Below are 72089 nucleotides of genomic sequence, written 5' to 3' on the forward strand. Positions count from 1 at the left end.
TTTCCTCCAATCACAGACTGCAGGAAAGAAATTTGCATGATTCCCCCATCAACACAGAAAGTGCTGACGGGAGAATCCCTCCTGTATTCTCACGGTGTGTGTGTGTGTGTGCGTGGGGGGGGGGGGGGGTAGTCAGTGGGGCCGTACCCACCGGGAGAAGACAGTGACAGTTTCTGTCTAAAAAAAGAAAAGCAAAAAAATCCTGACATGGGCTTAACCCCAAAATTCATACTAGATCCTTATTCTAGATAGTGAACTATTGGAGAAAAACACCTGGGGCTGCTCCAAGCATGCCCCTGGTTTGGAAAGGAATTAGGACTATCACGGTACCCATAGATAAAGCAGGGAATTGTAATAAAAATAAACAATTTATTTAAGAAAAGGACATGATGAAAAGCAATTGTACATAAATTGATAAACAGTTAATTACAACTGTACATGGTAAATATATATAGTATTTGTGAATGGCCGCGCTTCTTTTTCATTTCCCTTTCGCTGAACCATTTTATTCCTATTGAGGGGTCACCAGTACGGTATTTGTACATTTAAATCATATCTCAAGCATCTCCTCTCCAGAGAGAATAAGTTAAATGCTGGTAATCTTTCCTTATAACTAAGGTCCTCCAGTCCCTTTATTAGCTTTTTTGCCCTTCTCTGGACTCTCTCCAGTTCCAGCACATCCTTCCCGAGTACTGGTGCCCAGAAATGGATGGCATACTCCAGGTGTGGCCAGACAAGAGTCTTGTAAAGTGGGAGAATTATTGTTTTATCTCTGGAGTTAATCTCCTTTTTAATGCATGCCAATATTCTGTTGGCTTTGCTTGCAGCAGCCTGGCATTGCATGCCATTGCTGAGCCTATCATCTACTAGGACCTCCAGGTCCTTTTCCATCCTAGATTCCCCCAGAGGTTCTCCTCCTAATGAGTAGATTGCATTCATATTTTTGCCTCTCATATGCATAATTTTACATTTTTCTACATTAAACCTCATTTGCCATGTAGTTGCCCACCCCATTAATTTATTCAGATCTTTTTGCAAGGTTTCCACATCCTGCGGAGAAATTATTGCCCTGCTTAGCTTAGCATTGTCCGCAAATACCGAGATTGAGCTGTTTATCACATCCTCCAGGTCATTTATGAATACATTAAATAGGATTGACAGAAAACAGAAACTCCGCGCTTAGGACTACAAAAGAAAAGAAGGTATGCAGCCTTCCCTGCATACCCACGAGGGGGCTAGTATGTATAAATAAAAATAAAGAATGGGGTGAATGGCACTCCCTAATGGGGTGTATGTGAACTGTGTGCGTAACACCAGTGCTACCAAAACCACTATAATGGTTTACACATTATATAAAACCCCCTATAAACATATATCTATATCCAAACAAATCAATCAATTATGAATGATAATGCCAAAAATATAAGGAAAAATGACACCAACATGTAAACTAAGGTTATACAATACTAAACATATGTGCAATACGTGCCACTCTAATACAAAACAAGTAAAACAAAAAGATATATATATATATGTATATATATATATATATATATATATATATATATATATATATATATATATATATATATATATATATATATATATATATTGTCTTTGCAGTGAAAAAGTGAAAACTCTGCAATACTTAAAAAAAATTGTTTGTATGAAAAACAGTTCAAAATACAAAAAATTTTAAACAGTCTGGTGACTCTTGTGCTCAAGTTGGCAGGTGACGTCTGTGCTCCCCCTATGGCTCCCCACTCACCAGCTCCTTATACCCCTACAGCAGGGGTGACAGGCATGATGGAAAATCATAGGTAGTCTTCATAGATGGTTTCCTAAGTCCCTCTATCAATGGCTCTTGCTTCCACTAAACCAGAACATCCGGATCGGTCAACCGCACATCACAGCCTCTGCCACCATATCCAGAAAAAAGGGATCTTCAGGGATGAGTCGAATCTAGGGGATGCCCACAAAAATTTGTGCATACGAAGTAAAACCGTGCATACTGTGGAGGCGTTGCCGATGACCCAACTGTATTTCTAGACTCTGTCCAAATATCCCACACCTTGGAGAATTTTTGCAGGCATCCCCTAGATTCGACTCATCCCTGACTGAAGATCCCTTTTTCTGGATATGGTGGCAGAGGCTGTGATGTGCAGTTGACCAATCCGGATGTTCTGGTTTAGTGAAAACACGAGCCATTGATAGAGGGACTTAGGAAACCATCTATGAAGACTACCTATGATTTTCCATAATGCCTGTCACCCCTGTAGGGGTATAAGGAGCTGGTGAGTGGGGAGCCATAGGGGGAACACAGAAGTCACCGGTCAATTTGAGCACAAGAGTCACCAGACTGTTTGGAATTTTTGTACTTTTGAACTTTTTTTCATACAAACATTTCACTTTTTCACTGCAAAGACAATATATATATATATATATATATATATATATATCTGACAGAGGCTCTTTACCACGTGATCAGTCATGTCCAATCATGGCTCATCACAGTGTAAACAGGAAAAGCTGTGTATTGCTTTTCCTCACTCACGTCTGACAGACGCCAGTAGAGGAGAGCCGATCGGCTGCTCTCCTGTCAGGGAGGTCTGCACTGATTTATTGTTAGCGCAGCCCCCCGCAGATGCCCACCCAGGACCACCAGGAATACCACTAGGACCACCAGGGATTGCCACCACTGATGACCACCAGGTATGCCACCCATGGCCACCAGGGATGCCAATCTTTGCCAAAATCAATGCCAATCAGTACCCACAAATGGTGCCAGTCAGTGCCCATCACTAATGCCTGCCAGTGCCTCCTTATCAGTGATGCCCATCAGTGCCATCTATCAGTGTCTTTCAGTGCCAACCATCAGTGTCCATCAGTGCCACCTATCAGTGCCCATCCATGCCCATCAGTGCCCACCTATCAGTGCCCATCAGTGCCACCTATAAGTGCCCATCAGTGCCGCTTAGCAATGCCCATCAGTGCTGCATACCAGAGCCACTTATCAGTGCCCATCAGTGCAACCTATCAGTGCCCATTAGTGCTGCATATTAGTGCCCATCATCAGTGCTCATCATTGCAGCCTCATCAGTGCCCATCGGTGAAGGAGAAAAAGCTTACTTATTTACAAAATTTATAACAGAAACAAAGAAAAACTTTTTTTTTTCAAAATTTTCTGTCTTTTTTTATTTTTTGCTCAAAAAATAAAAACCCCAGCAGTGATCAAAAACCACCAAAATAAAGCTCTATTTGTGGCAACAAAATGATTGTTTGGGTACAGTGTAGCACAACCGTGCAATTGTCATTCAAAGTGTGACAGCGATGAAAGCTGAAAATTGGCCTGGGCAGGAAAGGGCGAAAGTGTCTGTTTTTGAAGTAGATAAAGAATTTCTCTCCTCCGCTATGTGCCTTTCGTGTTCTATCTTAGCCGCCCTGATTTCACCCTTACGTTTCTTATTGCATACTTTGTAAAGTTGTAATGCTGATGGTGTCCCCTCAGCCTTGTATTTTTTGAAGGCCTTCTCCTTTGCTTTTATATGCAAAGTTTTACTTTTATTAGCTCTTTTAAATGTATTTCCCATTGGGATGCACTGGCTAATGCCCTTATTTAATATGCTCTTAAAGCACACCCAATTTTCCTCCATGTTCTTTGTTCCTAAGATTTTATCCCATTTAATATCTTCTAGCAAGTAGCTTAGTTTAGGGAAGTTGGCTCTTTTGAAATTCAGTGTCTTTGTATTCCCCTCATGTTTGCTATTTGTGTGATTTATACTGAAACTGATACCTGTGATTGATGTTTCCTAAATTACCCCGTATTTCCACATCTGTGATCAGGTCTGTATTGTTGGTAATCAGTAGGTCTAGTAACGCTTTGTTTCTTGTTGGCGCATTTACCATCGGACCCGTGAAATTATCATGCAAGACATTTAGGAAATGGCGAGCTTTAGATGAATATGCGGTTCCTTCCGCCCAGTCTATGTCTGGATAATTAAAATCCCCCATTATAATGACACTTCCCATCCTTGCCGCCATTCCAAACTGTGGTAGACGGACCACCTCCCCCTCCTCCCTCTGGTTAGGGGGCCTATAGCATTCTCCCAGTGTTACTCTCCCCTTAGTTTCCTCCCTTTGTACTGTAGCTCTACCCATAAGGATGCTATCTGTGCCTCAGACATGCCAACCTGTGCCTCATCCATGGCCATCCGTGCCTCATACATGCTCATTCATGTCACAAACATGCCCATCCATACCTCATCCATGCCCATCCGTGCCTCATACATGCCCATTGATGCCTAATACATGCCCATCCATGTCACCCGTGCCTCATCCAGGCCCATCTGTGCCTCATACATGCCCATGAATGCCTCATCTGTGCCTCATACATACCCATTCTTGCCTCATCCATGCCCATCCATGCCAATTCATGCTCATCCATGCCTCATCCGTGCCACATCTGTGCCACATCCGTGCTTATCCGTGCCACATTAGTGCTTATCCTGACAGTGCTCCCTGCATGTTGGGCCTCTGTATGTGGCCAGGCTGTGTAAAAGTCCCACATATGTGGTATCGCCATACTCAGGAGGAGGAGCAGAATGTATTTTGGGGTGTAAATTTTGCTATATACATGCTATGTGTTAGAAATATCTTATAAATTGACCACTTTGTGTTGTGTAAAAAAAAGCGTTTTCATTTTCTTTCCAAAAACTTGTGAAAAAAAATACATGTTCAAAAGACTCATTATGCCTCCTAGATTATGTGTTTGGGTGTTTGCTTTCCAAAATGGGGTAATTTTGTGGGCGTTTCCATTTTCCTGGTGCTCCAGGGCCTTCAAAAGTATAAAGCCGTGTACACATGAGCGGAATGTCCGACAGAAAATGTCCGACGATAGCTTTTCATCGTCTATTCCGATCACGTGTATGCCTTATCAGACTTTTTTTTCAAAAATTCTGATGGACCTAGAAATGGAACATGCTCTAAATATTTCTGGCGGAACCAATTCCTATCGGGAAAACCGCTCGTCTGTATGCTGTTCCTACAGACCAAAAACAATGCATTCTCTGAAGCAAGTACGAGACAGAAGCTATTGGCTACTGGCTATTGCACTTCCTTTTTCTAGTCCCATCGTACATGCTGTACGTCACCTCATTCTGGACGGTCAGACTTTGGTTGGACTTTGGTTTGACCGTGTGTAGGCAAGACCACTTGAATGGAATTCCGTTGGAGTTCAGTCGGAGAAACCTTCGGAGTTTATTCTGACGGCAAAACCGGTTGTGTGTACGCAGCATAAGAGGTAGTCAGAATATGTTCCTAGAACACCTGACGGTGCTCCCTACATGTTGGGTCTCTGTATGTTGTCTGGCTGTGAAAAAGTCTCACACATGTTGTATTGCCATACTCAGGAGGAGTAGCAGAATGTGTTTTGGGTGTAGTTGCAAGTATGCATATGCCATGTGAGAGAAATAACCTGTTAATATGACAATTTTGTGATAAAAAAATAAACAAAAATTCTATATTTTGCAAAGAATTGTGGGAAAAGATTGCAGCTTCAAAATACTCACAATGCCTCTTACTAAATACCTTGGAATGTCTACTTTCCAAAAAGGGTCATTTGGGGGATATTTGTACTTTCCTTGCTTGTTAGTGTCTAAAGAAATGAGTACATCAGGTGTGATACATTTTCAGTGATTGGCACCATAGCTTGTAGACTCTATAACTTTCACAAAGACCAAATATTATACACTGATTTTGGTTATTTTTAACAAAGATATATAGCAGTATAAATTTTGGCCAAAACTTATGAAGAAAATTTACTAATTTGCTAAATTTTATAACAGAAACAATGAAAAATGCATTGTTTTTACAAAATTTTCAGTGTTTTTTCATTTATAGTGCAAAAAATAAAAAAAAGCCAGTAGTGATTAACCGCTTCAGCCCCGGAAGATTTTACGCCCTTCCTGACCAGAACGTTTTTTGCGATTCAGCACTGCGACGCTTTAACTGACAATTGCGCAGTCGTGCGACATGGCACCCAAACAAAATTGACGTCCTTTTTTTCCCACAAACAGAGCTTTCTTTTGGTGGTATTTGATCGCCTCTGCGATTTTAATAAACAAAATAAGAGCGACAATTTTGAAAAAAATGCATTATTTTGCTATAATAAATATCCCCCGAAAATATATAAAAAAAATTTTTTTTCCTTAGTTTAGGCCGATCGTATTCTTCTACATATTTTTGGTAAAAAAAATTGCAATAAGCGTTTATTGATTGGTTTGCACAAAAGTTATAGCATTTACTAAACAGGGGATAATTTTATGGCATTTTTATTGATATTTTTTTTTTACTAGTATTGGCGGCGATCAGCGATTTTTATTGTGACGGCGATGTTATGGCGGACATGTCGGACATTTTTGACACATTTTTGGGACCATTGTCATTTATACAGCGATCAGTGTGATTAAAAATGCACTGATTACTGTGTAAATGACACTGGCAGTGAAGGGGTTAACCACTAGGGGGCGGGGAGGGGTTAAGTATGTCCTAGGGGAGTGATTCTAACTGTAGGGGGGATGGGCTGTGTGTGTGACATCACTGATCTCTGCTCCGATGACAGGGAGCAGAGATCCAGTGACACTGTCACTAGGCAGACTGTTTACATCAGCATCTCCCCGTTCATCCTCTCTGTGAGGCGATCGCGGGTATCCCCATGATGATCGAGTCAGCAGGACCCACGACCCGACTCACAGAGCTCCCGGCCGGCGTGCACGCACGCCGCCAGCGGCGCGCAAGCAATGGCATGGCGGGGAATTCAAATGGATGTACCTGTAATTCCATTTGCCCAGCCGTGCCATTCTGCCGACGTACATCGGCGTGCGCCAGTCGGGAACCAGTTAAATACCACCAAAAGAAAGCTCTATTTGTGTGAAAAAAGGACAAAAATTTCATATGGATACAATGTTGCATGACTGAGTAATTGTCATTCAAAATGCGAGAGCACTGAAAGCTGAAAGATGGCCTGATTAGAAAGGGGGTATAAGTGCCCAGTGGGCAAGTGGTTAAAAGAATTGTGCATTTTTATTGTTTCAGTGTTCAGACTTATTAAAATAGGTGCTCTCCATCTAACATTTTTTTAAAACAAATTGCATTGGTAAATTGTCATCCAGGGCAGTGCCAAACTCCCCAGACTCTTAGTTTGACAATCCCTTGTCTATTGGCTAGAATCAGCCAGAATTGATTTTAAAGCTTAATTTTTCCTGTGAATTTAAATAGTTAATTTGGACTAAGCTCCACAGAGGTATTCGATTCACTAACAGATGTGCCTCCTGGGAGCACTGTATAAGCTGTATTTAGCATCTGGCAATAAGATGGGGACTTCCTGTCCTGTTGCTGAAACAAAATTGAGTCAGGCTGAGTGCTGCTCAGCCTCAGCCATTCAAAGAAAGCCCTTCACAGGACTTCCTCTGATTGGCTGAGGTGGTCCAGCTTGATCCAAACACACTATTTAAAGTCACAAGCAAACCAGTTAGGCTTTAAAGATTTAAAACAAGAGTTAGGTATGTCCCCCTAATCTCTACTCCCAAGTAATACAACCAGTAACATGCTGTAGGAAAAGTGCAGCAAGCAATACTAAACCATTCAGAATTAATTTTTCCGAGGTCACCTGCCTACTAATAGTACTTCACATATGACACTTTGCTCCTTCCACTGTTTAATATATAAACACTTGTTCTTCCTTTTTAGATTGCATTAATGCTTATGTAAACACTTTGGCATAAGTGGGAAGAGGGAATTCCAGAGCTATTAAAGTGGTTGTATACCCTGCTTGGTGATTTTTACCTACAGGTAAGCCTTATTTTAAAAAGAATATCTCCTAAACCTGCATGGTTTGGGAAATATTGACCCTGCATGCAGCTGCTCACTTCAGAAGCGCATGCGCTCTGCGGGTCCAGCATATCCTGCAGGAACTTGCCAGTATGGAGGGCTCCTGCACGCATGCGCAGGAGTGACGCCATTGCGGTTCCGGTCACTCGCATCGCCTACATCCGGCCACTCACAAACGCAGAGGGAATATGTCAGCTCCCTCAGTGGTGACTGGACGTCGCTGCAGGGCTTCATTCTAAGGTATTTCATAATGTGCTATTGTCTTGCAGGGTTTTTTTTTCAGTTTTTTTTTCAGCGCTTTATTACCGTTTTAAGAGTTCTGTAGTTTCTGCTAAGAGACTGCTGCCAGTACTGGAAACAGTAACTGGGCTGTTTACACTCCTAGTAGTGTTCATAGATATAGATATTCATCAAAAGTGGTACACTACCTAAACGTTAAATAAATGCAGGAAACACTAAGACCCCTTTCACACTGGAGGCGTTTTTCAGGCATTTTTTTTAGCGCTAAAAATAGCGCCTTTAAAGAGCCTGAAAAATGCCTCATCTGCAATCCCAGTGTGAAAGCCTGAGTGCTTTCACACTAGGGTGCTGCGCTGTCAAGATGTTAAAACAAGTCCTGCAAGCTCCTAAAGTGCCCCTGCCCATTGAAATCAATGGGCAGAGCCGCCAAAGCGCCTCGGCAGGTGCGCTTTGTGGGCGCCTTTAACCCTTTATTCGCCCGCTAGCGGGGGGGGTTAAAGCATCCCGATAGCACCCAAAAAGCGCCTCTAAAACTATGGTAAAGCGCCGACAGATTTAGCGGCACTTTACCGCCGACACCCCTGTGCTGTCAGTGTGAAAGGGGTCTAATTATATCTAAGCTTTCCACTTAATAAAATTCCACTGCACTCATCAGAGAAACAAACACCCTACAGGAAGAGAGGTACTGTAAATATAATCCTACATCCTTGTGCAGTTATTCCTCTTCTTCTGCAGGTTTTAGCTGATAGGTCTGAAACACACAAAAAAGTGAGGCAGAATTTCCCATCCAAAAGAATGGTCTGCGCCTATTCCCTTAGTAATTAGGTGGTGCTGCGCATATAGCAGTAATACAGTTTGCAGCCATTTTAACAGGGCTACTGTAATAAAATAATTTCCTCCTAACCTGAGAGATTGCTTTGAGGCATCTGCATTAACATTTGAATAAATTAGTTGCTGGATTTAACAGGAAACTCATTTACATGTTTATGACCTGATAAAATCTCAGCTGGTACAAAAGATTTTAGTTACAATAAGGCAGCACAGTTACTAGGATATTTTCTCTCTGGTTTGGCTTTTTTTTTTTCATTCATAAGAATAACATAAATCAGGATAATACCACAATATGCCCACTAGACGGAGCTAATGATCATAAGAAATAAATCCTTTTTTGTATTATCATTACCTAAAAATAAATAAAGAACTGCGCTACGTGCATAAATGTGAAAACATAAAATAAGTGAATCGTGAGTGACCAAATTTGAAGAAAATCCTGCTGCTAAACACTAAAACCTCCATATAAGGCAAAGACCAAGTACATAACAATCAGTGTAGCGCTGAACATAAAAAATGTGACTAGTGACTAAAAAATAGTGCACAATCTCTAATATTACTAAGATACAATGCCAAAACAAATAATACAAACACACATAGACTAATCATCTAATGCCCCGTACACACGGTCGGACTTTGTTCGGACATTCCGACAACAAAATCCTAGGATTTTTTCCGACGGTTGTTGGCTCAAACTTGTCTTGCATACACACGGTCACACAAAGTTGTCGGAAAATCTGATCGTTCTATACGCGGTGACGTAAAACACGTACGTCGGGACTATAAACGGGGCAGTGGCCAATAGCTTTCATCTCTTTATTTATTCTGAGCATGCGTGGCACTTTGTCCGTCGGATTTGTGTACACACAATAGGAATTTCCGACAACGGATTTTGTTGTCGGAAAATTTTATCTCCTGCTCTCCAACTTTGTGTGTCGGAAAATCCGATGGAAAATGTCCGATGGAGCCCACACACGGTCGGAATTTCCGACAACACGCTCCGATCGGACATTTTCCATCGGAAAATCCGACCGTGTGTACGGGGCATTAGGCTTATATCTAAATATGATAAATAGTGAAATTCTTATGAGTGAAATAAAAAATTCAAAAAGTGTCCCAAATAACAATGTGTTAATTCCAAAGAAATCCAGAAAAAGATGTTTTGCAGGGTTTGGGAATACTTGATCCACCTCTCGTGCGGCCCACCACCAAATGGTAAAATTGAAGGCTTACCGAAAAGCCTGTGACCGCCCTTACTCAGGGGGGTCAAAACAGGCTTAGTAGTGGAAACATCCAAGAATGATGGACCCTCCGAGCCCTCTCTCCCTTCATCAGACAGGCAGCCCACAGCAACGGGGACCCCGATATGGAAGTATGCTCCCGGGAATTCCTTCAATATTCCTTCTCGGAAAAGGTCAGGTACAGGTAAGCCACAGCTCCCAAGAAAAAATAGAACAGGACTCCAATAGTGAAGATTGAAAAATTGGGGGCGATTTATTAAAGCTAGAATGCATTAAAAGCATTTACAGCAAAATGACAGTGAAAGGAAAAGAAAAACTCCTTAGCGGTTTAAAAACAGTCCGCGCATGCGCGTTGCGCATCAACGTTGTGACCCTACGGCCATTTCATCACAACTAACGTCATCAGTTTTGTTATAATACTTTTTGCTATAATAAATATCCCCAGAATTAAAAAAAAAAAATGTATTCATCAGTTTAGGCCAATATGTATTCTTCCATATATTTAAAAAAAAATAAATCTCAATAAGTATATATTGATTGGTTTGCGCAAAAGCTATAGCGAGCGCCTGCTAAGGCTCTTAAAGGAGCTGACGTACCTGTACAACGGTTCTCGCAGGGCTGCCAGCTTGCCACAGTATATGTACATGAGACAGTCGGGAAGTGGTTAAAGGGATTATATAGTTGTATCTATATGTTATTTTCCATTTTTTATGCTCAGCACTAAAGAAAACAATACAAAATGTTTTCATTTCTTTTAATGGGGAAATCATGAAATATTGCAGAACTCTTTTCCACATGTTTACACATTATGTTGCTTTAAAATGAACATTAGGAAAGGTTTTCACTGTACCAAAAATGACTTCAATGTCTGCATATAAGAAACAAATTCTCAACATTGCATGCATCTAGTAGGTCTAACAAATCTGTAATACAAATATTTCATCCAGTTTTAGTCTGAATGAAAATGGATTATCCCTTGATTTAACTGACTGCAAATGATTATAATGGACAAACTGTAACATGCAGAGATTATTTTTATTTAAAAGTTTAATTCAACCAGCTCAATTATAGCAGACATTTATAGAATCCTCTATATAAATATAGCTAGCAGTGATTAAATGGAAATTCTGGTGGTTTAATTACAATTGGAAATAGATACATACAAAATCAGTTATCATATTGGCACAACGGAGCAGTTTTAAACCACTGGTTCCTTTTTTTTTCTAATAAAAGGCATATTTACAAGTATGTCTCTTATACTGGGCGTGGTATGCCATACAGTATAACATTTTAATAAATCATCAGTGCATTACTAATGGTAATAGCAACCTGTATAGCCACAGAGATTTTTAAGCATGCTTAATATCTATGAAGTACTTTCATACCATGATACTTGAGAATGGAAAATCCTTTGAGCTAGGATTTGAAAATGGGGTAATATTTATTCTTATGAAATTTGAAGTATGATCTGAATGTGTATGGCCAGCTATTCCTTATTAGGTTAAGGGATTTGGAGAAGTAAATTATATCCTAAATAGCTTAATAAGGTTCAACTTTCTGTTATGGTATAATGGAACTTTACCTATAGCAGCCACTTTTCAGGTATGCTCTATGTCAAATTGAAATGCACACAATCACAACCATAAGCAAACAAACTCCATACTGGGCAATTATTGAGAGTAGGCAAGTTCCATTTAAAATGGTAATACCAATTAGCATTGAGCTGGGGAGTAGGGATGAGCTTCGTGTCCGAATCGAACGCATGTTCAACTCGAACATTGCCTGTTCGGTCGTTCGCCGAATTCCGAGCGATATGGGCCGTTCGCGCCAAATTTGAGTGGCGCGTCACAGCCCATAATTCACTGCGGCATCGCAGTGCAGTGCTGGCTGATGATTGGCCAAGCATGCACTATGACCCGCATGCTTGGCCAATCACAGCTTCGTCTGTACAGAGAGCCGTAATTGGCCAAAAACAGGGTGGCTTTGGCCAATTATGGCTCAGGGGGTTTAGTACACGCCCCACACTATATAAGGCTGCCTGCACGGCGGACCTGTGAAGTGTGTTCCGGCGTTGAGAGAGAGATAGATAGACAGAGAGACAGTGTCATTTGATTTAAGTTAGATAGAGTAGGCAGGCAGGCAGTTAGCTGCACTTACAGTGTATTGTGCATATATATACATCCTAGGCGTTGTATATATATATATATATATATATATATATATATATATATATATATATATATATACACCGTATTCAGTTTAGCTAGATCCGTTCCTGTTATTCTCTTCCTACTACTGATAGGCAGGCAGGTGTTTTTACAGTATTTACAGCTACCTGAAAAAAATTGCTAGTATTCTTCTGATCCTATTAGTCCTATTAGCTACAGTATTTACCGTTAGTGTAGTGCGTCCTCTGCACAGTGTGCACCTAAAGCTACCTGAAGAAAATTAGTGGTGTTCTTCTGATCCTATTAGTACAGTACCACAGGCAGCTGCAGTATTTACAATTTAGTGTAGTGCGTCCTCTGCACAGTGTGCACCTAAAGCTACCTGCAGAAAATTAGTGGTGTTCTTCTGATCCTATTAGTACAGTACCGCAGGCAGCTGCAGTATTTACAAGTTAGTTTAGTGCGTCCTCTGCACAGTGTGCACCTAAAGCTACCTGAAGAAAATTAGTGGTGTTCTTCTGATCCTATTAGTACAGTACCAGGGGCAGCTGTAGTATTTACAAGTTAGTGCAGTGCATTCTCTGCACAGTGTGCACCTAAATCTACCTGAAGAAAATTAGTGGTGTTCTTCTGATCCTATTAGTACAGTACCGCAGGCAGCTGCAGTATTTACAAGTTAGTGTAGTGTTTCCTCTGCACAGTGTGCACCTAAAGCTACCTGAATAAAATTGCTGGTGTTCTTCTGATCCTATTAATACCACAGGCAGGCAGCTAGAGTATTTACAGTTAGTGTAGTGCGTCCTCCGCACAGTGTGCACCTAAAGCTACCTGGAGACAATTGCTGTTGTTCTGCTCCTATTAATACCACAGGCAGGCAGCTACAGTATTTACAGTTAGTGTACTGTGTCCTTTGCACAGTGTGCACCTAAAGCTACCTGAAGAAAATTAGTGGTGTTCTTCTGATCCTATTAATACCACAGGCTGGCAGCTACAGTATTTACAGTTAGTGTAGTGCGTCCTCTGCACAGTGTGCACCTAAAGCTACCTGAAGAAAATTAGTGGTGTTCTTCTGATCCTATTAGTACAGTACCGCAGGCAGCTGCAGTATTTACAATTTAGTGCAGTGCGTCCTCTGCACAGTGTGCACCTAAAGCTACATGAAGAAAATTAGTGGTGTTCTTCTGATCCTATTAGTAGAGTACCGCAGGCAGCTGCAGTATTTACAAGTTAGTTTAGTGCGTCCTCTGCACAGTGTGCACCTAAAGCTACCTAAACAAATTTAGTGGTGTTCTTCTGATCCTATTAGTACAGTACCACAGGCAGCTGCAGTATTTACAAGTTAGTGTAGTGCGTCCTCTGCACAGTGTGCACCTAAAACTACCTGAAGAAAATTAGTGGTGTTCTTCTAATCCTATTAGTACAGTACCACAGGCAGCTCTAGTATTTACAAGTTAGTGTAGTGCGTCCTCTGCACAGTGTGCACCTAAAGCTACCTGAAGAAAATTAGTGGAGTTCTTCTGATCCTATTAGTACAGTACTACAGGCAGCTGTAGTATTTACAAGTTAGTGTAGTGCATCCTCTGCACAGTGTGCACCTAAATCTACCTGAAGAAAATTAGTGGTGTTCTTCTGATCCTATTAGTACAGTACCACAGGCAGCTGTAGTATTTACAAGTTAGTGTAGTGCGTCCTCTGCACAGTGTGCACCTAAAGCTACCTGAATAAAATTGGTGGTGTTCTTCTGATCCTATTAATACCACAGGCAGGCAGCTACAGTATTTACAGTTAGTGTAGTGCGTCCTCTGCACAGTGTGCACCTAAAGCTACCTGGAGACAATTGCTGTTGTTCTGCTCCTATTAATACCACAGGCAGGCAGCTACAGTATTTACAGTTAGTGTACTGCGTCCTCTGCACAGTGTGCACCTAAAGCTACCTGAAGAAAATTGATGTTGTTCTGCTCCTATTAATACCACAGGCAGGCAGCTACAGTATTTACAGTTAGTGTACTGTGTCCTTTGCACAGTGTGCACCTAAAGCTACCTGAAGAAAATTAGTGGTGTTCTGATCCTATTAATACCACAGGCTGGCAGCTACAGTATTTACAGTTAGTGTAGTGCGTCCTCTGCACAGTGTGCACCTAAAGCTACCTGGAGACAATTGCTGTTGTTCTGCTCCTATTAATACCACAGGCAGGCAGCTACAGTATTTAGAGTTAGTGTACTGTGTCCTCTGCACAGTGTGCACCTAAAGCTACCTGAATAAAATTGGTGGTGTTCTTCTGATCCTATGAATACCACAGGCAGGCAGCTACAGAATTTACAGTCAGTGTACTGTGTCCTCTGCGCAGTGTGCACGTAAAGCTACCTGAATAAAATTGGTGGTGCTCTTCTGATCCTATTAATACCACAGACAGGCAGCTACAGTATTTACAGTTAGTGTACTGCATCCTCTGCACAGTGTGCACCTTAAGCTACCTGAAGAAAATTCCTGTTGTTCTGCTCCTATTAATACCACAGGCAGGCAGCTACAGTATTTACAGTTAGTGTACTGTGTCCTCTGCACAGTGTGCACCTAAAGCTACCTGAATAAAATTGGTGGTGTTCTTCTGATCCTATTAATACCACAGGCAGGCAGCTACAGTATTTAAAGTTAGTGTACTGCGTCCTCTGCACAGCGTGCACCTAAAGCTACCTGAAGACAATTGCTGTTGTTCTGCTCCTATTAATACAGCGGGCAGGCAGTTACAGTATTTACAGTTAGTGTACTGTGTCCTCTGCACAGTGTGCACCTAAAGCTACCTGAAGACAATTGCTGGTGTTCTCATACTAATAATATTACAGGCAGGCAGTTGATTCTGCTAGCTGCAGTATCAGTATATATATACATCCCAGCTTTGTGCAGCTACATCTCACTGTAGGCCATTAGTATGTCTGGAAGGCTAACAAAGAGAGGCAGACAGTCACAAGCCAATAAAAGAGGGCAAGCAGGCTCTGTGTCTAGAGGCAACAGTGCTGGTCATGGAGACGGTGCATCCTCATCAGCACGTGGCCGTGGGACACGCTTGTCCTTTTTTTCAGCAGCTGGCCGTGTTGAGCCGCAACATGCGGAAGACTTGGTCGAGTGGATTACCAAGCTGTCCTCATCCTCCTCATCCTCTCTCATCCAGGCTCAGGGTACAGCTGCCAATGCAGCCTCTTCCCTCGGCTCAATGGCTTCAGTCACTCCTTCCCTAGCCCCACCATGTCCTCCTGAGGAGTCCCCTGAACTGTTTGACCATAGTGTTGGGTACATGCTCCAGGAGGATGCCCAGCGTTTTGAAGGCTCCGATGATGGTACCCAGCTAGAGGAAGGCAGTAACGTGAGCCCAGAGAGAGGGGGTGCCCAAGAAGGACAGCAATCTGGCAGTCATGTTCCCCCAGCTGCAGCATACTGCCAGCTTTGCTCCACTGATGAGAAGGGAGGGGATAATGAGGTCACTGACTCCACGTGGGTACCTGATAGGAGAGAGGAGGAGGAGGAGGCACATTACCAATGAGGCTGGATGCCCTCCAGGGGCCAGCTTAAGGGCAGCACACCTACTGCATCACACCGCAGAGCTATGCATGTGCAGGGCGCTGCTGTCTCTGCGCGTTATTCCAAAAGTTCTTTGGTGTGGGTCTTTTTGAGACGAGTGCATCAGATCCCACCGCTGCTATTTGCAACATATGTCTCAAGCGTATTTTTCATGGCCAAAACATCTCCCACCACATGCTTGACCAGATATATGTTGACCTGCCATGTAGTTCGTTGGCAAGCGTACCTAAAAGACCCACACCAAAGAACAAATAGGACCTCTCCTTGCTCCTCATCAGCTGGGATCTCCAACCCCACTATACCTTCAGTCCTCTCTGAGACCTGCACTGAGAGGAATGAAGGTGTAGAATTAGGTGTGTCACAGCCAAGTACTTGTGGGCAATCTGCTATCGGTACACCAACATCAGATTGTACCAGGCAAATTTTCCTGCCCCAGCTGCTGCACCTCTGAAAGAAGTTCGCTCCCAGCCATCCACATGCCCAGCGGTTGAATGCTAGCTTGGCTAAATTGCTAGCACTTCAACTACTGCCTTTTCAGTTGGTAGACTCTGTCCCCTTCCGTGAGTTTGTGGAATGTGCGGTTCCTCAGTTGAAGGTTCCCAAAAGCAACTTTTTCTCATGGAAGGCGATTCCGGCTCTCTACCAGCATGTGGAAGGCAATGTCTTGGCCTCGCTGGACAGGGCGGTCAGTGGTAAGGTGCATATTACCGCTGGCTCATGGTCCAGCAGGCATGGACAGGGACGTTACCTATCTTTCACTGTACACTGGGTGACTCTTCTGGCAGCTGGGAAGGAAGCAGGACAGGGTGCAGTAGTGTTGGAGGTTGTTCTGCCACCACGCCTCCAAAATACTACTAGTGGTGATTCTGCCACACCTCTCTCCTCCACCCCTTCCTCTTCTTCTTCCTCCATGACCTCTTCCTGTGCTGCTTTGACTTCAGAACCAGTGGTGCTCAGTTGGTGTTCAAGGGGCTACGCAAGCATGCAGGCCAAAAGATGCCATGTGGTGCTTGAGCTGGTGTGCTTGAGGGACAGGAGCCACATTGGGGCAGAGATTCTGTCAGCTCTGCAGGGGCAGGTTCAGAGGTGGTTGATGCCACGCCAGCTTAAGGCAGGTATGGTGGTTTGTGACAATGGCACCAACCTCCTCTCCGCCCTCCGACAGGGACAACTGACCCATGTGCCCTGTTTTGCTCACGTCCTTAACTTGGTGGTGCAGCTGTTCTTGGGCAGGTACCCGGGCTTACAGGATGTCCTGAGGCAGGCCAGGAAAGTCTGTGTGCATTTCCGCAGGTCATATAATGCCAGTGCTCGGCTGGCTGACCTCCAAAAGGAATTTAACCTGCCCAAGAACTGCCTAAACTGTGACATGCCTACCAGATGGAACTCAACGTTGGCCATGCTGCAGCAGCTGCACATGCAGCAGAGGGCCATCAATGAGTACCTGTGGCACCAGGACAGGATCAGGGAAGCTTGTTTTTTTTTCCCCATGCCAGTGGGCCATGATCAGGGATGCACGCACTGTCCTGTCACCATTTGAGAAGGCCACGAGGATGGTGAGCAGTGACAGTGCATGCATCAGTGACACTGTCCCCCTTGTCCACCTGTTGGAGCACACGCTGCGTGGAATAATGGACAGGGCACTTGAGGCAGAACAGAGGCAGGAAGAGGAGGACTTCCTTAGCTCTCAAGGCCCCCTTTATCCAGACAGTGTTCCTGCGTGCCCGCCGATCACACAGAAAGAGGAGGAGGAGGAGGAAGAGGAGGATTGTGTCAGCATGGAGGTGGAGCCTGGCACTCAGCATCAGCAGCAGTCTTTAAGGGATCATTTACAGTCCCAAGAAACCCATGGACTTGTACGTGGCTGGGAAGAGGTGGCTGCGGATCATGTCATCCTTAGTGACCCAGAGGACTCCGGACCGAATGCCTCAGCAAACCTACGCTGCATGGCCTCCCTGATCCTGCAAAGCCTGTGGAAGGATCCTCATATTCGTGGTATCAAGGAGAGAGATCAATACTGGCTGGCAACCCTCCTTGATCCACGTTACAAGGGTAAGGTTGTGGACCTTATCTTGCCACTGCAGAGGGAGCAGAGGATGAAACATCTTCGGGAGGCTTTGCAGAAAGGTCTGTGCAACGCATTCCCAGAGACTGGGAACGGGTTACAAACTCCTGTTCCTGGACAACGTGTTGCTGAGGCTTCGGTCAGTCAAAGAAGGAGCGATGGAGAAGGTGGCCGTCTGACCGATGCAATTTTTTAGTCTGCAGCCCCAAGGTATGATCAGTTCCAGCAACCATCGCCAGCGTCTGTTTTACATGGTGCAGGAATACCTAGGGGCAAGTTCTGACTTGGACACCTTTCCCACCGAAAATCCTCTGGGTTACTGGGTCTTGAGGATGGATCACTGGCCAGAGCTTGCACAGTATGCAGTTGAGCTACTGGCCTGTCCTGCTTCCAGCATTCTTTCGGAACGCACATACAGTGCTGCTGGAGGTTTTTTAACCGATCACAGGGTGCGCCTGTCGACTGACTCGGTCTATCGACTAACCTTCATAAAAATGAATCAGTCTTGGATCACCACCAGCTACCAAGCACCTGATGCTGATGTAACCGAATAATTTTTTTTTAAATGTCAGATCCCTTCAAGACTGCCTATGCTGAGTGACTACCCTGTTATACTGAGTGACTATCCTCTTCCTCCTCAATAATCATGCTGATAGCTTGTAAGAATATTTTTGGTTCTGGGCACCACCACCAGTGGCTAACGCCCAATTTTTCAGCCCCTGTTTAACAGGGGTGTGTAATTACAATTTTTGATGCAATATTTTGCAAGGAGAGTTCGCTGCTGCACCCAACTAGAGTATTTGTGAGGGGTTGCAGTGTTGTGTCACCAGCACCAGTGCCTAAGGCCCAATTTTTCTGCCCCTGTTCAACAGGGACATGTAATTACAATTCTTGATCTAATATTTCACAGCAGGGCCCGTTTCTGAGCCCACCAAGAGTAACTGTGAAGACTTATGCCCCGTACACACGGTCGGACATTGATCAGACATTCCGACAACAAAATCCTAGGCTTTTTTCCGACGGATGTTGGCTCAAACTTGTTTTGCGTACACACGGTCGCACAAAGTTGTTGGAATTTCCAATCGCCAACAACGCAGTGACGTCAACTACGTACGATGAGACTAGAAAAGGCCAGTTCAGAACCAAGCGCGGCACCCTTTGGGCTCCTTTTGCTAATCTCGTGTTAGTAAAAGTTTGGTGAGAGACGATTCGCGCTTTTTCAGACTCGTGGTTTTCAGATCGTTTTCTGCTGTTTAGTTTGTGCTTGTGGGTTTGTATCTGCTCTTCAGTGCGTGCAAACAAGCTACGCATGACTTTGATTAGTCATTGTGTTCTTGTTCGTTCGTTACTGTTTTTCAGGTCACTCTTTACAGGCCTTGCTGTTCTTCAGTGCGTTCTGTTACTTCGTTCTGAGCAGCCGACCGTTTTCTAGCCATGTTGCGTATACGTACTCCTCGTAGAGTTCGTGCTGTGCGGGGGCTTGGTGTTGGGGTCCTGACCTTGACACAAGTCCAGTCCATGAACAGGGTGGGGAGGACTTCATGGACCAAGAATTGGTTGCTTCAGCGTGACCAGTTCTGTCATATGCCTTTGCTCCGTGAGATCCGTGAGAATAATCCTGATGATTTCAGGAACTTTCTCCGGATGACGAACCCCGTATTTCACCGTTTGTTGGCTTTGCTGACCCCTTATATTAGCAGGCAGGATACCTGCATGAGTCAAGCCATCACTCCGGAGCAGAGGCTCGTCGCCACCCTGCGGTACTTGGCGACAGGGAGAAGCCTGCAGGACCTCAAGTTCTCGACAGGCATCTCCCCCCAGGCTCTGGGGATCATTATCCCAGAGACCTGTTCTGCCATCATACAGATCCTGCAGAAGGAGTATATTAAGGTAAGATTTATCCTTTAATATCACATTTTTTTGTATTTAATGTTTGATGATATATTGTATTTCTTTCCTCATTCCCTAATTACCATGATTGTAATATGCTGTGAATGCCCCCTTTGTCCTCATGTATGCTGGATTTTTATGTAATTATTTTTGTTGTCCTTCATACATATTTGCCTTCACTTACCTCCCCAGCATGGTCTCCTGGCCCTATAGTCACCTCATTTAGTCACTTAACAATGTATTTTATCAGCTCCATAGTAGTGCTTTACCCCAAACACCCCCTAAAATGTTTAGAAATGTGATTTGTGCTTTAAATTCAGGCAGAGTGCCAGAGGCTTTTTTTGGGGGTCCACAAATCGTTTGGAACCCTCCCTCCCCCCAACTTCTAAGTCAGCTGATACCAATTCTCTATGTATCCTCAATCATCTATCTGCTGACTTTGCCAAACCCATACACACTATACCCATCTCTTTTGTGGTCAGATGTATGGATGAATTCCCCAAAGCATGTAGTGCAAGGGCTTGCCTGAATACTTTCAAATTGTACTGTTTAAAGTTTTTTTATCCTATTATTATCTTGATAGGTAATAGCAGAATGTCCAAATGTGCTCAAATGTGTACAGTGTGTATGTATATCTTTGTATTATGACACTTCTTACCTGTCCAGTGGGCTGTCAATAGTGTAACTAAGGAGGGGCTTTTCAAAGTAATACCCATTATTTAGGCATTCATATCTCAATGAAGTGGAAAGGGTTACCTGTCCAAGAGCTCCCCCCCATAATGTTAGAAAGGGCCCAGGAGAGGGGGGGAGGGGGAATATGATAGGTGTACCTTATACTTTGGTGTTTAAAAATTCCCATTAATAAATGTTATCTTGATGTTGGCCAAGAATGTTGGTGTCTAATCAGCTTTCCCTGTTTATGTGCAAAATGACTAATTTTTTTTTGGTTTTCCTCAACAATTTCCTTCCACGCCACAGGAATGGCAGACTGTGGCCTCCCACTTTGCCCAGTGGTGGGACTTTCCTAACTGCGGAGGGGCAATTGATGGGAAACACTTCCATATCATCCCACCACCCAACTCGGGGTCGTACTATTATAATTATAAGGGGTTCAATAGTATTGTGATGTTGGCGGTGGTGTCGGCTAATTACGAGTTCCTGTATGTGGACGTGGGGAAGAATGGCCGGATGTCCGATGGTGGAGTCATCGACCAGATGGAGTTTTACAGGCGTCTCCAGAATGGCAGCTTGGACTTGCCACCTCCAGAAGACAATGTGGAAGGACTCCCATTCGTCTTCATTGCGGATGAAGCTTTTGCGCTGGGGACCATCTTATGCGGCCATTCCCTATGAGGACCCTCACCCCGGACCAGAGGGTTTTTAATTACCGGCTGGTCAGAGCCAGAAGAGTGGTGGAGAACACGTTTGGAATCATGGCCAGTCGGTTCCGCCTATTTCTTACACCCATACATATGGCGGAGTACAAACTGAATCACATTATCCTGGCGTGCTGTGTTCTACATAACTTTTGACGGAAACATTCTGCAAATTATGCTCGCTCAGTTGGGCCTGAAGCCGGAATTCTAAATGAACCAACCCTGACGGCGCTTGAAAGTGGCCTGTCCTGGCTTGCCCTCCCTGAGTGCCCGGGATGTCCGGCTAAGATACCTTGAGTTCTTTGTGGGTAGGGGGGCTATCAATATGCCAGACAATGTGTGAAACCTTTATCAAATAAAAAAAAATAAGGAAATCTTTGGTGACATTTACTGCTTGTGTTTGTTTTAGCTGACCCTGACAGAAATGTGATGAGTCCTGAAAATGGCGTGATTGTGTAACCTTATACAAAGCACTGTTGGGTGTTATTTACTAAAAGCAAAGACACTTTGCACTACAAGTGCACTTGAAACTGCACTTGTAGTGCAAAGTGGATTTGCCCTCATGAAATAACACCCATTGTCACAGAAAGCAGCAATTAGAGCACCACAAAAGTGTTGTAGCGTTGAGACAATTATCCACACATTCTTGATTAACAATCTTTTTAATACCTGCACAATCACATGTGCATTTTGACAAGGTTTTTAAAACAAACCAACATGTTTGTTGTATAACAATTTTTGGGGTGGCATTAGAAAAAGTAGAAATGTCCATTTAAGATAAAACAGGCATGTTTAAAACCAACAAGAAAGACACAAATCTTGAACTTACAAAGTTCACATTAGGTAGAACTTGAAGGTAATATCAGACATGAGTATTTAGGAACTGAGTTTGATATTGTGCTCAGATGGGGTGAAGTCACCCCAGGAAAAGCCAAATTTTGAAAACGCACACCAATTTACGAATGTCAACATGTGCTAGCTGCCATCACGGGGGATCAAGGGGCATGTTTTGGGGGAGCAACCCCTTCCTCTCAGCTACTTTATTATTGAGGAAGGGGTTGCACCCCCAAAACGCGTCCATTGATCTCCCGTGATGGCCGATAGCACATGTTGACACACTGTGTGCCTCTTCAAAATTTGGCTTTTCTACAATTTGCGAAAAAATTTTAACATTGTAGCACACCATAAAAGAAAGGGCATTGGAGGGGTTTTAAACTCTCCCCAAAACATCAATGATGTTGTTATTTTTTTTAATAACATCATTGATGTTTTTCGTGATGTTTTCCAATGCAACATTGCACCCCATGATCTCCCCAATCAGGATCTGGGCACTTTCCGAGGTGAAAGGATCTGGATCCACAACATCACGATCACCTAAAAAGAGAGAAACCAAAAAAAAGCAGGTATTATAAATATGCCGGCATCCATCTCTTACCTGAGCCTGTGGTCGCAGACACTCACCTGTTGTGGTGACTAGTTCCACCACGTCTTCCTCCTCCTGCTGTTCTTGTGTTTGGGGTATTTCCCCTTCTTCCAGAGGTGGAGGTGTCCTCCGAGTCTTTTCTCCCCTATGTGAAAAAAAAGCGTATACTTAGCACACAGATATTTGATGGCAGAACTATAAATATGAAACATTGCTTAGAAGTGGGGTACAATTGTCTATTTTGGCAGAGTTCCAAGATGTAGAATTTCGAGTGTCCTTTGTCAAGCTTGAATACTTACCTGTCTTGTACAAGCTTCACAGATGGAGACACCCCTATAGTATACACTGGACCCCCTAATAAAAATGGTGTTCTTGGGTCCCACACTAGTGCTCCAGCGTCCAGATGTGTAAACAGCTGCTGAGTGTCCTCTCCTTACCCAGAATCTAGTTTGCATTTCATTGTAGTAACAAACCCATCTACACAACCAAATTATTTTCAGACAAGTAGGCCCTAAAAAATGTGGTCAAATGCATATGGCCAAAACAATGGTGTTTTATAGGCCGAAATAAAAATGTTTGATACGAATGAATAATGTGCCCATGAACATGAACACAGTTTCTAAAAGCACATGGAGTAGCAAGAATGTAATAAACACAAAAAGAATAGGAACACAGGACAACTACTTACTTTTTTGCAGCACTCTCCGGATCTTTCTGTACTGCTCGTGTTCTCTTAATTTCAGGTTCGCCCACCGCTTCCTGAGCTGATCTTTCGATCGTCGTACCCCGAAATTCCGGTGCAGACTCTTGACCACTTTCGCCATGATCTTGACCTTTCTGACATTGGGGTTGGGGTAAGGTCCATACTTTCCATCATAGTCGGCCCTCTTCAAGATGTCGACCATCTCCAACATCTCCCCAAAGGACATATTTGATGCCTTAAATTGTCTCCTTCTGGATCGGGACGTTTCAGGCTCTGGGCTTGTCTCCTCCTCCTCCTTGTTGCTATAATTAGCATGCACCTGCTGTGTCTCCGCCATGTGCTCTTCCCCCACTGCGCCGAATGAAAAGAGGTGGGGAATAGACTAGAAAGAACGTCAGGGGCGGGCAGAGTTACACGCATGCGCAGTGTGTATAAAGCGTAACACGCGTGCGTAGTACGTACGATTTTTTTTTTTTTTTTTCAATAGATTTTATTGAAAGAAATTGCAATACAGGGTATCACCTTAATTGGTATTCAAAATTTTTGAACATTTTACATATATAATTTTGAACATTTTACATATATATATTTACATATATATATATATATATATATATATATATATATATATATAAACCAGTAGTCTATGCACATTTATATATAGGTGTAGAACCAAAATAACCAGGGTGGGATATATGGTGTGACTTTTAGATGGACATATCATGACGATATAACTGGATGGATCAATAGGGTGGGTCCTTCGGGAGCTACTGGTATCTAAAACAAAAAGAAAAACGGGGGGGAAGATGGATAGAATGGGGGGGGGAGTGGAAGCATACATCAATCGGTTGAAGTATTAAGTAGCTATAGAGTTACAGGAAGAAGAGAGAATGGGAGTGTCTTCCTCCTCAGGAGTGGTAATGGAAGTGTCATAGTAAGCGAATGAAGTATTTTCGAAGTTCTGTAGTTCCTCTTGGGACAGAGTTGATTGCATGAAGGCCCACCATCTTGAGTAAAATCGTGTGTGGGGGAGTTCTTTTTTGAAGTCGGTGTTGAGTTTGTCCCTGTGAAGCAAGGTTAGAAGCTCCCTTTTAAGTTGAGAGATCTGAGGGCAAAGAGAGGAGGTCCAGTTTTGTAAAATTAGTCTTCTAGCCAGTAAGAGACTGATCAAGGCCCAGTCTTTGTATGTAGGGTAGGTGATTGGGGACCACGGGAGCAGTTGGTCGTCCCAGTATCCAAAGATGAGGAGTAGGGGGTCTTTGGGTATTTTTAACAGCGTTATTTTGAAGATGTAGGAGATGATTTGGTCCCAGAAAGCGGAGATGGAGGGGCATGTCCAGAATCGGTGGGAAAGTGATGGTTTTGGCTGTCGACACATGGGGCAATTTGCTGCACCTTGGACAGTCTTGTCCGAGATGAAGGGTATGTAGGCACGGTGCATAATCTTTAATTGAGTTTCTCTCCATACCTCATTGGGGGTCAGCTGAAGCGTCTTCTGGTACCCCTGAAGAACCTTTTCCACTATGTCTGAGTCAGGAAAGTCCTTTCCCCAGTTTGCTACTGATGAGGAGGCAAGTGGGGGGGTAGTCCTTATCAAGAAAGGTTTATAGATATCCGAGATTTTATAAGAGTCATTGTGGAGTAGTAAGTCTGTGATGGATGTCTGAAATCTCTTACTTTCCTCTCTGCATGAGTCTTTTATAAAGCTGACGCATTGTGCGTAGTGTAAAGTATGAGATATAGGGAGAGAGAAAGTTTCTGCGATGACAGAGAAGTTATGAGGGCGTCCTGTTTCCAGATCACATAGGGTGGAAAAATGTGTGAGGCCTTTTTGTTGCCAAATAGTGAAGGGTTTGTATTCCAATCCCGGTAGGAAGCTGGGATTTCCTTGAATCGGGAGATGTCTGGACATAAAGGGCGAAAGTTTCAGTGCTTTCCGTACTTCCCTCCAAGCTATGGCTGTGTCTCTAAGGAGAAGATTGTGTTGTATGGGTGGGGGAGTTGATTTCCACCTGCAATGAAGTAATGCCACCAGGGAGTATGGTTGGGCCATTGAAGCTTCCATGGAGTAATTAGAGCAGCGAGAAAGTTGCGATATCCAGTCTAGGCTTATCCTGAGTAGGCAAGAGAGGTTATATGTTCTGATATTTGGGAGACTAATCCCTCCTTCGCGTCTGGGAAGATACAATTTAGCAAGGGCTATACGTGGTCTTTTGTTCCGCCAGAGAAATTTGGAGATGACTTTGTTTAAGTTTTTGATATCTGCGTGTTTAAGAAGTAATGGTATCGTTTGGAGAGGGTAAAGTAATCGAGTGAAACTGACCATTTTTATTAGGTGACATCTTCCCAGGAGCGAAAGGGGCAGATCCATCCAGTTATCCAATTCTTGAGAAATTTTTTTCAACAGTGGGGGATAGTTTAGATGGTATATAGAATGGGGCAGTCTTCCTATTTTAATGCCTAGATATGTTATGTGTGACTTGGCTACTGGAAAGGGTGAGTGTTGTGCCCAGCGAGGGACAGATGAAGTGCCTATGGGGAGAATTTCGCTTTTGCTGTAATTTATGCGGAGACCCGAGCAGAGTTTAAATTCATCAAAGATTGTTTTGATGGTGGACATGTCAGAGGAGGGGTCGGTTGAGAAAATTAGGATGTCATCGGCGAAGAGTGACGTGCGGAGTTCTTGGGATCCTATTTTGATGCCGTGTAATGGGGCCTCTAGAGTAAGGTATCTAGAGAGGGGTTCTAAGGCGATGTTAAAGAGGAGTGGGGATAGGGGGCAACCTTGTCTCGTGCCCTTGTAAAGGCGGAATTCATCCGAGAGAAGGCCTGCCGCCACCAATCTGGCCGCGGGGGAGGCATACATGGCATGTACAAGGTGTTGGAAAGGGCCGTAAAACCCATTTTTGATAGGGTCAGTGATAGCCATTCGAAGCTAACATTGTCGAAGGCTTTTTCCGCGTCCAGAGGGATGATGGCATGGTCTCCTCCTGGGCTGATTTTGGCTTGTTCCAGAGCCATCATTACCTTACGGATGTTCATAGTGGCTGTTCTCCCCTTCACAAAACCTGATTGGGCTGGGTGAATCAGAGAGGGAATGATGGTGGCAAGTCTGGAAGCTACTATTTTTGAGAGAATTTTAACGTCTAAATTTAGGAGTGAGATGGGTCGGTACGAACCCGGTTCTTGGGGGTCTTTGCCTTTTTTTGAAAGTAGTTTGACTATGGCCTGATTCCCAGTCGGTAAGTAGGGGCCGCCAGTCCATATACCATTATAGACGGCGAAGAGAGCGGGTTCGGTAATAGTTTGTAGGGCCTTATAGAATTCTCCGGTAAACCCATCTGGGCCTGGGGCTTTAGAGGGAGCTAGGTTCCGGATGACATTAGATATTTCTTGTAAGGAGATTGGTGCGTTGAGGACTTCAAGTTGGGAGGGAGAGATCGTGGGTAGAGACAGCCTGTCTAGGAAGTGTTTGGCTGTGTTCGTGTCGATAGGGTCGGTGGCATATAGCGAGGAGTAGTATTGTAACATTATTTTGTTAATGTCCTGTTGTGAGGTTTTCATGTCACCTGCAGTGTCCCGAAGGGAGGTGATGTGTGTCGGGCGGAAAGGGCCTTTGCAGAGTCTTGCTAACAGTTTGCCAGCTTTGTTGCCAAATTTATGAAGGGTGGCTGTCATATGTGCCCTGTATGTCCGCTCAAGGGTATCTGCCCAGGTATCAAAATCCCTTTTTGCTACCTGCCAATGTAGCCTGTTATCAGGGGAGTCCCTAGTATAGAGAGAGCGTTGTGCCGAGCGCAGGTTGGCACTGGCCCTCTTATAATTTGCCAAAGTGTTTCTCTTGTGAGAGGCAGCGTACGATATGATTCGGCCTCTGAGGAAGGCCTTACCAGTTTCCCAGAAAAGGTTCGGGTTGTCCGCATGTGGGGAATTAGTCTCGGAGAATTCAGACCAAGCTTTCTCCATGTAGTGTTGAAAGTCTGAGTTATTTTGGAGATAAGCGGGGAAACGCCAAAGTTTAGGATTAGGATGTAAGTCAGGGGTATCTAGCGAGATTGAGATGGGGGCATGATCTGATATGGCTATGTCGTGGATATCAGAATTCGAGATCTTGGGGATAAGACTGTCAGTGCAGAAGAGGTAATCGATTCTAGTGAAAATGTTGTGAGGGTTGGAGTAAAAGGTGTATTCTCTATCTGCTGGGTGGAAAAGCCGCCAGATGTCATGTAGGTGGAGAGATTCCATAGTGGATGCGAAGTGTGTGAGATCAGACGGAGTGGGAGATGGACGTGTTCGTTTGGAAGAGGATCTGTCATCGATTGGGTGTATGATGGTGTTAAAATCTCCCCCAACTATATGTGGGAAGTGCGGAGAGTGTAGAATCCAGGAGGACATTTCATTAAGAAATTTTTTGCCGGGATTATTTGGGGCATATATGTTAGAGATCACTAGAGTGCTGTTACCCAGTTTTATGTGTGTGGAGAGGAAACGACCCTGGTTGTCTGTTTCCACGGACAGTATCTCGCAGGGTAGGTTTTTGTGGATTAACATGATAACCCCTGCTTTGCGATTGAGTGCACTTGAGCCTAGGACAGTACCCACCCAAAGTTTTTTCATTCGGTGGAGGTCAGAGGAGGTTAGGTGGGTTTCCTGGAGCAGGGCGATGTCTGTTTTTAGTCTCTTGAGGTGACGGAGAATTTTAAGTCTTTTAACGGGGGACCTAAGCCCTTTCACGTTCCAAGAGGTGACTTTCATGTGAGAAAGGTCGAAGGTAGGTTATGTGCCGGTAAATTGTTAACAATATATGTAGACCTGAGGAGAGGAGTCGAACTGGTAGTGCTAACTAGGGTGGACTGGCTATGAGGAAGGAGTTGAGGCTGAGAGTCTAGTGGCAGATGGATGTTGCTGGGGACAAATAATGGGGAGGGATAAGGAGGGGTAGGAGCAAGAAATAAAAACATCTCATAACAATAGAAGAACTTCTCTTTTTTCCGCATAGAGTCACTGTGCAGGCCAGCTCCCCTAACGATCCAGTCGCTGTAATGGGTGCGCGCCCTGAATGACTCAGTGTCAATGTCAATGGCCGCGACGGAGGACCTCTCATGGGTGCAGGATCAGGAGGAGGCCATACAAAGTGAGGCTATAGGAGGTGAAGTGGTATAAAAGGAAAAGAAATCTGTGCCATAATAAAAAGAGAACTATCAAACTTAAACAAGCCATATACCTGAGTGTCCAGACAATGGAGTCTTTAATACCGAGGAGCAGACAGAACATATGTTCCTAAAGAAAATATGGTGGGGTAGCAAATCTTCTCGTCAGCGGGGGGTGTTACGGTGGGTAGGTCCGGAGGATCTGAAGCGTTTTGGGGAATCTTTCCTCGGGCTTCGCTGGTCCAGAGGGCGATTGTTTGGAGAGGCCCTGAGCAGGGAATCGGAGTAAGATTCAGTGCGCAGTGAACGCAAGAAGGCTTCCGCCTCAGAGGTGTCCTGAAAGGAAAGCTGGTCTCTGTTGGGAGCTTTGATGCGGAGAGTTGCGGGGAAGGCCAAGGTGAACTTCATCTGTCGCTGATGTAGCTCTGTGCAGATGTGTTGGAATGCTTTCCTCTTTTTTGAGACTTCTATGGAATAGTCCGCAAAGATCAGGATTTTGATCCCATCAATTTCCAGGGATCTGTTTTGCTGAAACTTTTGTAGGATGACAGCCTTGTCGTTGTAGTTTAGGTACTTCGCTATGATTGGGCGAGGGGACTTGCGATCAGGGGCGAATGTTCCCACTCGGTGAGCCCGTTCTACCGTAAAAGGGCTGCGGAGGCCTAATGCCTCCGGGACGCGTCTGGCGCAGAATTCTGCAATAGCTGAGGACTGTAGTGATTCCGGGACCCCCACGAATCGCAGATTGCTCCTTCTAGATCTGTTTTCTAGATCGTCCAGTTTTTGTAGTATGTACTGATTGGTTTTCTCCTGTGCTCGTTCGGTAGCTTGTGCCTGATAAACTTCTTCTTCCAGGCTTGAAAGGCGGTGTTCCACCCCGTGAAGTCTAGTTGAATGTTCTCCTAGTTGTGCCTTGACTTGCCTCATTCCCGCATCCACCGCCTTTTCCACTGAGGCGGTTATCATAGGGGATAGGAGGGCTGCGACGGCTTGAGCTATACGATCCGTATCATTATCCTCCTGGTATGGAGAGGGGGAGGCAGGATGCAGGGAGAAAGGAGAGTGAAGTGAGGAGGGGGGTGCTGTGGGATCGCTCACCTCCATGCCTGGTTCGTCAGGCGTGGAATTCGGGAGGACCGGGGTCTCGGGTTGCGTCCGGGCCGGTTGCATTGTTGCGGCCGCGTAGGAGCTTTTCTCCACAAATCGGTCCATAGGGTAACTTGTGGGGGCTTTGGTGTGACTTCTGGCAGCAGGAGGGGGGTGTGCACTCGATATTGAAGTCCTGTTGTTGAAGGCCTAGACCGGGGCTTCAATTTGCAGTTGGGCCAGGCGAGTGTAGGTTGTTCTTTTGATTGCCAGCAGTCGGTCCGTAAGGGAGTGTGGGGACCCCTATAAGGTGTCAGGCGACAGGGGGGAGGTCAGGCGGCTGTGTTTGAGCCTTTTCTTGTCCTGCTAGGGCCGCGTAGGCCGAGATCGGGACCTCAAATTGGGGCTGGGCCGGGTGAATCTGGCGTGGATCCGAGCCGTTCCTTTGGTTGGTGAATGAGGGGTCCCTGATGAGGATGCAGGCGGCAGGAGGGGGGTCGGGCAGTTGTTTTAGAGCCCAGATTTGTGACGTGAAGGCAGCGTAGGCCGAGACCGGGGCCTCGATTTGCGGCCGGGCCGGGTGAGATAGTCGCGGCCTAGTAGGAGGCCGGTACCTTGGTGATCTGGAGATCGTAGGAGAGTGAGGGGTCCCCGATTAGGTTGCAGGCGGCAGGAGGGGGGGTCGGGCGGTTGTTTTAAAGCCCCTGTCCGTGGCGTGGATGCCGCGTAGGCCGAGACCGGGGCCTCGATTTACGGCCGGGCCGGGTGAGGTCGTCGAGGCCTAGTATGGAGCCGGTTTCTGGAGCTCTGGAGGTCGGCAAGAGAGCGGGGAACACCCGCGGAGATGTGCCGGTGTCAAGGGGGGATTGGGCAGGTATTTATAAGCTGATTTTTGGATCGTGGTGTGGGAGCTGTGAGGAGGCTCAGCTACTCCATACGGCGCCGGAACCGGATGTTTTTACGTACGATCTTTGAGCGGAGGAAGGAGTATCAGAGGCACCGATCGTAATAATGAAGGTAAGATTTAACATTGGGCCTATACTGCTTCTAGATTGAGGCCTGTATTTGCACAAGTTTAGAAGACTTTAGGCTGACATTAGGGTTTGTCTTGTGTTGTGTCTTGCAGTGAAAATGGATATCTTGAAAGATAACGACTTTATGGCAAGCTTCACTGATATGTTCAGGGAGCTGCCTTGTCTGTGGCAGATAAACCACCCACATTATAAGAACCAAACAAAGAGGAAGGCAGCACTGGATGAATTGCTGGAATTTGTGAAGACGGTGGTCCCCACGGCAGACATCACCTATTTGAAGATCCTAATTGGTGGCCTGAGGAGCACTTATCTAAGGGAGCACAAGAAGGTCCCGGATTCCAGAGATCCGGAGCTGCAGATGACATCTATGTCCCCAGACTGTGGTACTATGACAGGCTGCATTTTCTGGCAGGTCAGACTGAACCCAGGCCAGTACTCTCCACTCTTCCTTCCACGCTTCCTTACACCCCAGCTGAGGCTTCTGACGCCCAACCTGGGCCTTCCGGGCAGCAACATGTGGAGGAGCCCAGCTTGAGCCAGGTATAGCATTCCTATAAATATTTCTGCTTGTCCAATCAATGATGTTAAATAGATGTTAGTTTGGAGTACTAAGTTATGATTGTGATTGATGAAGCAAAAACTTAAACCATGTCCCTTTTTCATACACAGGGAAGTCTCAGCCAGGAGGTGGCCGGGCCAAGCAGGCTGCCTGATATCCAGGTTCCTCCCCTACACCTGCAAAGACAAAGTGTCAGGAAGAGGAGTACCCTGGAGGAGGCTGCCATAGGCCTCTTTTGGAAGGCTACAGAGGCCCTGAGAACCCCCCACACTGTGGAGGAGGACTTTGCTTGCAAAACTGCCTGCAAAATGCTGCAGATGGAGGAAGGCCAACAACTCCTGTGTGAGTCCTTAATTTTGGAAGCTCTCAATAAGGGGTTGAGGGGCCAAATAACATCTGCTACCCACATTTTAACCTCACACATGGTCCTCCTCCTCCTCCAGGTCCTACTAGTCCTCCTCCTCCTCCAGATCCTACTCCTCCTCCTCCAGGTCCTACTCCTCCTCCTGCCACATCTCCAACACCAGAGCCACAGCCGGGAAGGAAGCGTAGAAAGACCAGAAAGTGATGACCCTGGGTCCAGTCTGGTCTGGCAATAGATGCAGCCTCTTGTAGTACCACAGCCTGGGGACACAGATGTCACCTGCTGCTTTCATGATCTCTGGGACTTCTGGACCAGACTGCACTCCCTTAGATATGGACTCCTCAGGCCACCAATTTTGATGTTAAAGAATTGATGTCTGCCCTGGGGGTCCAAGGCTTCGCCAATTTCTGCTGTTTATCCAGCGTTGCCTCACTCTTTGTTTGGTTCTGAGCCCTTAATAAAGGATTTTTTGTTTCAATTATACTCTCCTATGTGTTTTTTCCTTCAAAAAGGACAGTTTGTTTGTGAGGATTCAGGTACATTTCTAAAGTACAATGTGAAATTAACAAGGGACACCAACACCAAACAATCTCCTTGAGATTAAATAATATAAGATATCAATGGTGTTGTGGTAACTTGACACACAAAACACACACAAAAACAATATGGAGTAAAACTAAAAATAAAATAAAACAAAGATCAGCCTTGAAAAAAAATAACCTAAACCTAAAAAAAAAAAAAAAAAAAAAGCCTTTAAAAAATAATAAAAAAAAGAAAACAACCCAAAAATAATTTTGCCAGATGTGACAAATCCAAATATATTGAGGGAGTCCCGATAAATAATAAAGAAAGAAGTTTGTTAGAAGTCTGTGTGAATATGAGCAGCAAAACTACTTCATTCTTCTCACATTATAAAGAAGAAGAGAGTGCGCTGTATTAAACCATTTTTTACATTGCACCGTGACGAAAGTGCTGTATCCATTGGGAATGCTAATTTTACCAGACCGAGCTGTTCCGTCTCGGAATTTCTTCTGAGCATGCGTGGCACTTTGTGCGTCGGAACTGGCCACACACGGTCAGAATTGACGTGATCAGATTTTGTTTTCGGAAAATTTTATAGCCTGCTCTCAAACTTTGTGTGTCGGAAAATCCGATGGAAAATGTCCGATGGAGCACACACACAGTCGGAATGTACGAAAACACAACCGTGTGTACGGGGCATTACAGTGTTGTGGCACCAGCACCACCACCACCAAAGGCCCAATTTTTATGACCCTGTTCAAAAGGGGCATGTAATTACAATTCTTGATCTAATATTTCACAGCAGAGCCCGTTCCTGCGCCCACCAAGAGTAACTGTGAGGGCTTACAGTGTTGTGGCAACACCAACACCTAAGGCCCCAATTTCTGCAGAGTATATAGGGCAGGCCCCTACTTTCAAACATCCAACTTACAAACGACTACTACTTGCAAACGGAAGGAGACAACAGGAAGTGAGATGAAATCTACCCCTAGGAAGGGAAATTCCTTCCTGTAAGAGTTAATATGGGAAAAACGTGTCTCCTTTCCACTGATGCTTTATCACCAATCCTTGTTTCACTAACAAACCCAAATTGTCAAAAAACATTTGTCATTGGGACAGTAAGTGAGGTGAAATCTTCTGAAGAGGTGTACAGACAGCAAAACAAATGTCCCAGGGGTGATAACCCTTCCCTATGTTTTCCAAAAAGTTTAAAAACAGATTTTTTGGCTGGAGCTACACTTTAAAAATGTACCAGTTCAAAATTACAAACGGATTCTACTTAACAACAAACCTACAGTCCCTGTCTTGTTTGAACCGCCTGTATACTGCTGTTCAGAAGGCCTGGGGCCCCACACCATTCCTTTTTTTAATTTGGGTGCGGGGTTTCCCTTAATATCCATACAAGACCCAAAGGGCCTGGTAATGGACTGGGGAGAGGGGTACTCATGCCGTTTGTCTCACTGATTTTCATCCATATTACCAGGACCGGACATTACATTAAAGCCATAAGCAGTTTTAAATGACTTTTATTACTTTAAAAATGTCATTTTGTGCAGGGACTGTTCTAAGCATGGGAAACACGCGCTACTTTACAGGCATACTAAAGACACCCCCCAAGTATGATATTTAAAGGAATATTTCACTTTTTTGTTTTCACTTTAAGCATCATTAAAATCACTGCTCCCGAAAAAACGGCCGTAAAACTTTTTTTTGCATTGATACATGTCCCCTGGGGCAGGACCCGGGTCCCCATACCCTTTTTAGGACAATACCATGCAAATTAGCCTTTAAAATTAGCACTTTTCGAACGTTCAAATCCCAAAGACTTCAATGGGGTTCTAACGTTCCTGCAAATTTTGGTCCGTTCGCAGGTTCTGGTGCAAACCGAACCGGGGGGTGTTCGGCTCATCCCTACTGGGGAGTTAGGAACTAAAGCTTGGGGTTTATGTTGCATAGCATACAAAGGAAAATCCTGGTATCTCTACTGGGATCTAAAAGCAGCTACTTCGGCAACAAAAAGTCTAAATCTGGGTATGTTTCTATAAAAATACAAAATTTATTGAACCCATTTCGGGCACGTGCTACAATAATTAAAATGCACCTGTAAATAATAATGCAGCTTCACACTGCAAACTTCTCAAGGTTCTCTCAAGGAAGAGAGGTTCCCCAAAGAAGGATAATCTGATACACACATTCAGAAAAAAGGAAAAAGAAAAAACACACATAAACAAAAACATACACAAACATAATCAAAAAACCACAACACAGAAAGTCCGGACACCAGCCTACCATCCACAGTGAAATTGATGTGCGATTAACTCGCATCGATGCAACAAGGCATATAAAGAAAAGAAAAATGGGAATAATCCCAAATTCTGGTGTCACAAAAAAAGTTTCTTACAATTTCACTGTGAATGGCCCCCCGGGGGCTCTCAAAGGAGTGTGGAATCAAAAAATTGGCCTGTTCATTGATATAGGAAATTAGGATTTTCCTTTGTTTGCATAGTTCCTTTGGCTATAGCAACAGTACTATATTTAGGTAAGCAGTACTAGGGTGTATATAAATCACCCCCTATCTTGGGTTGTGGTTCCGCAGGACTTGTTTTCTTCCTCTCTTTTTGTTTGTTTATGTTGCATAGGTGGCTGTGATTGTGCACGTAGGAGACATACAGAACCACCCACCTGAGTGGATATTCAGGGTGAGATCAAGCAGGTGCTATCACACGTGAATGATTACAAATTAAGTTAGTACCACGCTACAGTATCTGAAGGAATGGAACGATAATAATAATAATAATAATAATAACTATAAAAAATTAAGGATCACGGTGCTCGATACATCAAAATATGCATAAATTAATCCAATATCAGGGGATAATTTAAATCAGTGCAAACAATGGACAGTCCATGCAAAAAACTGTATGAATTATAAAAGTGAAATAGTGATGAAAAAACGAAGATGCAATATCTTGCTGCAATATCCCACAGAGTGCATCCCACCTAGAGCTCAGATGAGTGTTCTTTTTCTCATTAGCGCTTAAAGATCACTCAACAGATCACCTTAAAGTGCTCCCCCCTCCAGGAATAATATCAGCTGAGGGAGTATGATCTCTACAATTAAGTGAGATCAATACGAGCCTTTTAGTCTCTCTGGGCTTTGAAATTCCTTGCTGTTGTCCTCTCAGATATGGCTCATGGTGATTCATGGTATCTAAAGTGCATATATAAAGAAAAACAACTAATAGTGCTTATATCCTCCATAAAGCTTACATTTATTAAATAAGTACAGGTTACTCACATTGCTCAGGTCAGAGGCATAACTAGAACCTTCAGGGCCCCGCTGCAAGAAACCATGATGGGCCCCCCTGCCCCCCTTCCATCAGAGCCCCAGGCTTCCAATTTTGGGAGGGTATCCATGGACATCCTCCCAAAACCGTGCTTCCCGCATACCCCCTGGGACATGCATCCAGCGCAATCACAGCAGACCTTTACCATGTGATTAGTTGATCATATGTAAACAGACTTGACAGTTATCTGTGGCCCTTTCCTCCCATGCTTTGTCTGTGTTAGGAAAGGACTGCCGTTAACTGTCAAGAATGTCAGTAAATTGTTTACACTGATAATCAGTGCCCCAATTATCAGTGCCATCTATCAGTGCTCATCAATGCCACCTATTAGTGCCCATCAATGCCGCCTGTCAGTGCCCATTGATTACACCTATAAGTGTTACTTATCAGTGCTCATTAATGCTGCCTAACAGTGTCTATCAGTGCCACATATCTTCAATGCTGCCCATCAATACTGCCTGAATTCTGCCTATCAGTGTTCCTCAGTGCCACCTATCAGTGCCCATCAATGCCACCTATCAGTGCACATTAGTGCCTCTTATCAGTGCTGCCTATCAGTGCTCATTAATGTGGCCTATCTGTGCCCATTAGTGCCTCCTATTAGTGCTCATCAGTGAATCCTATCAGTGCCCATCAGTGCCTCCTATCAGTTCTCATCAGTGCCTCCTATCAGTGCCCATAAATGCCTCCTATCAGTGCCCATTAGTGCCTCCTATCAGTGTCCATCAGTGCCTTCTATCAGTGACCATTAGTGCCTCCTATCAGTGTCTATCAGTGCCTTCTATCAGTGACCATTAGTGCCTCCTATCAGTGTCCATCAGTGCCTTCTATCAGTGACCATTAGTGCCTTCTATCAGTGCCCATCAGTGCCTTCTATCAGTGTCTATCAGTGCCTTCCATCTGTGCCCATCAGTACCTTCTATCAGTGCCTTCTATCAGTGCTCATCAGTGAAAGCTATTAGTGCCCATCAGTGTCGTCTGCCTTCTCGGGACAGCACGACTCTGAGCAGAGAGCGTGTCTCTCATGGAACAGCAGCACAGAGACACCTGCATTGACGTTCTATGTCCCCCTCCATCCGTCCTCTCTCGTATGGGGTGACAGAGGACACACAGCTGATCTGCTCCCCCTCCCCTCTCCTGTGTGCTCTGCGGCAGTCAACTATGAAGCTAACAAGCTCACATTTCCCACGGAGCACACAGGAGAGGGGAGGAGGGAGAATGGTGAGCAGATCAGCTGTATGTCCTCTGTTATCCCGTGCAAGAGAGGGCAGACGGAGGGGGAAAGAGAAAGTCAATGCCGGTGTCTCTGTGCTGCTGTTCCATGAGAGACACGCTCTCCGCTCAGAGTCATGTGTGAATAGTAACCCCGCTGCCCCCCCCACAGTGACGGAATGCCAGGGCCCCGTCACAAGTGTGACTGTTGCCACCCTGGTAATTACGCCATTGGCTCAGGTGCTTCCAGCGCACCAGGCTCTGACAAGCATTAAAATCTTGAACACACCACTCTTTCCACACAAGCCTCACAGACAATGATCCGACTCACAGCTCCACCCTCAATGCAGATGTCGTCCTGGCCCCTTCCCCTACATGTATCAACACAGTGTCATGTGTCTTCCCTTAGGGAAGGCTAAAAAAAGGCTTGTATTGATCTCATTTAATTGTAGTGATCACACTCCCTCAGGTGAGATTATTCCTGGAGAGGGGAGCACTTGGAGGTGATCTGTTGATTTATCTTTGAGCACTTATGTAGAATGGAACACTCATCTGAGCGGTCTGAGCACTAGTTGGGATGCACTCTGTGTGATATTGCAGCAAGATATTATCATCACTATTTCAATTTTATTATTCATACATTTTTTTGCATGGACTATCCATTGTTTGCACTGATTTAAATTATCCACTGATATTGAACTCATTTATGCATATTTGATGTATCGAGCATGGTGATCCTTAGTTTTTAATAAGTATTGTTATTATTATAATTGTTCCATTACTTCAGTGACTGTAGCGTGGTACTATTTAAATTTTAACGACTTTAATACCAGGCACTTTCCCCCCTTCCTGCCCAGGACAATTTTCAGCTTTCAGCGCTGTTGCATTTTGAATGACAATTTCGCGGTCATGCAACAAAAACACCAACAATTTAAAAAAAAAAACTGATGGGCACTGATAGGCGGCACTGATGGCACTGACAGGTGGCACTGATGGGCACTAATAGGCGGCACTGATGGACACAGATAGATGGCACTGGATAGGCAGCACTGATAAGGAGCTACTGACTGGCATGATTGAGTGGCATCTGAAGGTCACTGATAGGCATCACTGATTGGCACTCTTGTGGGCACTAATTGCCACTTTTATGGGCACTGGAAGGCGTTTATTATGGGGCACAGACTGGCAGGTGATGGGTACTTATTGGCATCTGATGGGGGCTGTAGTGATAATCAATGTGCTGATTATCAGCGCAGACCCCCCCTCTGACAAGGAGAGAGCCGCCGATCGGCTCTCCCTGTCAGCGTGAACCGAGGAAAGCCATCTACCTGCACTTTCTGGTTCAAGCAAAGATCACCTGTGATTGGTCACAGTTGATCACGTGGTAAGAAGCCTCTGTCAGAGGCTCCATACCACGATCGGAGTTGCGGTGTGTCAGGAGTCCTGATCACATCATATGACGTCCAATCAGGATAACTAAACCACTTTGCTGCCGTCATATTGCTATATGGCATATTTATTAGAGTTTGAATAGTACCAGCAGCATAGTCAGCCTACCTTTTGGTTATCTTTTAGTAACTCGCAGGATTTTAACAATATACACATGAATGATTAATTTGCTAGATGGAATGTAAGCAAGAGGCCTGACAAACTTCACTCAAATTCCTAGGGTATACCTTGTCTCTTTGACAGAAGTCCATAAAAAAATGTACATCTATCAAGTGGGAATGGCCATACACTGATTCATATTCATTCAGTTGCTGCTGAACTGGCCCTTTTTTGTAGAAAAAAAAATGTCAAAAGGGAAGTGCATATTGTATGTGTAAAATGTAAAGGGATTATTGAAATATACATTTATGGTATTCTAAGCTTCAGCTGCCTGCGGTCCATTTCTACTTAAGAGCTAATACCCCCTTGATGCCACTAGAGAAGGTGGGGCTGAGCTAAAGGGATGCTTAGTCTTACAGGAGCAACTTGGAAATGTAATGGAGGTGAAGAAAAAGCAGAGAAACACAATACCATACTATATTAATAGACACATTTAAAATGTTTTTATTATGCCCAAATAACAATATATACAGTTTTAACCAAGTGCTCTCACATCCGTATACCCTTTGTGAATCAGAGCATTCTTTACATTTCTTCTATGGGCTTGTTTTTTCAGTGAGCACTGGACAACACACTTTTTCAAAGTTTTTCTTCTTGAAAAACTTTTGGTTATCACGACAGACCTGTTCACACTGAACACACATATAGTTTCAGAATTATTTTATCATGTAGGAGTCTTGAGAAATATGAGTGTAACTTTTATTCACTATATTGCATTTAATTGCATCAAGTTTCCGACATGCTGCTTGAGTACAACAGGGCTAAAAGTATTTTGCTGGTGATTTTCTTTTTTACTCAGTGTCCAATACATCTCACTGCAGTGTCCAACAAAAGTCAGCCAGCATTGATGTATTTTATTTGCCCTGATACTGTTTTTCTATTGTGGCAATGTCTTGCTGAAACCTTTAACCATGTTTGTCACTAAATGCATGTAGATTTTCGGGAAAGAAGTCCAGTTGTGAATGCAGAAAATGAATCTTCATGATCTTGTATACTGTAAGAAGTTTATCAGTCAGCTGGATGTGATTTGGTGCTCTAAAGTTGCCAAGAAAATTTTCAACAACATCCTTGAAGGCAATCTTCTCTGGCCCTACTATCAAATCTTGAAAGCACTTGTCATTGATGACGTATCTGATCTGTGGACAAACAAAAACACCTTCCTAAATCTTGGCATCAGTTACTTCTTTATTCATTGTTTTACCAAAAGTTTTCATCAGTCTGAGATTTATGTGAAGCGGAAGTAAAAATATATTTTTCAGGTCAATAAGTCATCCATTTTTCTGTCCTGGAACTTAAACTGTTACTAAACCCAGGACCCTGCATTCACTATATATTCGGTCTCCCACAGTGCACAGAATATGGAAATGCAGTTTTTTTTTAGTAAATATAAACAGCCAAATACCCTTTGAGAGTTAGAGCAGAAGTTAGAGCAGTCTTGTGACTTCTATCAGTGTCCAGCAGAGCACTGGTTAAAGCTTGTAGGAGGAGTTTTCACTCTCCCCTGATTGTCCTATGAGGCTTCAGGACCCCTGAGCCTCTGGCTGGACAGTGGTGATCCCATGCACTCTCCCAAGAAAAAAAAAATTCTCTAGGAATACACACCAAACTGAGCATGTGCAGCTTGCCCCCAAGGCTCTGTTCTATCAGCAGATAGTGTGGGGACTGTGGAAGAAGGGGAGGATCAGAGAAGACAGAATCAAACAACATTTTTATACAATGCAGAGGATTAACCTCTTAGGTTCCACAATGAGTTTAACAAGCAATTTACCAATACTACTTGGTATAACGGAGCTGCATTTCAAAAGGCAGAGCCCCTACTTTTGGAGCTCCACAGATATTCCAGCTGTACTTGGTGTACTGGATGTGCTTCAATAACAGTTCTATGTTTTATATTGTAACAAGCCCCTTTGCTCGCTCGGTTCCACTCTCCCGACACTCCTCTGCTGCTATAGAATCAGACTGCAGATCGCAACATCTGATTGCTCATTCATCCAATTTTCCAGGATTATAACTACAGCTCTGTGCCGTTCTAACCCTGTTGTTATAGCTCAGAACAAACACCAGGCAGGCTGTATGTAAGTTCAAACAGGAATATCCTTTATTGCAAAATACAGGCTTTTATACACTCAAAGTGGAGGTGCCGACCTCCTGCTCATATTACTCTAATAGGGCGTACACACGGTCGGACTTTGTTCGGACATTCCGACAACAAAATCCTAGGATTTTTTCCGACAGATGTTGGCTCAAACTTGTCTTGCATACACACGGTCACACAAAGTTGTCGGAAAATCCGATCGTTCTGAACGCGGTGACGTAAAACACGTACGTCGGGACTATAAACGGGGCAGTGGCCAATAGCTTTCATCTCTTTATTTATTCTGAGCATGCGTGGCACTTTGTCCGTCGGATTTGTGTACACGCAATCGGAATTTCCGACAACGGATTTTGTTGTCGGAAAATTTTATCTCCTGCTCTCCAACTTTGTGTGTCGGAAAATCCGATGGAAAATGTCCGATGGAGCCCACACACGGTCGGAATTTCCGACAACACGCTCCGATCGGACATTTTCCATCGGAAAATCCGACCGTGTGTACGGGGCATAACAATACAGCTGTAACCTAATTAACCTAATTAACATGAGCTAATTAACTAATCCCTTTAGACAGCATAGATGACTCAGACATGACCGTTAGGCCAGACTGGCCGTCTTGTAGTTCAGAAAATCCAATCAACATTATCACAATCAACATAGACTCTTCTTCACACAATAGCAGAGTTAATTAACACAAATAACAATGGGGATCTAATGACTCTTAGATACCATAGTAGACTTATTTACAATACACATTTTAGCAGACAATAGACAGACAGGTGTTGGAATTTACATCAGCATCTCCTAACAGTATTTGTCCCAGCATTATGAATCAGCCACTATTCCAATATAGCAAATCCAGGGTCCCCAGGCATACAGCTCACAAAGAGCACCGTTCCCCAAAATGCAAGGGCCCCCGATCGATCGGCAAGAGGCTTGCATACAGTCCCCTCCAAAAGTCTCTTTCCCAGCTAGGTCTGTCACATTTCTCCCCTTTCGGCAGGAGACTAACACAGGAGGAGACCCCAGACGGGTTGACTCTGAAGTTAGTCAGTAGTTCCAGTCCTCTAATGCCGGTACCCACACAGTACCCCAAACAAATTGTTCCAAACAAAGCATTACTCACCCAGCCAACCTCTGCCTCTCTCAGAGAACATATGTGCCGCTGGGGAGAGGCCTGGACTGGTCCTTCTCCCTGGAGTCCTTTCTGCCGCTGGAGAGAAGACAGGGTGTCTGGGCTCACTCCGTCATGCTGTTGGGAATCTGGGCCGACTGCCCAGCATCCCTGGGGTATACAGGTGGAGACTGAAGTCCCATCCACCTTCACAGGACATCCATCCTCTGTTAGTTGAGGGCAGAGTCCAGCAGTACTCGGCCCTGTTGCCAGCCCTTCTGCTGGAAACCCCACACCATCTGCACCGGCTAACTGTTGGGGAGGGACGACGAACACCTCCTCTCCCTTCTCCCCCTGTATCCTGATCTGCTGCTGGGAAGTGACCACCTCCTTCTCATCCTGAGCCTCCGGAACCGCCGCAGGTGTAGGGCAGAGATCTTGGACCCTCTATCCCGTTGCCAGCGCTTCAGCTGGGGAAGTTTCTTGTGACTTCACATATACTTCTGTTGGTGTGGGGCAGAGCATAGTGAAGTTTGGCCCTAATAACAGCTCCTCTTCTGCTGGAGGCTCACCAGCTTGTTCTTCCTCAGCAGAAAAGTCCGTGGAACCCAGAAGATGCTATCAGTGCTGGACAGAGCACAGTAAAGTTTGGCCCTAATAATAGCTCTTCTTATTTATTTTATTTATTTATTTCAGGTATTTATATAGCGCCGTCAATTTACGCAGCGCTTTACATATACATTGTACTTTCACATCAGTCCCTTACCCTCAAGGAGCTTACAATCTAAGGTCCCTAACTCACATTCATACATACTAGGGACAATTTAGACAGGATCCAATTAACCTACCAGCATGTCTTTAGAGTGTGGGAGGAAACCAGAGTACCCGGAGGAAACCCACGCAGGCACAGGGAGAACATGCAAACTCCAGACAGGTAGTGTCGTGGTTGGGATTCGAACCAGTGACCCTTCTTACTGCTAGGCGAAAGTGCTAACCACTGCACCACTGTGCCGCTGGAGGCTCACCAGGTTGTTCTTCCTCAGCAGAAAAGTCTATCAAATCCCCTGTCTCTGCAACTGGTGTCTGGGGATAAAGGTTCACCATCTCCTCTCCGTGGAACCCAGAAGATGCTATCAGTGCTGGGCAGAGCACAGTAACGTTTGGCCCTAATAACAGCTCTTCTTCTGCTGGAGGCTCACCAGGTTGTTCTTCCTCAGCAGAAAAGTCTATAAAATCCCCTGTCTCTGCAACTGGTGTCTGGGGATAAAGGTTCACCATCTCCTCTCCGTGGAACCCAGAAGATGCTATCAGTGCTGGGCAGAGGTTAGCAGAACTCTGCCCTGTTGTCAGCACTTCAGGTTTGGGGACAGCAATCTTCAGATTTTCCACTGCCGATTCTCTGGCTTTCTGCTGAACAGGCACATTCCTCCATCCAAGATCATCCAATGCAGAAACAGGTTCATCAAGGTCAGTCAGCACTTGCTGCATCTGCCATAAGACCTCCCCCTCCATAGCTGCGGGTGCAGGTTGGCGAAGCACACCGTTACTCTGCCACATTGTCAACTCTTCAGCCAGGATTTCAGAGTTGTCAACTGGTATTTCATGATAGTCCCAGGCAAAGGGAGCACCACCCTGCTGCTGAGCAGAGTCTAACAGCTGTTTGTAGGCAATCTCCAACTCCCATTTCTGAACGGCCAGAAACTCCAAATCTTCCAGTGCCCAGTGCACTTCTGAGACATTCAGTCTCCGCTCTCTGTGCTCCATTATTTCCTCCAAACGCCACTCCCGATCACTTCCAAAGTCAGAGTCCCTGGACAGCCTCCTGTATAACAATCCCAGGCCATCGTAGTCAAAGCCTTCCGTGGGGCTGTCATCCGCTGTCCATGGGCACACTTGGGCTACATACCACTGGAGGGCTCTGTAGCTCTCGTCCAACCGCATTTCTGCCTGGATCAGCCTGCTTAACTCTGTCCACTCCTGGTTCAGCATTCGCACTTCATACTGCGACCAGTACCTCACATGGATGGAGGGGACAACTTTTCCCTGGTGTCGCTGCTCACGGGCTAGCGCTTCCTTCCAGAGTTCACAGCGGATAGAATCAAACCATCCTAGCAGGACCTGCTCTGATACTGGTCCTCTGTGCTGTATCTCCTCTCACAACCTCCTTCTGAATTCCTCATCCATGGTAGCTGGTATTTCTCCTCTCCTGCTATCCTGCTACCTTGGATCCAGGTGATGGTTTGGATGTGTTCACGGCAAGGAAGCACGATCCCACCATTCCCTCCACGGCTCTCAAGTAAGTCTTTCAGCATGGCTCTCCTGCAGGCTGGTTTGGAGTGTCCCAGTAACTGGAGAGCAAATCCCACGGCTGCCAACCAATGTAACGAGCCCCTTTGCTCGCTCGGTTCCACTCTCCCGACACTCCTCTGCTGCTATAGAATCAGACTGCAGATCGCAACATCTGATTGCTCGGTCATCCAATGTTCCGGGAATAGAACTACAGCTCTGTGCCATTCTAACCCAGTTGTGATAGTTTAGAACAAACACCAGGCAGGCTGTATGTAAGTTCAAACAGGAATATCCTTTATTGCAAAAATACAGGCTTTTATACACTCAAAGTGGAGGTGCAGACCTCCTGCTCATATTACTCTAACAATACAGCTGTATTAACCTAATTAACCTAATTAACACAAGCTAATTAACTAATCCCTTTAGACAGCCTAGATGACTCAGACATGACCGTTAGGCCAGACTGGCCGTCTTGTAGTTCAGAAAATCCAATCAACATTATCACAATCAACATAGACTCTTCTTCACACAATAGCAGAGTTAATTAACACAAATAACAATGGGGATCTAATGACTCTTAGATCCCATAGTAGACTTATTTACAATGCACATTTTAGCAGACAATAGACAGACAGGTGTTGGAATTTACATCAGCATCTCCTAACAGTATTTGTCCCAGCATTATGAATCAGCCACTATTCCAATATGGCAAATCCAGGGTCCCCAGGCATACAGCTCACAAAGAGCACCGTTCCCCCAAATGCAAGGGCCCCCGATCGATCGGCAAGAGGCTTGCATACAGTCCCCTCCAAAAGTCTCTTTCCCGGCTAGGTCTATCACATATATGTTGTTTTCTTGTTCATATGTGCAACATAGCCAACAAATATTGCAAATTGAAAAACAGATTATTTCTATAAAACAACACATCACCAGTTAACTTGCAGGTGATTTTTGTGATTAGCAACCAAAAATCTATGAGAACACAAAAGTATTCAGGAAGCAAAAGTTTGGTTGTCAAGATAACTAACTAATACATGTTTTATTACATACACAGCTTACTTTTGGTGATAATGGGGCTTATTTACTAAAGGCAAATCCACTACAAGTGCAAAGTGCACTTGAATTTGCACTGAAAATGCACTCGGAAGTAAAGTCGCTGTAGATCCGAGGGGGGCATGCAAGGAAAATAAAAAACAACAACAACATTTTAGCTTGTAGTTTGCACTTGTAGTGCAAAGTGGATTTGCCTTTCGTAAATAACCCCCATTGTCTTGCAAATTGATTTTATTTTTAATCCATGATAACAAAACTAAGAAAAATGCTATATTTTATATGTATAATTAGTGTATGCCTGCAAAGTTATTTAAAATGAAATTATTTTTTTATTTTTTTTTTAATTTTGCATAGTTTAGCTCAGGGGAGGAGAGGGTTATAGGGATAACCAAGTATAATAAGAATTTTAATAGAAACACAATTTATTTATTTTTTATTTGAAAGGTTGCATTGACGCTCCTATTATATTGCCAGTCAGTTTGACCAATTTTTAATAAGCCTACTTTTTAATAGAAAATTACCATTTAACTTGTTTCTTATTCTTTGAAATAATATGACTCTTCTTCATTTGGGGTCATGAATATGTCTTTAGTCTGGACAGTATGATACTTTTTGAATTGTCTGAGATGGGAAAAGATGATTTTGTGGGTCTAATTGACCCACAAATTGTAATGATAAGGCCATAAGTACTTGCCGAAATAAATATAATAGATATACTAATAACACAATACAAAATAGGCATAATCCCAAAACCATATTAGTGAAAAGCTTCAAATTAAGCATATATGAGTGAGTTCATATAAGGAACTGTATACAGTCAAGCCGAGTCTGTGATAACAGACGAAAGATCTTAAAATAGAACAGTGTGCTTCACTGATGGGCACTGATATTCTGCACTGATATGCTGCACTGATGTGCTGCACTGATCATTAGGGCACTGATGATCAGTGCCCTGAGTATCAGTGTAAATGTCCCCCTGTCACAGGAAAGCTGGTTATCAGCTTTCCTTCCTTCACACAGTGACAGCACTAAGGAAAGGAAATGCCGATAACCAGTATTTGTTTACATGGGATCAGCTGTGATTGGACACAGCTGATCACATGGTAAAGAGCCAATGTCATTGGCTTTTTACCCTGATCGGTGATGCACCGTGTCCAGTGGTTTACCATTGATTGCCATGCTGTGCACTCCTGGGGGCTCACATGGGTGGCATGACCGGTAGCACGTTATATGATGTCCACCCAAAAGGAGGAGAATCCCACCCATCCTATAGCAGATTGTTTGATAATGTCCTATTGGACGAAATGCATCGGGGAAGGAACTACTAATGCTGACATAACGCCGGTGTTTTGATCCCGGGTCGGCAGTGGCTTCACATGTAAGATTTCTATGTAAGATTTTCACATGTAAGATTTCTATGTTATTATATGTTTTTAATGCAGCATAGATTTATATTTAATACTACACCATCAAAGCATCTCTTTGGCTCTGGTTGAGATTTATTTACAGCAGCTTTGACTCAGTGAGGAGTGTTCCACTGGAGTGGATATTGAGTGAGATCTGCTTGTCCGCATCTTGGGTATTGGTCTCAAGGACACAGGCGTGAATTTTGCTGTAAGGGCAGTCATTCCATCTGTTGACTCTATGGGTAGGTGATGACTGACATCAGAACACTTTATATGAAGGACTGTTTCTTCACGTGGGGAGGCTTCAGATCTTCTTATCATAGATTTATTATTTATAGTGAATTTTTGCACAATACAAACTATATTTTAATGTTTGTTTACATTTTTCATGAACTATATAGTTTTATCATCATTCATTTATGCTGATATGTGGACTGAGTTTTATATTATTCATTACTTATGAATCACATTGGCGCTGCACGTTATACATTTAGATTGTTAAGATAGTTACGGCTGAAGCACCCGAGACCTCCTCCACATCAGCTCCTATAAATACCAGCACCAGCATAAAATGTGCAAGGTGTCAGATCTGCATACTCTGTCTGAACTGCAAGACCAGTACAACATCTGTGAAATGGAAGAAATGCATCTGTAAAAACCACACTCACTCTTATGGTCCAACTTGTCGATTGTAAAATGTAAAAGTGATAAAAATATAAAAAGTAATACATGTATTTGAGATGTCTAACTACCAGTAAATTTTAAAATCATATTTTGATATACGTTACAAAGAAAATAAGTAGTTTACGTGTTCTTTTTGTTCAATTACATGAAAATTTGTTTACTTTAGTTTTGATTAATAGTCATTTGATCATCATTAAAATTCTTGCCAAAATGATCAAATGATCTTTGATCTGCATATGAATAGAACTTATTAAGTGCAATAGAATAATAATGTAAAAAAATACAGTAGAGAAATGCAGGGAACAGCAACATCGGAAGAGGGACAAGGTGTGCTATGCTTGCTCTATTTATTTATGATAAATAATTTTTTGGGCATACATAGCACGTCCAAAGTCCACAGCTGGTAAAATAGCCAGTATGTTAGACAACTTAAAATAATCATATTGTCACTTTCATTGCATACCGAAATCTGAATGGTGCTAATTATTAGGAAACTATTGAATTATCTTTGAAAAAAAGATAAAAAATGACAATTGTCACAAAAATTATGTTAGTTGAAAACTAAGAATTATTTTTTATTCAGTGCTTGTAATAAATTGCTAACACTGAAAAACAGGTGAACTAAACACTAACATATTTGTATTGAATAAGACTGTATGTGCATTGTAAAGAAATTCTTTAGCATCATTTAATCTGCACACACGGTGTGGCCACTAAAGAATAACACTGAATGCATGTATTTTTTTATGTAGTTGTTAAACAGCTACCCTTCTACATTACACTAACCTTGGTTGTGCTTTAAGTCCTTGAGGTTGCTAGAAAGGAAAAAAAAACATCTATAAATAATTTAGATGAAATGTAATAAACTTTGAAGACAAACGGTGTAAAATAGACAAGTAATGTGACTCTGAAATCATAGAAATGACCTGATTAATGCATAATGCGTGATCCAGACATTCTGAGAAAGTGTTAGGCTCCATGGTAACATCAAATTACATACAGACTAGACATTACTTGTATTATGTAATGAATAAATCCTATATCCACTTCACTAAATCAAAATAAGCTTGCCCTGTCAACATGTTATAGGAGCTGTTCAAATTGAAAGCTTTATCTATGAATCTTATGGTTTATAGACCTAACCACCTTACATTTATAAGACATGATGAAACATGAACTGGTATCTTTTGTAAACTTATAATGACATACTAAACTCAGGGTGCTGCAAATTTCTAATGATGTGTAATGATGGATTGTCCAACCATGATGTGCTTTTTATATTATAGCTTAATAGTATAATGTACATTTTTTTAAAGTATGAATTAGCAAGGGAAAATGGAGAGTTGTTACAAGCTCAATTACAATCAGATAGTGACTCCATTCACCAATGCCCAATCTCAGAGGAATCAATGGTAATATCTGGTATCACAATATTGTCCACTCAGGGCTCAGGACCAACCTTAACACCTTAGTTGTACGCATCGAGGTAGCCCTAAACAGAGAGCTGGAGGACACAAAACAGTGAACTCAGTTCATCAGAGCAGATGGGATGCCCATCATCATTTAATGTTCATGTCTCATAGGGGTCTTAGGTAATACTTTTAGAGGGTCTGAAGAGCTATTAATAACACTACCCCACCTGCACCCTCAGGAATAAACCACAGCAGCTGCTACTACCAATAGCAGTGGATGAAGGCTTTCATGATTTGCTTTCATAGGGGTTGATTTACTAAAACCGGGGAGTGCAAAATCTGGTGTAGCTGTGCATGATGGTAACCAATGAGCTTCTAACTTCAGCTTGTTGAATTAAGGTTTGAAAAAAAAATAGAAGTTGAATGGTTTCTATGCAGAGCAGCACCAGATTTTACACTCTGCGGTTTTAGCACATCAACTCCATAGTGTCAAAGGCTTATCTCTCATTTTGTCTGGTCTTTTGTTCTCCACATAGATCTTCGCCTTTCCCACTTGAGGACAGGCTAGAAGAGGTTTTCGCTAAAAGTTTAAAGGCTAATGTACTTAATACAAATAATAAGCTACTGAAGAGCAGGAAGAATTGATGAACGATGAGGGAGCTCACCACTGAGAACTACAAGCCATCTGTCACGGTGGCAGATGGGACTTGTAGTTCATTGATTCACAGATCTGTGTGAATGAAAACTGCGGTTGTGTGGGCAGAGCCCCGTATAGCTGCGTTGTTTTTAAATTGTGACAGCAATGTGGGGGGGATCCCCCGCCCACTGTCACAATGGGGTATTGGGGGGTGAGTGGGGTTGCTGCATTAGCAACATGTTACACCCTAAATATGGGTGTAACACGTAACATGTTACTAAAGGTGAACTTATCCTTTAGGATATTGTCTATACCTATTGTGTCCTCTCTCAATCTGAACACATTCTTAGTCTTCTATGTCTTTTTGGTTTCAGTTTCTGGAGCTCGCAGCTTCTTTTTTCTATCTCCCTCTCCCCTTTTTTTACAATTTTGTAATCCTCTTGTTCCCTAGCCCACTCTCAGCACTGGTTAGAGTACAATATCACAATCAGAATATCATTACAGCCCACTCAGTCACAAAAGTTCACCCCAAAAAGCCAACTAAAACAGTTACCAGGAAAGTGAAAGGCATTAACATCCCTGAAAAAAGATTGAGAATGTTAGGTGAGGAACAAAATCGCCTATTTTATAACGTGTTCTGATGTTTGGTTATCAGGTATGCCCAGGATCTCAAGGAGTTGGGACAAAAGGAGTCAAAGGGGCCTGCATCTGTGCCTGCATCTGAGTATTGTGGAAAACGAGCACTCCACTACACTGCACCTCAGTTGAACTAGCTGTCCCTGGCAAGTTTGCAGACTATGCAATAGACATGTGCACTGCTGAAAAATTTGTTTGTTTTCATTTTCGTTTCATTTGTTTTATATTTATTTTTGTTTTCCGGGTCATTCGTTATGATCGAAATTCATTATTTTGAATAAATTTGTAACTTTGGAAAAATGTAATAGCTAGTAATAGTTATTATTAGTTAGTTATTTTGGATTTTCACATTTTTGGGTCTTCGAATTTTCGGATTTTCATTCCTATTTTCAGATTTTCATTCTCTTGAATTTTTGGATTTTCATTCTGATTTTCGGATTTTTGAATTTACGAACTTTCGATTTTAAGAATTTTCTGAAAAAATACGGGTTTTTGTTAATTTGAATATTTCCGAATTAAAAAATTTTTTGAATTTAGTCGAAAAACAAATTTGTAATAAAAACTAATTGTACATGTCTACTATTCAAATTTATCCTGGACAGAGTTTAACCACTTCAGCCCCGGAAGGATTTACCCCCTTCCTGACCAGAGCACTTTTTACAATTTGGCACTGCGTCGCTTTAACTGCTAATTGCGCGGTCATGCAATGGAGTACCCAAACGAAATTTGCGTCCTTTTCTTCCCACAAATAGAGCTTTCTTTTGATGGTATTTGATCACCTCTGCCATTTTTATTTTTTGCGCTATAAACGGAAAAAGACCGAAAATTTTGAAAAAAAATGATATTTTCTACTTTTTGTTATAAAAAAAATCCAATAAACTCAATTTTAGTCATACATTTAGGCCAAAATGTATTCGGCCACATGTCTTTGGTAAAAAAAAAGTCAATAAGCGTATATTCATTGGTTTGCGCAAAAGTTATAGCGCCTACAAACTAGGGTACATTTTCTCTAATTTACACAGCTTTTAGTTTATGACTGCCTATGTCATTTCTTGAGGTGCTAAAATGGCAGGGCAGTACAAAACCCCCCCAAATGACCCCATTTTGGAAAGTAGACACCCCAAGGAAATTGCTGAGAGGCATGTTGAACCCATTGAATATTTATTTTTTTTGTCCCAGGTGATTGAATAATGACAAAAAAAAAAAAAAAAAAAAAATTTACAAAAAGTTTCCACTAAATGATATATTGCTCACACAGGCCATGGGCATATGTGGAATTACACCCCAAAATACATTCAGCTGCTTCTCCTGAGTACGGGGATACCACATGTGTGGGACTTTTTGGGAGCCTAGCCGCGTACGGGGCCCCGAAAACCAAGCACCGCCTTCAGGATTTCTAAGGGCATATATTTTTGATTACACTCCTCACTACCTATCACAGTTTTGAAGGCCATAAAATGCCAAGATGGCACAAAACTCCCCCAAATGACCCCATTTTGGAAAGTAGACACCCCAAGCTATTTGCTGAGAGGTATGTTGAGTCCATGGAATATTTTATTTTTTGACACAAGTTGTGGGAATGTGACAATTTTTTTTTTTTTTGCACAAAGTTGTCACTAAATGATATATTGCTCACACAGGCCATGGGCATATGTGGAATTGTACCCCAAAATACATTTAGCTGCTTCTCCTGAGTATGGGGATACCACATGTGTGGGACTTTTTGGGAGCCTAGCCGCGTACGGGGCCCCGAAAACCAATCACTGCCTTTAGGATTTCTAAGGGCATAAATTTTTTATTTCACTCCTCACTACCTATCAGAGTTTTGAAGGCCATAAAATGCCAAGATGGCACAAAACCCCCCCAAATTACCCCATTTTGGAAAGTAGACACCCCAAGCTATTTGCTGAGAGGCATGTTGAGTCCATGGAATATTTTATATTTTGACACAAGTTGCGGGAAAGTGACAATTTTTTTTTTTTGCACAAAGTTGTCACTACATGATATATTGTTCAAACATGCCATGGGCATATGTGGAATTACACCCCAAAATACATTCTGCTGCTTCTCCTGAGTACGGGGATACCACATGTGTGGGACTTTTTGGGAGCCTAGCCGCGTACGGGGCCCCGAAAACCAAGCACCGCCTTCAGGATTTCTAAGGGCATACATTTTTGATTTCACTCCTCACTACCTATCACAGTTAAGAAGGCCATAAAATGCTAAGATGGCACAAAACCCCCCCAAATGACCCCATTTTGGAAAGTAGACACCCCAAGCTATTTGCTGAGAGGCATGTTGAGTCCATGGAATATTTTATTTTTTGACACAAGTTGCGGGAATGTGAGAATTTTTTTTTTTTTTTTGCACAAAGTTGTCACTAAATGATATATTGCTCACACAGGCCATGGGCATATGTGGAATTGCACCCCAAAATACATTCTGCTGATTCTCCTGAGTACGGGGATACCACATGTGTGGGACTTTTTGGGAGCCTAGCTGCATACGGGGCCCCGAAAACCCAGCACCGCCTTCAGGATTTCTAAGGCCGTAAAGTTGTAATTTCACTCCTCACTACCTATCACATTTTTGAAGGCCATAAAATGCCCAGATGGCACAAACCCCCCCCAATTGACCCCATTTTGGAAAGTAGACACCCCAAGCTATTTGCTGAGAGGCATGTTGAGTCCATGGAATATTTTATATTTTGACACAAGTTGCGGGAAAGTGACAATTTTTTTTTTTTTTTTTTGCACAAAGTTGTCACTACATGATATATTGTTCAAACATGCCATGGGCATATGTGGAATTACACCCCAAAATACATTCTGCTGCTTCTCCTGAGTACGGGGATACCACATGTGTGGGACTTTTTGGGAGCCTAGCCGCGTACGGGGCGCCCCGAAAACCAAGCACCGCCTTCAGGATTTCTAAGGGCATACATTTTTGATTTTACTCCTCACTACCTATCACAGTTTTGAAGGCCATGGAATGCCCAGATGGCACAAACCCCCCCCAAATGACCCCATTTTGGAAAGTAGACACCCTAAGCTATTTGCTGAGAGGCATGGTGAGTATTTTGCAGCTCTCATTTGTTTTTGAAAATGAAGAAAGACAAGAAAAACGTATTTTTTTTTTCTTTTTTCAATTTTCAAAAGTTTGTGACAAAAAGTGAGGTCTGCAAAATACTCACTATACCTCTCAGCAAATAGCTTTGGGTGTCTATTTTCCAAAATGGGGTCATTTGGGGGGGGTTTGTGCCATCTGGGCATTCCATGGCCTCCGAAACTGTGATAGGCAGTGAAGAGTGAAATCAAAAATTTACGCCCTTAGAAAGCCTGAAGGCGGGGCTTGGTTTTCGGGGTCCCGTACGCGGCTAGGCTCCCAAAAAGTCTCACACATGTGGTATCCCCGTACTCAGGAGAAGCAACAGAATGTATTTTGGGGTGTAATTTCACATATTCCCATGGCATGTTTGAGCAATATATCATTTAGTGACAACTTTGTGCAAAAAAAAAAAAAAAATTTGTCTTTTTCCCGCAACTTGTGTCAAAATATAAAATATTCCATGGACTCGACATGCCTCTCAGCAAATAGCTTGGGGTGTCTACTTTCCAAAATGGGGTCATTTGGGGGGGGTTTGAACTGCCCTGGCATTTTATGCACAACATTTAGAAGCTTATGTCACACATCACCCACTCTTCTAACCACTTGAAGACAAAGCCCTTTCTGACACTTTTTGTTTACATGAAAAAATTATTTTTTTTTGCAAAAAAATTACTTTGAACCCCCACACATTATATATTTTTTTAAAGCAAATGCCCTACAGATTAAAATGGTGGGTGTTTAATTTTTTTTTTTTCACACAGTATTTGCGCAGCGATTTTTCAAACGCATTTTTTGGGGAAAAAACACACTTTTTTAAATTTTAATACACTAAAACACACTATTTTGTCAAAATGTTTGATGAAATAAAAAAGATGATCTTAGGCCGAGTACATGGATACCAAACATGACATGCTTTAAAATTGCGCACAAACGTGCAGTGGCGACAAACTAAATACATTTTTAAAAGCCTTTAAAAGCCTTTACAGGTTACCACTTTAGATTTACAGAGGAGGTCTACTGCTAAAATTACTGCCCTCGATCTGACCTTCGCGGTGATACCTCACATGCATGGTGCAATTGCTGTTTACATTTGACGCCAGACCGACGCTTGCGTTCGCCTTTGTGCGAGAGCAGGGGAGGGGCAGGGGTGCTTTTTTTTTTTTTTTTTAAATTTTTTTTTTGCTTTTTTTATCTTATTTTTAAACTGTTCCTTTCATTTTTATTTATTTTTTAATCATTTTTATTGTTATCTCAGGGAATGTAAATATCCCCTATGATAGCAATAGGTAGTGACAGGTACTCTTTTTATAAAAAATTGGGGTCTATTAGACCCTAGATTTCTCCTCTGCCCTCAAAGCATCTGACCACACCAAGATCGGTGTGATAAAATGCTTTCCCAATTTCCCAATGGCGCTGTTTACATCCGGCGAAATCTAAGTCATGAAATGCTCGTAGCTTCCGGTTTCTTAGGCCATAGAGATGTTTGGAGCCATTCAGGTCTCTGATCAGCTCTATGGTCAGCTGGCTGAATCACCGGCTGCATTCTCAAGTTCCCTGTTGGGACAGGAGAGCCAGAGAAAAACATGGAAGACGGTGGGGGGGGCATTCCCTCCCACTGCTTGTAAAAGCAGTCTAGAGGCTAATTAGCTGCTAGGATTGCTTTTACAAGAAAGCCGACCACTGGCTGAAAAGAATGATACCAAGATGATACCTAAACCTGCAGGCATCATTCTGGTATAACCACTCAAAGTCCAGCAACATACCAGTACGTTGCTGGTCCTTGTTGGGCATACATTGTAAACTTTTTTTTCATGCAGCCTGTGGGCTGAACGAAAAAAAGATATTGATCGGTGGGTATGCCCACCATTAGAATACCTCCCTTCATCCACCCACTTCTAATGATGGGCATACATGCACCGTATATATATGCCGAAGCATGGGGGCATCCTCCCGCAAAAGGCAGGAGCAAATCGCTCCTCCACCCACTGCTGCCCCCACGCTTCGACATATATGCTGAAGTATGTAACTGTGGTGGTGAAATCACCTCCGACAGCGCTGGAGTCACGGCTTTATGTATCGTGGGAGCAAACGCTGTTGCTGTCAAGATAAATAAATCCGTGCTGCAACTGAATGGCGTACCTGCTAAGCAAATGATGGTTAACTAAAAAACAAAGTAACATTACAGTATAACAGTAATACTTACCATACCTGCAAAGCAAAATACAAAAAAAACATAGTAAAAAATAAAACATTTAACGCAACCTGTGCCTACCTAAAAAATATATATGCCGAAGCATGGGGGCATCCTCCCACAAAAGGCAGGAGCAAATCGCTCCTCCACCCACTGCTGCCCCCACGCTTCGGCATATATGCTGAAGTATGTAACTGTGGTGGTGAAATCACCTCCGACAGCGCTGGAGTCACGGCTTTATGTATCGTGGGAGCAAACGCTGTTGCTGTCAAGATAAATAAATCCGTGCTGCAACTGAATGGCGTACCTGCTAAGCAAATGATGGTTAACAAAGTAACATTACAGTATAACAATAATACTTACCATACCTGCAAAGCAAAATACAAAAAAAACATAGTAAAAAATAAAACATTTAACGCAACCTGTGCCTACCTAAAAAATATATATGCCAAAGCATGGGGGCATCCTCCCGCAAAAGGCAGGAGCAAATCGCTCCTCCACCCACTGCTGCCCCCATGCTTCGGCATATATGCTGAAGTATGTAACTGTGATGGTGAAATCACCTCCGACAGCGCTGGAGTCACGGCTTTATATATCGTGGGAGCAAACGCTGTTGCTGTCAAGATAAATAAATCCGCTCTGCAGCTGAATGGCGTACCTGAAAACAAAAAAGTGGTTAACAATAAAAAAAACAAAGTATAAAAAAATTGCATACCTATAAAGCAAACATGATAAAAACATAACAATAAAACATTGCAGTATAGAATGCAGAACAATAGAGAGAGAATAGAGAGAGAACAATAAAACAACAACTATTTTTGGTTTTTTTATTTTATATATTTTTTTGTGTTTTTTTCTTTTTTTTTACTTTTTTTTGTTTTTTTTACACTTTTTTTTGTAACTTTAACTTTTTTAACTGGTACCAGGTTTGGGTCTCTCAAAATGCGACAGCATCTTGGGAGACCCTGTGGAAGTGTGCCTAGTCTGTGCAGTGCTGTACCCTACGCTAATACTCCACTAGTGTATGGTAGCGCTCAAAACATTCACCAATGCAAAGACCAGGATTGCCAGGACAGAGGGGACAATAATACCGGGTGTCACCCCTAAATCCGCGCTTGCTGCAGACACGACATCTTTTTTGGGGGGTTCGTTGGGTAGGGGTACTCGGGAGGGCATAAAGAAAATGCCTCTCATGCAGCCGGCTTACTGCATTTGGTTGGGGATGGTGAGGTGGAGCACCGTCTGGATACAGAAGGGCTCTGACGATCTCTTCCTGGAATTTAAGGAAGGATCCAGTCTGTCCTGAAGCTCTGTATAGCACATAGGCATTCAGCAAAGCCAATTGAAATAAATAAACAGACACTTTTTTGTACCAGCGTCTGGCCTTACGGGCAATTAGGTACGGCGCCAACAACTGGTCGTTGAGGTCCACCCCTCCCATATTAAGGTTATATTCGTGGACACAGAGGGGTTTCTCCACAACACCAGTCGCCGTAGGAATTTGGACCATTGTGTCTGCATGAAGGGAGGTGAGAACGAAAACATTCTTCTTATCCCTCCACTTCATAGCGAGCAAATTATTATACTTCAAGCAGGCTCTCTCCCCCAGCCTAAGACGGGAATCTACAAGCCGCTGGGGAAAGCCCCGGCGATTAGGTCGCACGGTGCCACATGCTCCAATCTGATGATCAAAAAGGTGGCTAAAAAGTGGCACGCTCGTATAATAATTGTCCACGTACAAGTGGTACCCCTTTCCGAATAAGGGTGACACCAAGTTCCACACTATCTTGCCAGCGCTTCCTATGTAGTCAGGGCAGTTTGTCGGCTCTACGTGACTATCTTTGCCCTCGTAAACCATAAAACTACATGTATAGCCTGTGGCCCTGTCACAGAGCTTATACATCTTGACCCCGTATCTGGCACGCTTGCTGGGAAGGTACTGTTTGAATGACAAGCGGCCAGAAAATTTAACCAGGGACTCATCAACGCAGACAACTTGATGGGGAGTAAACAAGTCTGCAAAACGTTGGTTGAAGTGGTTTACGAGGGGCCGAATTTTGTAGAGCCGATCGTATGCAGGGTCTCCACGAGGACGACAGAGTTCATTGTCGTTGAAGTGCATGAACCACAAAATCTGCTCGTATCGTGCCCTGGCCATGGAGGCAGAGAACAAGGGTGAATGGTAAATTGGGTCAGTGGACCAATATGACCGCAACTCACTCTTTTTATTCAACCCCATGAGGAGGGAAAGGCCCAGAAAGATCTTAAATTCGGAGACCGTAATTGGTCTCCAATCTCTGGCAAGGGAGGACTGGGGATTAGCGGCGATGTATTGACCAGCGTATAAATTGCTTTGGTCCACAATAGATCTATAGAGATCTTCGGTGAAAAACAGTGAATAAAAATCCAGTGGCGTAAAGTCAACTGTTTCCACCTGAATTCCGGGTTGGCCAGTGAAAGGGGGAAGTACGGGTGCTGCAGAAGTGGTGGGTACCCAATTCGGATTGGCGAATGCAGCAGGAAGGTCACTATGGGCACGACGGGCCTGTGTTCGTCTTCTTGGTGGCAGCGGGACACTACTTGTGCTTGCCACCTCGCCAGCTTGAACTGCACTTATGGGACTCGCCACGTCACCACGTGATACTGCAGTGCTGGATGTACGACCAGGGTGTACTAGGCCGCTGGTGCTTGCCAGTTCACCAGAAGGAATAGCGGCACTAGTACTTCTCTGCTCCATACGAGAGCCCTGCGGTTCTTGCACTTCAAGGACAGAATAAGTTCGGGGTCTGGTACGCCTGACCTTAGCAGGGACCACAACTCCGTCGTCAGAGCTATCTGTCATGGAGCCGCTGTCCTCTACAGGATCGTATTCTGAGCCTGAATCTGACAGATGAGTGACTTCCTCTTCACTATCTGTCATGCTCAGAAACCTGTAGGCCTCTTCACTAGTGTACCTTCGATTTGCCATTTTGGCCTCTAAATTTAGGGGTACACTAGTGAGACTCACAGGCAAAAAAGCTCCTGACTGTCAGCGACTGATTCAAAACGCTACCAAAAAACTGTTAGCGATCGCAGGGATCAGGCCTGACTCTGCGAACGCTGCAGTTATGTGTGCTTAGTGTTTTGTAAGTGTCAGTTATCGATCGATACTGCACTTGGGTGGGCTGGGCTGGGCTGGGCCGAGGAGCAAAACGCAGGTGCTAGCAGGTATCTGGGCTGATCCCGCTAACACTGCGTTTCAGGGAACCCTAAACTGCTGGGGAGTATAGATCTGATCGGATCAGATATCGATCCGTTCAGATACTATAGCACTAAGGGAGGTGTATGCTGCGTGCGTGGGTTTTAGCGGTACTGGCGCTAACCTGACGCTGCCTGGGGCGACGCAGACCTTATCTGATCCTAAAAACTTAACTTCTATCACCGCCGGGCAATTAGGGGGTTAAACCTTTATAAGGTAATAAACGGCGGGTGCCCTAAAACTATAATAAACTATAATAAACTGTAATAAACTATAATAAACTACAAAAAACAAACTAGCTAACCAGCGTCACCCGTAACACTTATACGGTGATCGCTGGTGAAAGGGTTAACTAGGGGGCAATCAGGGGGTTAAAACCTTTAGCAGGTAGTATATGGGGGTCCCTGTCGCTATAAAACACTGACAGCGAACCTATATACTTACCTCCCTAAACTAGCGTCACCTGTGTCACTAATACAGCGATCAGAAAAACGATCGCTTAGCGACACTGGTGATGGGGGGTGATCACGGGGTTAACTTTTATTAGGGGGGGTTAGGGGGGTACCCTGGACCTAAAGGGGGGTACCCTAGACCTAAAGGGGGCTAACCTAACTGCCCTAACACTTATAACTGACACAAACTGACACCAATGCAAAAAAAAAAACACTGCTATTGGTGTCAGAGTGACAGGGGGTACAGGGGGGTGATCGGGGGGTGATCGGGGGGTGACAGGGGGGTGAAAAGTGTGCCTGCGTGTTCTACTGGAAGTGTAGTGTTGGTGCACTTACTTGGATGTCTTCTCTCCTCGGCGTCGGATCAAAAAGACCGGCTCGAGGAGAGATGACATCACTTCCTCTCCCTCTGTTTACATTACAGAGGGAGAGGAAGCATTTGATTCGCTGGGAGCGATCGGGAGGGGGTGGCCATCAATGGATGGCCTCCCCCTGACCCCTCATCGCCCGCGAACAAGAGCCGACCGCCTATGGCACCGGGGGGGGTCCGATCGGACCCCCCGCCCGCGGGAAGGCATCACGTATCAGGTACGTGATTTTGCCTGCCCGTGCCGCTCTGCTCACGTATATATGCGTGAGGCAGTCGGCAAGTGGTTAAAGGGGATCTCTCAAAGTTAGGTCTCTGAGAGTGCTTCAGAGGTTCAAGAAACAATGCATATATTTTTTTTTTCTGCTGATTGTGGAGTTATCCACTGAATGCTGCAGCACTCTACTTGTTGCTGGTATTCAGGCTGGTCTGGTGTGCAGTGGAGATCTACAGTGGGGCAAAAAAGTATTTAGTCAGCAAGTTCTCCCACTTAAAAAGATGAGAGAGGCCTGTCATCATAGGTATACCTCAACTATGACAGACAAAATGTGGAAACAAATCCAGACAATCACATTGTCTGATTTTTGAAAGAATTTATTTGCAAATTATAGTGGAAAATAAGTATTTGGTCAATATCAAAAGTTCATCTCAATACTTTGTTATATATCCTTTGTTGGCAATGACATAGGTCAAACGTTTTCTGTAAGTCTTCACAAGGTCGTCACACACTGTTGCTGGTATGTTGGCCCATTCCTCCATGCAGATCTCCTCTAGAGCAGTGATGTTTTGGGGGCTGTCACTGGGCAACACGGACTTTCAACTCCCTCCAAAGGTTTTCTATGGGTTTGAGATCTGGAGACTGGCTAGGCCACTCCAGGACCTTGAAATGCATCTTACGAAGCCACTTCTTCATTGCCCGGGCAGTGTGTTTGGGATCATTGTCATGCTGAAAGACCCAGCCACGTTTCATCTTCAATGCCCTTGCTGATGGGAGGAGGTTTGCACTCAAAATCTCATGATACATGGCCCCATTCATTCTTTCATGTACACGGATCAGTTATCCTGTTCCCTTTGCAGAGAAACAGCCCCAAAGCATGATGTTGCCACCCCCATGCTTCACAGTAGGTATGGTGTTCTTTGGTTGGAACTCAGCATTCTCTCTCCTCCAAACATGAAGAGTTGTGTTTCTACCAAACCGTTCTACTTTGTTTTCATATGACCTACTCCCAATCCCCTTCTGGATCATCCAAATCCTCTCTAGCAAACCTCAGATAGGCCCGGACATGTACTGGCTTAAGCAGGGGGACACTTCTGGCACTGCAGGATCCGAGTCCCTGGCGGTGTAGTGTGTTACTGATGGTAGCCTTTGTTACATTGGTCCCAGCTCTCTGCAGGTCATTCACTAGGTCCCCCCATGTGGTTCTGGGATTTTTGCTCACCGTTCTTGTGATCATTTGGACCCCACGGGTTGAGATCTTGCGTGGAGCCCCAGATCGAGGGAGATTATCAGTGGTCTTGTATGTCTTACATTTTCTAATTATTGCTCCCACAGTTGATTTCTTCACACCAAGCTGCTTGCCTATTGCAGATTCAGTCTTCCCAGCCTGGTGCAGGTCTACAATTTTGTTTCTGGTGTCCTTCAACAGCTCTTTGGTCGTCACCATAGTGGAGTTTGGAGTGTGACTGTTTAAGGTTGTGGACAGGTGTCTTTTATACTGATAACAAATTCAAACAGGTGCCATTAATACAGGTAATGAGTGGAGGACAGTGGAGCCTCTTAAAGAAGAAGATACAGGTCTGTGAGAGCCAGAAATCTTGCTTGTTTGTAGGTGACCAAATACTTATTTTCGACCATAATTTGCAAATAAATTCTTTCAAAAATCAGACAATGTGATTGTCTGGATTTATTTCCACATTTTGTCTCTCATAGTTGAGGTATACCTATGATGACAATTACAGGCCTCTCTCATCTTTTTAAGTGGCAGAACTTGCACAATCAGTGGCTGACTATGACTAAATACTTTTTTGCCCCACTGTATATGTACCTTAAGTTAAGTCTGGGTTGCATCTTCTGGAACAAGAGGCAGCACATCTCTGTTTTCAGAAATGTCAGTGGATGGTGGTTTAAAGGGCTTCAGAGTGGATGAATGGGCTTGAGCTTGGTGACCGTTGAACTGTGTAATATTGTCAGGATCCATGTCTTTTTATGGGGGTCTTGGAGATAATAGAGGAAGATCATGAGGCAGCCACTACTAAACCATGGTTTAGAGACATTTCTTGGCTCAAGATCTTGGACTTCTTTGAAAACTGCTTTATGGGGATCTTTGTGGATCTCAATGAGCTTGAGGAGCTAATCATGGACTTGCTGCCTTTATGGATTACTGGCAATCATGGACTCTACGGTACTTGTAGTGCCTCCTGTGGATTAATACCTTAATGGACTTGTGCGTTTAAAAGGCATTGCATTATGGAATTGCCTTCTGTAAAAGGTATGCACACTCTGTGGGATGTTAGAAGAGCTATGTACAGGAATTGTGCTGAACTGCTTCGAGAACTGTACTGTATGCAGAAACTACCTCAATAAAAGGATATTGTTTGTTCACTTGCTGTGCCTGGTCTATAGTCTATTATAGGGGTAAATGCACAGTGTATCAAAAGAACAGAGCTTTCAACACAAGGGGATTGAGCTGGAGGAAGATGCAATACATGTGTCTAAGGCAAAGAGGACTGTCCAGTGTGTCCAGAGTCCAAGTTAATGTGTTGTTGCCAAGGCCTACAGTGTTTGTGACTGGCAGGGGTGATGGTTCCTCTGGTAGTGGGGGGAGTTAAATGCTTGGTACCTCCACTTGCGGATGATTCACCACTTCTGGGTCTGAATCTGGGGAGAATCAGAGCAAGCACAGTGGTTGGATAATGAGAGAGAACATTTCCTGTATCCCATAGCAACAGCAGGATGGGTCACTGAGAGAGAGGTGACATGTATTCCTGGATTGGTCGAGCCCGTTACAGGCTCAGTGATGCTGGCCTTAAAATGCTGTACACCTGGGAAATGGTGTTCTCTATGCACAAGAGTGTCTGAAGTGTACAAGAGTCATCGGTGTAAAGGAGTCAGCACAGAAAGAAAAACACTAACAGTGTCATTGCAGCTTGCTTCTAATTCTGGGAGACCTGCCTTTACAGTGCCATGAAAAAGTATTCATACCCCATTGAAATTTTCCACATTTTTTCATGTTACAAACAAAAACGTAAATGTATTTTATTGTGATTTTATGTGGTAGAAAAAAAAAACACAAAGTGGCACATAATTGTGAAGTGAAAGAAAATAACAAATGGTTTTCACATTTTTTTACAAATAAATATCTGAAAAGTGCGGCATGCATTTGTATTCAGCCCCCCGAGTCAATACTTTGTAGAACCACCTTTTGCTTGTCTTTTTGGGTATGTTTCTACCAGCTTTGCACATCTAGAGAGTAAAATGTGTGCCCATTCTTCTTTGCAAAATAGCCAAGCTCTGTCAGATTGGATGGAGAACAGCAATTTTCAAATCTTGCCACAGATTCTCAATTGGATTTAGGTCTAGACTTTGACTGAGCCATTCTAACACATGAATATGCTTTGATCTAAACCATTCTATTGTAGATTTGGTTGTATGTTTAGGGTTGTTGTCCTGCTGGAAGGTGAACCCCCGCCCCAGTCTCAAGTCTTTTGCAGACTCTAAGGCCCCTTTCACACTTGTGAGACTTTCCTGCAACTTTGGACATCAGAGACGCATGACAAGTCGTACCCCATAATTTCCAATGATAACCATTCATATATGTGCGACTTCAAGTAATGCCAACTTCAAAGTAGTGCCTGTATTACTTTGGTCCGACTTTGATGCGAGTTGAGGTCCATAGACCTCAAGTTTACACAGGCATTTTCTGAAATTGCCTCAAAATCATGGCCGCACAATCGTGGCAAAATTATGGTAAAATTGCATGACTTTCAAGTTGAGGCAGTGTGAAAGGGGCCTAAAAGGTTTTCCTCTAAGGCTACTTTCACACTGGGGCAGGAGTGCATTAGCGGTAAAGAGTAGCTAGTTTTAACGGTTCTTTACCGTTGTTTTAACTGTGCTTTTTGGCCGCTAGCAGGGCACTTTTAACCCCCGCTAGCAGCAGAAGAAAAGGTTAAAAGCGCCCGTGTAGCGGTGCTGCCAAAGTGCTTTGCAAGCACTTCGGCAGTGCTGCCCATTCATTTTACTGGGCAGGGCATTTTGGGAGCGGTGTATACACTGCTCCTAAATCGCAACAAAGATGCTGCGCAGCAGGACTTATTTTCCTGTTCATCTATGTGTGACTTCAAGTCATGTCGACTTCAAAGTAGTCCCTGTACTACTTTGGTCCGACTTTGATGTGAGTTGAGGTCCATAGACCTCAAGTTTACACAGGCATTTCCTGAAATCACATCAAAATCGCTGTAAAATCACGCGACTGTCAAGTTGCGGCAATGTGAAAGAGGCCTAAAAGGCTTTCTTCTAAGGCTACCTACACACTGGGGTGGTGGTGCGTTAGCGTTAAAGCGTCATTTTAATGGCGCTTTACCATCGCTTAAACTGTACTTTTTGGCCCTAGCGGGGCACTTTTAGCCCCCACTAGTGGCCGAGGAAAGGATTAAAAGCCCCTGTGTTGCGGCGCTGCACATTCATTTCAATGGGCAGGGCGTTTTTAGAGCGGTGTATACACTGCTCTCATACCTAATCAAAGATGCCCCTTACAGGACTTTTTTCCTGTCCCGCACTCTGGCTTTCACACTTGGGAGGCAGGAGAGGTGCTTTTCAGGCACTTTACAGGTGCTATTTTTAGTGCTAAAAGGCCTGAAAAGCGCCTCAGTGTGAAAGGGGTCCAAGATTGCCCTGTATTTGGCTATATTTGTCTTTCCATCAACTCTGACCAGCTTCCCCTTTCCTGCTGAAGAAAAGCATTCCCACAACATGATGCTGCCACCACCATGTTTCACAGTGGGGATAGTGTGGTCAGGGTGATGTGCATTGTTAGTTTTCCACCACACAGTGTGTTTTGTTTTTAGGCCAAAAAGTTCAATTTTGGTCTCATCTGACCAGAGCACCTTTTCCCACAAATTTGCTGTGTTCCCCACATGGCTTCTCGCAAACTGCAAACAGGAATTCTTATGGCTTTCTTTCAACAATGGCTTTCTTCTTGCCACTCTTCCATAAAGTCCAGATTTGTGGAATGTATGATTAATAATTGTCCTGTGGACAGATTCTCCCACCTGAGCTGTGGATCTCTGCAGCCCCTCCAGAGTTACCATGGGCCTCTTGGCTGCTTCTCTGATGAATGCTCTCCTTGCCCAGCCTGTCAGTTTAGGTAGACGGCCATGTCTTGGTAGGTCTGTAGTTGTGCCATACTCTTTCCATTTTCAGATGATGGATTGAACAGTGCTCCGTGAAATGTTCAAAGCTTGGAATATTTTTTTTATAACCTTATCCTGTTTTAAACTTCACAACTTTGTCCCTGACCTGTCTGGTGTGTTCCTTGGCCTTCATGATGCTGTTTGTTCACTAAGGTTCTCTAACAAACCTCTGAGGGCTTCACAGAACAGCTGTATTTATAATGAGATTAAATTACACACAGATGGACTTTATTTACTAATTAGGTGACTTCTGAAAGCAGGTTCCACTAGATTTTAGTTAGGGGTATCAGAGTAAAGGTGGCTAAATACAAATGCATGCCACACTTTTCAGATATTTATTTGTAAAAAAAAATGAAAACCATTCATCATTTTCCTTCAACTTCACAATTATGTGCCATTTTGTGTTGGTCTATCACATAAAATCCCAATAAAATACATTTACGTTTTTGGTGCCAAAATGTGGAAAATTTAAAGGGGTATGAATACTTTTTCTGTATATTGCCTGTCACATGACCACAGCTCCCAGCCTGAAATTCAGGCATTAGCAAGTGCAGTTCCACTTGTCCTTACATAGGTGCCTAAATCCAGCCCACAAGCAGATGATTGATAGTTCTTCCCCTGCCATTCATAGGCACAGGCTGTTTATTGCTATGATGGAATAAATGGTTCATAAGAATATTTTTTTAAAGTCTCTGATTTAAGCTGATCTCTTTCATACCGCTCTGGTGCAAAATCTGATCCTGAAGGATTATCTGCAAACTCAGCAAACATGCATGGGTGGAGTCTGTCATGAGAGGCATCACTTTGCTTGGAGTTGTTTTGTGTGCAGACTTGAGACTTGTCACTGACTTTCAGTGGTGCCATGTAGCACCTTTGGTTTGTCTAGCCAACATCTTCCTTCTTTTCATCTAGGTAACTGTTGCTACTTGGCCTTGAGTGTTTATAGATGTACCCTGAAGTGTGTTGCAGAGAATCCTGGTGTTCATGCTCTGGACCAAATGCAGTGCTGTATCCACTGCGTTCACTGATAGGATAAGTCTGTAAGTCTGTAAATACTACTACAAGTAGGGCTTCTGCTTCAGCTATGGCAGCTGCTGCTGCTTTTTTTTCTATATAATGTTTCTGTAGTTTGGCCTCTATGCATGGCCTTCTATTGCATTTTCTCATTATCCAACTATGTTTTCATTTTTTATATACATTTCCAATGTTTCTTGCTGGGTTTTTTGTTTTTTTTTTGCTTCCAATCATGTTCTTTTATTATTTTGTGTTTATTTCCATTTCTTGTTAAGCAAAGACTGCTCATGCTTTTGCAGTTTTGGGTTCTGTGCAGGAAATGGCAAGAGCATTACTTGTGGATGCCAGTGGAGGCCAATGACATGAGACCTTGCCAAGATGCCTGACTCTGAGATGTGTTATGGAGCTCCTAGGCTGTGTAGACACTACTGTATTGCCATATAGAGATGACTGTGCTGACAATGTAGCAGTCCTTTTTATAGTCACTGCCCTGTATTCCACTATTCTGTCCTTTCGACACACTACCCTGTGTTCTGTACAAAGTTTTATTATGAGAACAGGGCAAGAGTAAATTGGGATAAAAATAGAAATGCATACAATCAAATACATGAATCATACAATAAACAGTGTTATGTTGCTGATAAATACAGCAATTACTGGGTATAGGTAAAAGTCCAAACCTCAGCATCTCAGCAGAGATGCTGCCTGGAAGGGAACATAGGTTTTACTCCAAATGTTCCTTCAATGATTGCTGGTTTCTTTCAGGTATTTCTCCTTCCTCATAATCATCAAAATGGACACTGGCTTTCCAGGATGCACCTGTTTATCCTCCTCAGAATGAGGGATGATAGTTGGCTCGAAGTCTTACAGGGGACAAAACGTTAAGCCCCAGAAACACTGGTGAGCGCTCGGAGGGAGGAGATGTCCCCTCCAGCCACTTCTGAAAGGGTTCCAGTGGCTCATGAGCCATATGGAAGCTTCTGGCTGTAAAAAACAATACCAAGGCTATGGCTTATATTTTTAGCCACAATCCCGGTAAACCACTTCAAAGCCGCAACGTATATATGTGTATTGCGGTCTTGAAGTGGTTAAGCATTGAGCCACCAGTGATTTTAAGTGTCTTAGTCCTTCTGAATTTTAGAAATACTCAAAAACACAGTATGAATGGTTCTGGGTAATAAATGTTGGAAAAGTACTGCTGTGCAGGATAGAGCTTACACGTTTAGTACATTAACCACCTCAATACAGGGCACTTTCACCCCCTTCCTGCCCAAGCCATTTTTCAGCTTTCAGCGCTGTCGCAATTTGAATGACAATTGCGCGGTCATGCTACACTGCACCCTAATGAAATTTTTATAATTTTTTTCCCCACAAATAGAGCTCTCTTTTGGTGGTATTTGATCACCTCTGCGGTTTTTATTTATTGCGCTATAAACAAAAGAAGAGGGACAAGTTTGAAAAAAACACAATATTCTTTACTTTTTGCTATAATAAATATCCAATTTTTTTTTTTTTAAACAAATTTTTTCCTCAATTTAGGCCGATATGTATTCTTCTACATATTTTTGATTAAAAAAAATCGCAATAAGCATATATTGATTGGTTTGCGCAAAAGTTATAGCGTCTACAAAATAGGGAATAGATTTATAGCATTTTTATTATTTGGTTTTTTTACTAGTCATGGCGGTGATCTGAGATTTTTATTGTGACTGCGATATTGAGGCGGACATATCGGACACTTTTGACACATTTTTGGGACCATTCACATTTATACAGCGATCCATGCTATAAAAATGCATTGATTACTGTGTAAATGTGACCGGCAGGGGAGGGGTTAACACTAGGGGGTGATCGAGGGGTTAATGTGTATCCTAGGGAGGAGGTGATTCTAACTGTGTGGGGAGGGGACTGACTAGGGGAGGTGACCGATCGGTGTCCCTATGTACAAGGGACACACCATCAGTCTCCTCTCCACTGACAGGACGTGGATCTGTGTGTTTACATAAACACACAGATCCACGGTCCTGCTTGGTTACTGGGCAATCGCGGGTGCCCGGCGGACATCGCGGCCACCGGGCACGCGCTTCGGGTCCCCAGTGACGCAGTGGGTGTGCTCGCCCCCTAGTGGCTCGGGAACGCGATCACGTCACGTCCGCCCAGGACGAGAGCTGCCTCGTCCCACCGTCATATGACAGTGGGCGGGCAGCTAGTGGTTAAAGTGATGCTCCCTTTGTAAAACCTTTGTAAACCCTCACATATACCCAGTGAAGTGAATAGCCTTAGACGATACACAGAAATACACAGAAATGAAACAAATCCTCCTACATAAGTTTTACTTGTATATCTGCTGTCTTCCCCTTTCTATACCTTATGAAAAGTGCAGATTGTGTTACACTGTGTGTGAGCCTATAGGGACACCCCCCCCCCTCCATATAAGCAGAGGAACCAAGGAACATGCAGAGCTGTATTCTGAAAAGACAAGCTTGGTTCTTACCTCCCTCTAAGCTCCCTCCCCGACACAAATGTTTAGCTCATGTTATCTCATGTGTCGGAGAACTTGTCAGAAGTGACTCATGCTGATAACAGAGGAAGGAAGCACCAGAGAGAAACGACACTTAGAGATTTAGAGGGAGACAAGTAAACACTACAGATATATGTGCTTAATTAAAATTTCATAAATTACAACCACTTTAACTCATCTCTCTCCTTAGCCCTTTGGGCTATTCTATACTATAAAACCTGACCTCACCTGCTTATTTAAATCTGGAAGATAGCAAGGGTCTGGCCTGAGCAATGTATTCATTTACTTTCTCCAATCACAGTTGTCCTCAGTGCTGGACCAGTCTATTTAGTGAACACAGATATCAGATATTTTTGAGCATTGCATCTCCGGTATAAGTAAACAGCCCTATACAAGTCTATGAGGACCTACTCTATAGGTGAAGCCAACACTGAAAATAAATGGGGTTTGTGAACAAAATATGGAGCTGGGATTATGAAGTTGGGTGGGGTTTTATAGTACTTAACAGCCTGGGAGCTCTAGGTGAAGAGGAGGGTCAATGTACTTTTACTAAAAGTATACACTCATTGGCCACTTTATTAGGTAAACCTGTTCAATTGCTTGGTAACACAAATTGCTAATCAGCCAATCACATGGCAGTACCTCAATGCATTAAAGCAGAGTTTCACCCATAAGTGGAACTTCCGCTTTAAGGCCTCCCTCCCTGGCTCCCGTTTGTGAAACAGAGCTTTTGGTGAGGAGGGGGGAGCAGGTCCCCGATTTTGACAGGTATTTGATTTTGACATGTATCCACTCCCACTTTCGTTCTGGTCACCTTAGGCAATCAGAAGAGGAAGTTCTCCCTCCCGAAGGTCCTAGAATATTTTGGGACCAGTCACTTGTCATATGCAGCTTCAATAAAAAGAAATATTGGAAGTTCAGCTGTCCAAAATCATTTCTTTATGTTAGACAGCATGCAAGCTGGGCAAGCACCTGTCTAGTGTGTGTGGGGATTAACCAGAGACTCACTGACCTGAAGCTGATTTTTTGTTTCATTGAGGGGGCCAAGCCGGGTACTAGCAAGTTGTACCTAATAAAGTGGCCAGTGAGTGAATATGTCCTCTAAGAGTATACTGCATATTGGTTAATGATACTATAAAATGACAATAAAAGCATTACTTAGTATTGATCTATGTTGTTTAGCACAACATGTGTGTTCCCAGCATGGATTACCTATAACAGTTCATATCTCCTGATGTGCTCAGAAGGGTAATACATTGAATAATACATAATATGGTATACATGGATTTGTACTATGGAATCAGAAACTAATTAATGATACACATAATTCTCCAAGGAAATCAGTCAAAGCATGCTGTCAGGGATACCCAAAGACAGATGTGAAAATCTGAAACCAGTGGTGTAGAAAATTACACGTTAGCACTAAAGTAGCATCACAGAGAAATCATGACAGAGTTGTATTAAAACAGAAATCTGAAAAGAATCCTTTTTTTAACATTTCTGTATTTAATTCCTCTTTCTCCCTTTTTGGAACTATGCTTAAACCATAAACCACTTGTTTATACTTTATCCACTGAATTATACAAAATGGCCAGTTACAAGCCTTTTAAAGAAGATGCAAACAATATGGTCATGTTACATAACATACATGTAGACTAAGCTTTTTTCACCTGATTAAAGCTCATTAGCCAAAATAATATGCAGTACTGTATATGCTACAGTAGTAGAAGATAAAATTACATTTTTTAAATGGAATATTACACAAATCAGAAACAACAAAAGGGATGTATCAAAGCTGGGACAGCTAGGATCCGGAGCAGTCATGCTTGGCAACCAATTAGCTTCTTTTTAATTTTCAAAGCTTAACCTAACAAGCTAAAGATGGAATCTGATTGGTCGCCATGCACAGCTGCTCCAGATCCTGGCTGCTCCAGTTTTGATAAACTCCATCCAGTGTGGAACTTTACCCTATATCTGAAGAAAAAGGATAGGGGTGGTTTAACACTTTAATGTTGAAATCCTGCTTCAACCAATTTATATTTATTTTTTCTGTAGATTGTGATACAAAGAGGATGAGCTACAACTTCAATAATTTTTTTTTTCTTTTTTCTATATAAGAACCCGCTGGGGAGATTTCTGGTCATTTACTCCAAATCCTTAAACTGCCTGACAGAGTTTATAACCTCAATATATTCTAAACAAACAACTGTTTTCATTGGAGTTATCTTTAAAAACTAAACTCCAGAAAAACAGCTAAATGCACAAATCTAATTAATATAGCTGACCTTTTTTTGTGTCAAAGGATTTGAATGTCTGTCCATCATGTTCTGATTTTTACACATCAGAACATGATGGACAGTGTAGTTTCACTTACAGGTCTCCTTCCCACCCCATAATTGTGACTGTACAGTAAAAAGAGAAGCAGCACACTGAAGAGCGCATTTCTCCATCATTCTGCTCTTTCCACCTACTGCATCACCATGCTCCATGCATTGCAGCACAACTGCTTGACTGCTTGTGCTGATTCTCCATCCTCTCTCTTAGATTTGCTTTACAATAGCCTGCAAGAGGCTAATAATTCATGTACTTATTCTGCTTTCCTTTAAAAATACCTATTCCATGATTTATCATTGCTTACAAAGCTGCATTAATTTGTGGCCTTTGCATCTGCCTGGAGTTCAACTTTAACTTCTTTAGAAAAAAAAGTGTGAAAAAATAATTTGCATAACTTTTCCAAAACCTTTGCATTTGTCATTTAAATGAATACTATACATAAATCATGAAAAATGTATGCTTTAGATGACTTTGTGTCATGTGTTATGTCAATGTCTGGGAAAAGTTCAACCACCTTGAGGCAACAACTTCTGTAAAAATAATAAAGAGATCTGCCACATGGAAGAAATCTCCTACTCTTTAATATCTCAACTGAACATTCACTATATTACCAAAAGTATTGGAACGCCTGCCTTTGCACACACTTGAACTTTAATGGCATCCCAGTCTTAGTCCGCAGGGTTCAATATTGAGCTGGCCCACCCTTTGCAGCTATAACAGCTTAAACTTTTCTGGGAAGGCTGTCCACAAGGTTTAGGAGTGTGTCTATGGGAATGTTTGACCATTCTTCCAGAAGCGCATTTGTGAGGTCAGGCACTGATGTTGGATGGGAAGGCCTGGCTCGCAGTCTCCGCTCAAATTCATCCCAAAGGTGTTCTATTGGGTTGAGGACAGGACACTGTGGAGGCCAGTCAAGTTCCTCCATCCCAAACTCACTCACCCATGTTTTTATGGACCTTGCTTTGTGCACTAGTGTGCAGTAATGTTGGAACAGGAATGGGCTATACCCAAACTGTCCCCACAAAGTTGGGAGCATGAAATTGTCCAAAATGTCTTGGTATGCTGACGACTTAAGAGTTCCCTTCACTGGAACTAAGGGGCCAAGCCCAACCCCTGAAAAACAACCCCACACCATAATTTCCCCTCCACCAAATGATTTTGACGAGTGCACAATGCAAGGTCTAAAAAGACATGGATGAGAGAGTTTGGGGTGGAGGAACTTGACTTGCCTGCACAGATCCCTGACCACAACCCATTAGAACACCTTTGGAATGAATTAAAGTGGAGATTGCGAGCTAGGCCTTCTCGTTTAACATCAGTGCCTGACCTCACAAATGTGCTTCTAAAAAGAATGGTCAAACATTCCCATAGACACACTCCTAATCCTTGTGGACAGCTTTCCTAGAAGGCTACTTTCACACTAGGGCGGGTGTCGGCGATAAAGCGGTGCTATTTTTAGCACCGTTTTACCGTCGTTTTATCCACGCTATTTGGCTGCTAGCGGGGCAGTTTTAACAGATTTTGTTGTCGGAATGTGCGATCATGTGTACGCGGCATTAGTTTGCAATTATATATTATTTTTTCTTTATTTGGTATTTTCTTTCCTCATGAAAGTGGAGTTACCCTTTAAAGAAAAAAAAAAAAAAAAAAAGAAAAAAAAAAAAAAAAAAATATATATATATATATATATATATATATATATATATATATATATAGCACTAACTCACGGTGGAGCTACTGGTTATTAAGCGGGTCTGTTACCTTCACCTTGCTTCCCTTGGTTTCACCGGCACTGGGTCTAGGGGTTCCGTTGAGTTTACTTCTGGACGACACACGCTCCAACACTGGAGTA

This window comes from Aquarana catesbeiana, linkage group LG04, assembly GCF_042186555.1.
Source record: "Aquarana catesbeiana isolate 2022-GZ linkage group LG04, ASM4218655v1, whole genome shotgun sequence".
Taxonomy (NCBI): Eukaryota; Metazoa; Chordata; class Amphibia; order Anura; family Ranidae; genus Aquarana; species Aquarana catesbeiana.